Below are 64,166 nucleotides of genomic sequence, written 5' to 3'. Positions count from 1 at the left end.
TTTAAAAAATTCTGCAATTTGGTGTAGTCACTTGGTGCAACCATGACTTCTAAATCTAACTTTTATTATATAGTATATAATATAGATTATGGTTAAATCAATTACGATAGATGATTTTCTACATTAGAAGTGAAATTATTTTCATATTTAGGACCGAATCAATCACAAAGGATTTCTAAGATTAAAAAAAAAAACGTTGAATTCCATTTTGATAAATAATTCTATTGAAATGTGTTTAGCTAAAATTATCTTGTATCTTTTCATTTGGTGATATTTTGTTAATACTAACTGGATTACTAGATGCTAGTTTGAATTTTTACCAAAAAAAATAAAAATAGTTCTATACTTTGCCCCCCAATTGGAATCCTGGCTCCATATCTAAGACAGCTTTGCAAAAGAACAACTAGCAAGATCATACACAATTCTATGCCCTTATTTTTCCTTTTTAGACAAGAAGCCCATCTTCATGCCAAACAAAAATGCTCTCACCATTCCCTATAATATGCTTCAGCAAGAGCATAGCTTCCCTTCTATGTGACTAGAAGGTAGAAACCGAAACCTCCCACTGGGATCTACCCTGCCTTAAGCAAATACACTTTGACCCAATCAACTCAAATAGATTCAGCATTTACTGAGGGATTCCAAATCAATCTCATAATATCAGTTTTATTCTGATCATGAATTTTAATCAAACCCAAACCTCTTTCATACTTAGGAAAAGTTAAGTCATCCCAAGCTATTTTAGCCATTGCATTCAGGAGCATTGACATTCCACAGATAGGCATTAAGCTTTTGTTTAACAAGCAGCTTAACCATTCGTTTAATTAGGTAGGATAAATAGGTTATTGGTCCAATAAACTTGGACACTGTATAGCATGGTTTTAATCAATTGGAGTCTCCTAGCAAAGGTCAACTGCTTGGCACACCAAGGATTTGCCTTACTATAAAATTTCTCCACCAATGGTTACAATCCAACATAGACAATTTACTTGACAAGCTCTTAAATTAATCAACAACCTGCCTTCGTTGTTTTAATAGACAAAATACTCGTTTTGGAATGGACGTGGGGTTTGCACGTATCTCTTCCTCTTGTTCCAACATTCTTCCAATTGCTTAGGAAAAAAAAAATATAAACATGTATTGACATTCAAACCTACTGACTTCACGAAAACGGTGGCTAATAAGGATCCATATTTATATATATATATAATATAATATAAAATGAAACCATGCAATCACATATTCAAAACATGCAACCAACTACATAAAATTACATAACCAAAACATGTATGCGACCAACTTTCATGGCCTGGAAATGAACCAAACACAGTGAAAAATAAAGAAAAGAATCCCACATTTTCTATAGAATTATTTTAATTGGAGAAAAGGAGGAGGCGTCACACTAGAACTTACCTATGATCTATGCAAATGAGCAGATCTTGATGGTGATTTGATCCAATTTGAGTGGACAAGATTAACTATTTGGATGACTCAATGGAGAAATAATTAGCAGTGGGTCTAGTTTTGGATTACTTACTGATTTTAGAACCGGGTCTATCTCATCATGGCTTGGACAATCATTTCAAAGGCAGTTCCAATTTCCAAAAGGTACTTTATGATTGGTCCACAGTTCCTCAATTGAGATCGAACAGTCTCTCAAAATCCAGAAATTAAATTTTGATTGGAAATGCTCGCACATCAATGTTGTTATCACGGCATTAATTAGAAAATTTGACAAGAAGAAAAATTCTAAGCTTGTATAACTGGTCCCTCCATAAACAAGTGAGAAGGAATTAACAACAACGTTAGAGAAGCATAGATCATTTGACTTTTTTTGCCTACTTAAACTAATTAAAAGGCCACTAATCTAACATGTGAAATTATCTTATACAATGTTGCACGAAGTTGACATATAAGATAAATGTAGATTAATCGATGTATAAGTCTATAAGATACCACTGCCCCGAAAAAGATTGCATCTTAAAAATATTAGAAGTTCAAACATAAGAGAGAAACGAGAACTTTATTGACTATACCCAAACTTTGTGTGACGAAAGATTGATTAGTAATGACGTTAGGGTTATTAATTTTTTTTTACAAATCGGCATGGTTTCATGTGTAATATGCGACACCATCAATTGTTCACTTGACACATCAATATTCATATAGTCGTGGTACACATCGCATGACAATTCACGAACTTTGGAGTGGTGTCGGTGCACCCATTTCGGCTATGACATTCTTTTTTTGATATTTAAGGAGAGGTTAAAAAGTGTTTGACATATTATAGACCAAGATTATTCTGCAAATCCATTAGCTTCATGGTATATATGTTGCAATCAGATCTCCCATTGCCTCCCGAGTAGGTCCCTACAATCAAAGACAATAACCGACATACTCATAGCAGGGATGAAGGGTATGACATTCACAAGTTTTTGTTTTCTTTGTAGCATAGTTCAAAGACCTTGAGCTAGGGTTCTCGCCACCTTTTCTTGAAGCAGTTTCGTTTCTAATTGGAATCCACCGCACCACACCAATAATTCTAAAAAATAAGAGAAAAAGAAAACACTTATACTATGCTATACGTAAAACGTGAAATAAATTTAAATCACTTATAAAAGAAACAAAATACATAAATTTTTAAGAAAAAATATAACATGATGATGCACAAAAATTGTTAGTGAGTTGATAGTCCTCATATGCACCGATTGGGTACTTGCAAAACTACAAAAAAAATTGCTATTAGCGACGGCTAGAGTTCGTCGCAACAACACAAAAAGCCGTCGTAGATTAGTATTGCCGATGGCAAAAGGCCGTTGACAGCCGTCGGAAAAAGCCTTGTCGATAATACTATATTACCGATGAGACCGTCGCTAACACTCATTTTCGATAGAACAACTCCATCGTAAGTACTTGATAATTGCCGTTGTAGATTCAACTTCATACGAGGAAGTTGGACGACCAAATACCTTTTGCGACGACCTTAGGCCATCGTTAATGCATAGTTTCGATGACAAAATGCCGTCGTTGTTATTTCATTTGTCATCGACAATACAACTTCATATGAGGAAGTCGTATGACCAAATACTTTCTACGATGAACTAAGGCCGTTGTTAATACTTTTTTTTTACGAATAAAAGTTGTCATCAGTACTTGGTTTGTCGTCGACAATGCAACTTCATACAAGGAAGTCAGACGACCAAATACTTTCTACAACGAACTAAGGCCATTGTTAATGCCCTTATTTTGACGAATAAAAGTTGTCGTAAGTACTTAGTTTGTCGTCAAAAATAACTTTTGTGATGAACTATAGTTGTCATTAATGTAGTTTTTCAACGACTAAAAGCCATCATAAAATACTTGGTTTGTCATCAACAATACATTATCAATGTGACCATTTACCTTTTTTGATGAACTTTGACTATTATTGAAACCTACTCACCACGTCATTAATACATTATTTGCAACAAAATAACTCTGTCAATAATAAAAGAGAGATCATTTCTAATACTTTAATTGCGGGATAACAAAAATCTCCCAAAAGTTTCTCCATTCAAATAACAAGCACGAATCCCTAATTGTCCAAAACTAATAATTGCATAATGCAATAAAACAAAAATATTAAAAGGTCTACAAAATAGCATCAGATGTTCATTAATACATGAAAGCTATAATATTCTTCACCAAACTTGAAAACATAAATATTAGAGGATCAATCATCATCTAAGTCATTGTCCTTTTGAGAATCATCTTCCTCCTCAGAGTCATCTTCTGTGTTTTTGTCAATATTTTGATTTCTTCCTCTAGCATTGGTCTGAAATATTTTAATTAAACTAAATAAGTATACAAAAAATTATTACTATGCAAATTGTATTTACAATACATAATAAAGATATAACTGAAACGTACTAATTTAACAACATCAACAACAATCCCCATGACAAATGACAATAGTATTATCAACATCAAAGAATACAAAATCCTTACTATTGACAATAGTATCATCAATAAATAAATAAATAAACCTTACTACTAACAATGACCTTGTAGTTCTGAGAACTCCAAAGAATACATTTGCCACCAATAATCACATTAGTTAGTAACATTAATAACATGTTCATAACAAACACTACAAATCATGTATTTTGCATGGATAGGTAAAGAGATACTAATTTCAATAACATATTTTTAATCTAAATTTAGTGATCCAAATAATTGAAATCTATAATGAGCAATTTTACAAATTATTTCAACAACGTCAAGAAAATAACAAAAAAAATTTAATGTTGGTTATATTGAAAAAATTATATATATACCTGTGTAGTAGATTCTTGCATAGAATTAAAGCCCATCGAAATAAAATAAGCTCAATATTTTCAAACGGATCTTCAAACAGAGCTCAAAATCTTCATTTTCTTTCAAGGAATCCTCTTGACATTGCTTACTACAATGGCTAGATGAAATTAGGCAATACACATCTCTATGTTTGACTATCATTACTTAGCATCTATTTTTTCCTAAAATAACACTAATAACTTATCAGATATATACAAACTTTAAATTAAATAAGACTCTTAAAAAAAATTAATAACATACATATAATTCATTTTCTTTTTCTATTGGCGAAAGCAACACCATCCTTTATGCATCAACTTGAAACATTCGATTGAACTTGGTTTGCTACCGGTATTCTCCTCCTATTACCATTTTAAAGGAAAATCTTAAGAGAAATCAATTCAAGGTTCAAACTAATGTAATAAAAATTAAACATGTCAATTTTATCATACCAGTTCTTTTCTGCACTTATTCATTGGTACAGAACCTATAGTTACAATGATGGTTGCATGTTCCATGCGATTTTCTTGATTTCTATCACTTTTATCCTGGTTATATGAGAAACACACACCAAAGGAATTAGTTTTTAAACATTTACTAAAATTCTAAGAAAGATTAAAAAAATAAAAAAATAAGATTGTTAAGGGATTTCAATTTATAATCACCTTCAACTTATCATTGTTCATATATTTGATGAAGTTAGTGTCTTTGCAGAGTAAGAAAATTATGTAGTCACTAGAGCAGGATTTGGCCCCAGCTATGTCATGATAAAGTAAAAAACCAATCTATAGAAAATTATTCATATATTTGTATGAGATATTGAACTAATATTTATTAATCTATAATTTTTTTAGAAGAAGATATTGAAATAATATGAATCTAATACCTAGTTACCAGTTCATTTTTGTCTAAATTGAGAAGTATTGCAATGATAAGGCCATTAAACTAATTCACATAATAATTAATATAAAACTTTTAGTTCAGAAGGCCCTGTGAGGGTTTAGATATTTGACAACTTCAAGATTCACCATTTTAAGACACATGGCCCACCCCACATACAGATGACATCTTAAATAGACAACACCCAAGGGAACTTATATATCTAAATATGAATTGAAACAAACCACCCAGCATTGCATTTTAAGAACTACGACTAAGTCAACCAATACATGGGTATCATTTAAAGAATTGAGAGGGTTAGCAAATGTACCTACACCGTGTTGGATAGCAGCATAGGCAACAACAAATCTCTCAAGGTGGTGTGGTTGGACTCGTTGTAGCAACAGTTGGGAATTCTGACAAATCCGTGCACTAGTGGTTGCTGGCTTGGGGTTTGCATTTGGAGAGTTGGGATTTGTGGTTTATGCAGGAAAGGTGTTTGAGTTTGGGTTTGAATGGGGATTTTGGGTTTGGTTAGAGAGGGAGGCGTTTGAGGGAGAGGCATTTGTGTTTGGAGATTTGTGATTTGGGGTTTGGTAAGAGAAGCAGAGGTGTTTGAGGGATTTTTTTTTTTTTTTTTTAGTCAAAGTAGAGGTATTTTTAGTGAGAGGGAGGGACAGGGTAGGGGGTTGAAAAAAATTGGCCGCCTTTTTTTTTTAGAGAGAGGGAAAGGGAGAGGAAGAGAGAGAGGTAGGGTTTTTATTTTTTGTTTTTAAGGTAAAAACAATATTGGGGCGATTTATTTAAAATAATAATAAATCCCTCTAAAACTGAAAACTACTTATTGTGGGGATTTATTTAAAATAAAATAAAAAAAACAATATCGTGTAGGTGAATTTCTTTTACAGAAATATAATCTCAATATTTAAAAAATAAAAATAAAAATAAACTTTGTATATATTATTTGGCAGAACTACCTCACTTTTTGGTCATTGTCACTTTGAAATTTTGAGATTTGAAAAAACTACACTTCACCCCAAATTTGAAGAGAAAAAGCATTTTTCACCATTGACATTTGATTTACCAAATTTTATTAAATTAATATTAAAAATGTTGTGCACTAACTTACCCTTTGCTTAAGGGTAGATTTATAGAATTATCTTATTCCATAATTAAAATCTATTGATTTAAAATTTTAATTAAAGGGTATTTTAAAATATTTAGTATGACTTTTTCTTAATTTTTTAGTTTTTCAACAAGTTGTGGAGAGATTTGTGGCTGCAAGTATTTTGGTGCTTGATAATTTTTGCATTATTATTCTAAATATTCCAATGATGTATGTACCAATCATTGTTAAACTTTGGTAGATTTTATAGAAAAGCACGAAAGTCGAGAAAACCCTAAAACACAAACCTATACCCAAAACTCACTCAAAACCTCCCTACTTAACCTAATTTAATCCTAACAAGCGGTCATTGACCCAACTTCGATGATTGACCATGTCTGACCAAATATTGAACAAATTTAACAAAGTTTTGCAAACTTTGACCACTCATTTCTCAAAATCCATCCATTTGATTGTTGTCATATTTCACGAACACCAATATCTTACCACATTCTTCCAATCCAAAAATTAGATTTTGGATTTGAATCTAGAGCATTATGGACATTTGTCATTTTACTATAACACTTAGAAATTTTGGTTGGTCACGTTCTCCCAATCCAATCATTTGATTGAGCTCAAAATTCATCAAAACTAATATTTTATCCCAGTCTTTCAATCCAATGGTCAAATTTTAAATTTGACTCTGGTACAAGATGGATGTGTGTCATTGTATCCACCTATCATGAAACTTCAAATATTGACCAATTTTGACAAAATTCTGAAAGCTTTGACTACTCATTTCTCACAATCCAACCATTTGATTGTTGTCATACTTCATGAACACCAATATCTCACCACATTCTTCCAATCCAACGGTCAAATTTTGGATTTGGGGTCTAGAGCATTATGTACATGTGTCATTTTACTAGAACACCAAGAAATTTTGATTGGTAACGTTCTCCCAATCCAATCGTTTAATTGAGCTCGAAATTCATGAAAACCAATATTTTATCCCACTCTTTCAATCCAATGGTCAAATTTTAAATCTGAATCTGGCACAAGATGGACATGTGTCATTGTATCCACTATCATGAAACTTCAAATATTGACCAATTTTGACAAAGTTTTGAAACTTTGACTACTCATTTCTAACAATCCAACCATTTGATTGTTGTCATACTTCACGAACACCAATATCTCACCATATTATTCCAATCCAACGGTCAGATTTTAGATTTGGGGTGTAAAGCATTATGGACATGTGTCATTTTACTAGAACATCAAGAAATTTTGATTGGTCACGTTCTCCCAATCCAATTGTTTAATTGAGCTCGAAATTCATGAAAACCAATATCTTATCCCACTCTTTCAATCCAATGGTCAAATTTTAAATCTGACTCTGGCACAAGATGGACGTGTGTCATTGTATCCATTATCATGAAACTTCAAATATTGACCAATTTTGACAAAGTTTTGAAAACTTTGACCACTCATTTCTCACAATCCAACCATTTGATTGTTGTCATACTTCACGAACACCAATATCTCACCACATTCTTCCAATCCAACGGTCAGATTTTGGATTTGGGATCTAAAGCATTATGGACATGTGTCATTTTACTAGAACACCAAGAAATTTCGATTGGTCACATTCTCTCAATCCAACCGTTTGATTGAGCTCAGAATTCATCGAAACCAATATTTTATCCCACTCTTTCAATCCAATGGTCAAATTCTAAATCTGACCCTGGCACAAGATGGACGCATGTCATTGTATCCACCTATCATGAAACTTCAATAACTAAAAATATTCAATACTCTTCTAAGAGAATTATACACTTTATAAACATTATTAAGAATGGAGAAAATGACCTTTGCATGGTGGACACGTGTCGTTGTTCCCACGCACTAGGAAACTTTGATTAACACTACTGACATAATCTGACCATCCAATTAATCTTAAAATTCACCAAAACCAATATCTTACCCCACTCTTTCAATATAACAGTCAAAATTTGAATATGAGTTTAGCGCATGATGGATGCATGTCGTTGTCTCCAATATTGATAAAAACTACCAAATAACCAATAATAACTACTAAAGCCTCCAAAATGACCAAAATACCCCCATCAAAGCTATGAAATGACTGGAATACCCATAAACTTATAAAGTAACTAAAATACAACCCAAGACAAACAAAATTACCAAAATTCCCCTCAAATCTTCAAAATGATCAAAATACTTTTTACATCTGAAATGACTAAAATAGCCCTTAAGTACTTGGAGGGTCTTGAAAGATGTTTTGTGTAGTTTTTAAAATTAAGGAAAATTTATAGAGTTTTAAGACAAAATTGTGGAAAATTCACCATTCAAAGAAAATAACCCTTTTTTACGACAATATGTCTGTTGGAAATCACCTTTATTGTGACGGATTTACTTTATCGTTGCTAATACCTTCTTATCTTAAGAAAATTTCAACTATTAACGATGACCAAAACATTTGTCGCAAATAACAATGCAATATATAGACTACAGTGATGGAAAAAAAAACTCTCAAACCCATGAAAAATAAGGGCATGAATTCCCCCTTCAAAATTTTACCATTTTCGATGGCTTAGGTCCATCGCAAATATCATTTATTGAGAGGGATCCAATTCCATCACTAATACATTCTTTTTTTAAAAAAAAAATTTAACTATTTACGACTGTCAAAGTGTTCATCGCAAATACAAACTCAATTAGAAAAATTAAAAAATTAATTGTGATGGATAAATGTCGTCGCAAATGTGAAAAGAAAAGGGGAGGGGGAATTTTCCCTCCAAAATATTTTATCATTTTCGATGGCTCCATTTCTGTCGCTACTACCATCTTTTATATTTACGATGGAAAAATGTTTGTCGCTAATACTAACACAATAAAAAAGATATATTTTGTATTTTCGACATACAAAAGCTGTCACAAGTGTTAGTAGTGCCGACGGTTTTCCTTTGGTTGTCGTAAATAATACTTTATTAGCGACAAACATTTCTATTTCGTCACAAAAAGTAAGGCGGGAACACTTCCCTCCAAAAAAATTCATATTTTCGACAAAAATAATAGGCATTTTCGACAGACTCGTTTTGCCGTCACAAATGTTTTAATATTTGACGAGCAATTATCGACAAAAGAGACTTGCCGTCGAAAAAGCTAGTTTTTCCGACGGCTTTTTGTAGTTGTCGAAAAAGTTTCGTCGCAGATAGCAATCTTTTTTGTAGTGACAAGGGAACAAAAAACCAACACAGAGCATTGATGGGGTGCTGGCCAAAAACCCTCCGATGGTTAAGTTTGGCTGAAGAATCTCCAAGTACTCAAGGATACTAGAGCTAGGAGAATTTTCACGTACCTGTGGTAGGAGGGGGCTCGGTGCCTATATAGTGGTGTATGGTTGACCGAGATCCCATGAGCATAGGGTTTTTCCTTGTATGGAGGATATAGAGTTAATATTCCGAGATCTTAGGGCCTTACTTCCCATATTAGGAGGATATGAGCGTATGGAGGGATCTTTGGATGTGGTGTGCAAGTTATTTCCTTGTAGGGGTTGATGAGTGGTATGTACGAAAAGTATTGTGGGACCCATGGCTTAACCATCGGGTTCAGGAACATTTGCCCATCGTGCTTACCTCTTCATTTGTCGGGTTCGTCTACCCTCACTCACGGGGTGTGTGAGTCATTCGTAGGGCTAACCCAAAGGGGTCCCTGATGGGACTTCCAAAAAGTAGACGAGTCACTAGAGGATTTTATCCTGAACTGCGAGTGAAGTTCATTCGTCCAGACGGATGAGGAAAGCTTCTCTGAACAAAAATGCCCTTATCAGCTACCCCCTACTCCATTATTCATTAGGATGGTCAATAGGTGATGGAGTTTATCGAGTCATCATTTATTGCTTTCCCTTGGTGTTTGTGCTATTTGGAGGATACACGTGGCAACTTTTAAATGGTGGATAGGAAACGTAGCGTCACTTTGTTTCTCGTGTCCCTTATCTTATAAATAGCTCGATACCCTTCCTATCCTTTTTATTTGTTTTTTTTTACCCTTTCTCACTCACCAGAGCTCATATTCATCCACAACTGGGATTCGTCGCTACGTAGCGTCCTTTGTTGACATTCTCCGCTCTTCTTTTTTATACTCATCCGGCCGTCGGTCTAGTATTTAGTTTTCATGTGAGTAGATGCTTAATTTATATTTATCACTTATAGGTGAGAGAATGTTAGGTGATAGGGAAGCGACAATTGATTGTTCAGTGTCAATCCATCTAGATGCAGGCAATGATGAGGTTCGTCCATTGGGTTATAACCCTATGACGGAATACCCTATGGGCTCCCAACAAAGGGAGCCTTGGACCATTTCTCTAAGGAGGAGGAGGAGGAGAAGAAAGAAGAAGAAGAAGAAGAAGAAGAAGAAGAAGAAGAAGAAGAAGAAGGTGAAGAGGGAAGAAAAGGAGAGGAGGTTGAGGCTCCTAGTTCGTCGGGTGACAACTATAGGCCATTCATCCTTTCTAGTATTTGGTCGGTGAATGACTTCCTTTCTAAAATGACAAACGAAGTGTTTAGTAGGCTCCGTCCTCGTTTTCAGATTCCAGACGATATACCTCTAAGGATGGTGGGGAAGAGGGAAAAGTGTTATTCTGGATGAACTGCAGACATTGGCTTTTATGAAGCCATCTTCCTTGTAGGGTTGAGGTTGCCTCTCACAAAGTTACACCATTGGTTGGTTGACCACTTATGTATGTCTGTGAGCCAAATCTACCCTAATGCATGGAGGATTTTCGTTGGGCCTAAGGTGTTGTGAGGGCAAATGAGTGGAGGTTGTTGTCGCCTTACCCTCGATGAATTCTTCTACTATCACAAACCTTAGCAAATCGCAACCTCGAACGATTTTTACAATTTCATTGTTCATATGCCATTGCTAAAACTAGTGACCGACGTTCCTCGATTCCAATCGTGACTAGAAGAGTAGGTATTTCTTTGTTCAAGGCTCGAATTGGGTGTGTAGGTATGATGAGTGGGATAGCATAGGGGTAGAATATGACAATATGTGGGGTATTTTAGATGAGTCTAGTGAGTCGTCAGTTATAGCTTGATTTGTCTATACTCACTTCTTTATATTAAACCTTCGTGCTTTCTTTTTCAGCCCAGGTGAGCCTGACGATTAGTGAGGAGGAAAAGGATTTCTTACAACGCATCCTTGCTATCCCCTTCAAGGAGAGGAGTTGGAAGAAGTTGGTCACGCTTAACGACTTGCATGCGTTTTGTGGTGGACCAGTCCTGATGGACGAAGCAAGGAGGCTAGACACCCAAACCAATTTGCGTAAGTTTTCTTTGGCCTATCCTTTGCCTATCTTCGTCTGTCCTTTCCTATTGATTCGTCGGTGTTGACATGTTGGTTGGTTTTGCTATTTTAAAGATATACCTAGGGAAGAAGAGGGCCTTGGAGGTAAAGAAGGTGGTGGCCCTTCAGCTAAAGTTTAGTGGCCCATTTGCCCCCTCGGCCAAGGTGGGGGTAGAAGAGGAAGAGCTTGGGTGACGGAGAGTGCCCTTTGAAGAGGACAACAGACCTTTCGATGGGGGTTGGTTCTTCACAGAAAACCTCAGACCCTCCTCGTGATGGAGTGGGTAAAGGCTTGATGACTTCCTATGGCCCCGTCACTTCTTCCACCATCAACACCGAAACCATTGCTTCTTCACCCGTCCCTCTGCTTGTGAAGAATAAGCAGCATGCCATCTCGACAGTTCGATCCCTTGCCAGGGATGCAGACCTTGAAGAATGATCTGAGCATGAGACGGAACCTTTAGGGGATGCTAGCCTCTTTGACCTGATGAGGGTAAGCCTCTCATTTTACATATTTACTTTCTCTCTTGTCTATACTAAGTGCAATTAACCATCCCTCACTTTTTCACACTTTAATGAGGATGTAGGCCCTGCAAATTAGGTGCGTTGCCCAAGAGGCAGTTGTCAAATGTCTGAGGACTCGTCTGGCTGAGAGGACAGACTAGTTGAAGGTGTATAAGAAGGCTATCCATACCCTCAATGGGGATGTAAACACCTAGAAGGACAAGGTAAGCCAACTTGAGGGTGTTGCCTGTCAGGTTGAGGAGTTGACCAAATCCAATACCAACTTGACGATCGAGGTGGCCGCTCTTCATGAACAAGTTGACAAGGTTAGGGCTATCGCCATGGAGGAGTTTAAGGATTCTCAACCCTTCTTCAACCTGCTAGGGGCTTAGTATGGTGAGGGTTTCGAGGACTTTTGCTAGCAAGTCATCCTCCTTTATCCCGATCTGGACTTTTCCTTTATTCAGATTGATGTGTCCATTCCAACGACCCCTTATAGAGGTGACAGAGTTGTTGATGTTGAGGATGATACCGACGACACGGCTGATGGAGCGATCATTGTTCTTGCAATCAACGGTCAAGCCTTACCTGGCAACCAAGCCCTACCTGACGGTCCACCTGTAGCTGACGCCCTTGTTACTTGATATTTTTTGTAATTTTTGTTCATGTTTTTATTTTAATTCATGAACAATTAGGGTGCCTTGTTTTGGCATGAATGAAAATACAATGTGGGAAAGACTTAGGATTTCTTAAGGACTTGACACCCGTCGGTGTCCTTGGTCATCCATCCGCCTATGGGAAGGACTTAGGATTTCTTAAGGACTTGACACTCGTTGGTGTCCTTGGTCATCCATTCACTTGTGGGAAGGACTTAGGATTTAGTGGCTTTTTTATCTTTTTTTTTTTTTTTTTTTTTTTTTTTTTTAATGACTAGGCGCCCGATGGTGTCCTTAGTTGTCTGTCCCCTTTGAAGGTAGGGCTTATGATTTTTTGAATGACTAGGTATCCGTTGGTGTCTTTATTTGTCGGTCCACCTCATAGGTAGGACTAATGATTTTTTTTTGAATGACTATGCACTCGTTGGTGTCCTTAGCCGTCAATCCACCCTGTAGGTCGGACTTATGATTTTTCTAAATGACTAGGCACCTATCGGTGTCCTTAGTTGTCAATCCACCCCTTAAGTAGGACTTGTGATTTTTGTCAACTTCTCATTGTTCGTAGACACGTAATTTTTTGAGAATAGTTCCTTTATTAAAAATAACTTGAATACAAAAATGCAGATATTCTTGCTCGACAGGCCTTTTTGAGTCTTAGCAAGAACTCAAAAAACAAAAACTCAATGGTCTAATTAACAGAATTAAAAAGAAAAGCAGTAACATAGTTTATAGTTATTGCACTACTTGTAGTATTTCCTTAGATGGTCGGTGTTCCAAGGGTAGTGTAGCCTTTGTCCGTCGAGTGTCTCCAGGAGTAAGTGCCCTTTCTATAATAGTAGATGATCCTGTAGAGTCCTTCCCAATTGGGGCCTAGGTTACCTTGTGCGGGATCTTTGGTGGTCGTTGCTACCTTCCTTAGGACGAGGTTTCTAACCTTGAAGCACTGAGGTTTGACTTTGTTGTTGTAATATTTGGCCATGAGGTCCTGGTAACGTGCCATTCGTTGTTCAACTGTTGCCCTAACTTCCTTCTAAAGGTCCAACTATAGATGTATTCCTTCTTTATTCTTCCCTTCATGACAGGCTACCCTATTGCTTGTTAACCCAACTTCTATTGGAATGATTGCTTCACTCCTGAACGCAAGGCAGAAGGGTGTCTCACTTGTAGTTGTAGGTGTTCAAGCCATTGTCTTGATGCCCATAGAGCGCTTGGTAGCTTTTTTGGCCATATCTCCTTTGCCCCCTCAAGCTGAGTCTTGATTATTTTTTAGCAAAGTTCGATTTGTAACCTCAACCTGTCCATTGGCCTAAGAGTGGGCAGGTGAAAAGTAGTGTTTTTTATAATCCCTAGTTGCTGGCAGAAGTTTCTAAATGTGTTGTTGTTGAATTGTTTTCCATTGTCAAAGGCAAACACTCTAGGAATTCTGAAGCAAGAAATGATGTTCTTCCACACGAAGTTTCAGAAATTCTTTTCAGTGATTGTGGCTAAGGGTTTTACTTTGACTCACTTAGTAAAGTAATCGATCCCCATGACAAGGAACTTGAGCTACCATATTGCCATAGGGAAGGGGCTCATAATGTTAAGTCCCCACTAGGCGAAAGGCCATGGGGCATTCATCGGAGTGAGTTGTTCTGACGGTTGTCGTATAATGTTACTGAAGAGTTGGCACTTATCGCATGCCTTTACATAGGATTGGGTGTCTTTCTGCACGATGGGCCAATAGTATCTCACGCGTATGAGGTTATAAACCAACGATCGTGCTCCTAAGTGGTTTCCACACACTTCCTTGTAGACTTCCCTCATGACATAGTCTATTTCAATGGGGGCTAGGCACCTTAGATATGGACGGAAGAAGCCTCTTTTGTAAAGGATGTCTCCCATTAATATGAAACGCGATGCCCGCACCTTCAGCTTTCGGGAAGCATTGTTGTCTTCTGGAAACATCTCGTTCTTGAGGTAGGAGATGATTGAAGCCATCCAGTCGTCTCCCTTGGGTATTACCTGTATATCCATTTTATCATTGGCAGGTGAATGTTGGATGAAGGATAATACCTGATTGTTGATGGCCATGTGCTCCGTGGTTGCCGCCTTAGCCAGACAGTTAGCTTGCTCATTTTTTTCCCTTGGAATCTACACAAATTTTACCAAAAAATTCCAGTATACCCTTGACTTGACCATGCTTAAGTATTTCTTCATTTTTTCTCCTTTGGCCTCGTAGTCACCGTTGACATGCCTTACGATGACCTGGGAGTTACTGTATATGACTACTAATGACGCCCCTGCTACTTTGGCTAAGTCGAGGCACATTAGTGCAGCTTCATACTTAGCTTCATTATTGGTTGTTAGAAATTGGAGGCGGACTACACATTTTATCAAATCCCCTTTTAGAGATTGCAAGACAACTCCAATCCCTCCAGTGCGTCGGTTGGACGAGCCGTCCATACAGACCATCCATGAAGCTGCTCCCCTACCTTCATCCTCCTTTTCTATGAATTCAGTGACAAAGTCCGCCAGGTCCTGTGCCTTGATTTCCATCCTTGGGCGGTATTGTACATTGAACTCACTGAGTTCGGTTGCCCATAAGACCATCCATCCAGCAGCATCTAGATTGTTCATTGTCTTCTGCAGTGGTTTCTCCATTTGGACCACTATGGTTTGTGCTTCGAAATATGGTCTGAGCTTGCAGGCTAATATAATTAAAGCAAAAGCCAACTTTTCCATGGGAGGGTACCTTTCCTCTACTCCTCTAAGTGCTCAGTAGGTGTAGTAAACGGGCAATTCCACGTGGTCCTCTTCTCAAATAAGAGCTGAGCTAACGACCGTTGAGGATACTACTAAGTAGAGGGAGAGTTCTTCACCGAGCTTAGACGGATTGAGTAGCGTTGGAGACGTAAGGTATGCTTTTAGCTCCTCGAAGGCTTTCTAGCATTTGTTGATCCATTCAAAGGCTGTCTTTAGTGTTTTGAAGAATAGTAAACATTTGTCCATCACTCTAGAGACAAACTTGTTGAGGGTTGCAACCCTCTCGTTCAAACTTTGTACCTTCTTGATGTTCTTTGGAGGTGCCATCTCCAATATAGCTTGAATTTTGTCAAGGTTGGTCTTGATACCCCGTTGGGACACCATGAAGCCACGAAACTTTCTTGATGAAACTTCGAATACACATTTGCTGGGATTAAGCTTCATGTTGTAGAGATGAAGGGTCTCGAACGTTTTTGAAGGTTGTTTAGGTGGTGATTGTCCTTCTTGCTTTTCACTATCATGTCATCCATGTATACTTCAACATTTCATCCAATCTTCTAAGCAAACATCTTATTCATGAATCTTTGATACGCCGCCCCTGCGTTCTTTAGTCTAAACGGCATGACCTTATAGCAAAAGAGGCCTTCGCTTATGACAAACGAAGTCTTCTCTTGGTCAGATTTGTCAAGCTTAATCTATAGGAGTGGATAGCTATCCTTCGGGCAGGCTTTGTTCAAGTCAGTGAAGTCCTCACACATTCTCCACTTGCCGTTTGCTTTTTTGATCATTACCATGTTAACCAACCACTCTGGGTAGTATACTTCTCAGATGAAGTCTACTTCTAGTAGCTTGCGAACTTTTTCAGTCATGGCTTTATCTCTTTTTTGGGCGAAGACTCTTTTCTTCTACCGCATAAGAGGGAAGAATGGAGAGACATTGAGCTGATGAACCATGGTACTTGAATCAATTCCCCGCATGTCCTCACTGCTCTAAGCAAAGATGTTTAGGTTGCTCCTTAAGAAGAGGGTGAGCTCCTTGCAGACTAAAGGTTTGCTTGCGTGCCAATACAAGTGATTCATCCCGGGTAGTTGTCATCTAGGGAGATCTCTTCTAGGGCCTTTGTCGGCTCTACTGTGACTTGTCATTCTTCAATGTTTAACGTCTACAAATGATCATCCATTTCTAACATAGCTATATAGCATTCATGAGTTGCCATTTGGTTTTCACGTGCTTCCCTTATCTTGTACTCTGTCAGGAACTTTACTAGCAAATGGTAAGTAGAGGTGGCTACTTTCCATGCATTGAGTGTAGGCCGGCCGATGATGGCATTATAGGCAAAAGAGTAGTCAACAACCAAGAAGGTGATTTCCTTGGTGAACTGCTAAGGATAAGTGCCAATGGTCACTGGTAAGGTGATGGTTCCAACGGGGAAGACTTTAGTACCACTAAATCCTACGAGTGGCATGTCCGACAGCAGAAGCCGCTCCTTTTCAATACTCATCTGTTGAAAGGCAGGTTAATAAAGGATGTCAACTGAGTTTCCATTGTCTACTAGGACCCATCAAGTATTAAAGTTGGCTATTAATAGGCTGATGTCTAAGGCATCATCATGAGGATGGTGGAGTCGTCAGGCATCGTCTTCTGTGAAGTTAATGGTTGGGCCATAAACCCTTGCCAGTTTAGGCAGATGATTAGTGATCTGCATAGTCTGCATCATTCACAAGTAAGTCTTTCTTGCTTTCTTGGACGAGCCGGCCATCGTAATTCCTTCTACAATTACAAGTATCTTTCTAAGGGAGACTCTTGGTTTCTCTTCAGCTTGTCGATTGGGTTCCAGACCCTTTGGTGGGTTTTCTCTGTCTCTTTCTTTCTCAACGAATCATTGTAATTTCGCTTGTTTAATGAGAGCCTCTATTTGTTGTTTTAGGTTATAGCAATCGGAAGTGTCATGCCCATGGTTCCGATGGAAACATCAGTACTTGTTCCTTGGTCTTTTGTTCAGATCACCCTTTAGCTTGTCTGGCAACATTAGTGCTCGGTCATTCCGTATTGACATGAAGACTTGGCCAACGGTATTCAGCAGGGTGGAATTTTCCATCCTGCCAGGTGGGGGTCTTGATCTTCTCTCGTCCCTTCGTTTGTTCGTTTAAGCATACTTCCTTCCTCTGTCTTGACAAGAGTCATCTTGCCTTTCCCTTTTCTTCGATCTGCCTCCTCGGGCCATCATGGCGTCCTCAGCATTCATATACTTAGTGGCCTTGTATAACAGATCGTCCATTATCTTCGGGTCATTCTTCTAAATGGAAAAAAGAAACTCTCCGAATTGGAGCCCATTAGTAAAAGTCATAACCAAAACCTTGCCGTTGGCCTCATCAATTAGTAGAGCCTCTTTATTGAATCGAGTCACGTAAGATCTCAAGCATTTGTCCTCCCGTTGTTTGATGTTTAGCAAGCTTGCCAAAGACCTCTTGTACCTCTGTCCTTCGATGAAGTGGGTGACAAATTGTCCGCTCAACTCCTTGAAAGTAGAAACGATATTAGGGGTTAGCTTACTGAACCACACTCTTACGGGTCCCTTGAGCGTGGTGGGGAACGCTCTGAACATGAACTCGTCTAGAACTCCTTATAGATGCATTAGGGTCTTGAATGCCTCTAGATGGTCAAGTGGATCCTTTGATCTGTCGTACACTTTGACATGCGACATCCGGAACTTGGCTGGAAGAGGGAAGGAGGTGACCTGCACTGTGAAGGGTGAGTCAGTCCATTGGACTAGTTCATCCAAGTTAGTAGACGCTTGCCCTCTCATGGCATTTATCATCATGTCTATCTCCTCTTTCATCATCTGCATGTCATGTGCCATGCACATTGTGTCAGTATCCTTTTGTCATTCTTGCCTGCTGGCCGCATTGCTTTCTTCCTAATCTTCCCTCTCTTATCAATCTCCCGTCGGGGGGTGGCTATTGTTTTGCTCTTCATTGTCCCGTTCATCATGCTGGTCATCATGGCGTCATTCGTACCTCTGGGTTAGTTGCTACTCCAACTCCCGATTGCACTTGGTGAGCCGTTCAACCACGGTGGTGAGGGTTTGCACTTGTCTTTCTAGGACCATATAACTCTTTTGTCTCAGAAGCGGCGATATGATGAATCACTTGAATTCCCACAAACGACACCAACTGATGATGCACAAAAATCGTTAGTGAGTTGATAGTCCTCACATGCATTGATTGTGTACCTACAAAAGAAGTACTAGTGTGGTGTCGGCCAAAAACCCTCCGATGGTTAAGTTAGTGACTGAAGAATCTCCATGACTCAAGGATACTAGAGCTAGGAGAATTTTCATGTACCTGTGGTAGGAGGAGGCTTGATGCTTATATAGTAGTGTAGGGCTAACCAAGATCCCATGAGTATAGGGTTTTTCCTTGTATGAAGGATATTGAGTTAATGTTTTGAGATCTCAGGACCTTATTTCCCATATTGGAAGGATACGAGCATGTGAAGGGATCTTTGGACGTGATGTGCAAGTTATTTCCTTGTAGGGGTTGATGAGTGGTGTGTACGAAAAGTATTGCGGGACCCACGGCTCAACTGTCGAGTTTAGAAGCATTTGCCCGTCTAGCTTACCTCTTCATCCATTGGGTTTGTTTGCCCTTACTCATGGGGTGCGTGAGTCACCTGTTAGGCTAACCCAAAGGGGTCTCCGATGGGTTCCAAAAAGCAGACGGGTCACTAGAGGATTTTATCCTGAGGAATCGAAAGTAAAGTTCGTTCGTCTAGATGAATAAGGAAAGCTTCTCTGGACAAAAATGCCTTTATCAATACTAGTCAATGAAAAAAAAGAAAATATTAGAAGGAAAATTTATACTAAATTTATGAAAACATGCATGCTATAGTGCTTGTTTGGCATATCTTATTTTCATTGGTTCATTTAAGTTATTCAAAAGTATAATTGTACCTATAAAATGTAATGTTTAAAAAAAAAATTGTACATAAGTTAACAAAAATTGAATTAGCTCAAAAAACTAATTGGCAAACATGAATATGGATCTGATATTGAAAATATTTATATTTGAAAATTACATATTATATAGTCAGACACTTCAGCAACAAGGGTAAAACGGTCTTTTCTTCAAGGAAATATCATACCCATCCCAGGCTTCCATATGGACCACTAGAAATGGATTATTATCACACAATTGTCATTTAAATACCCCTTAGTCTCAAGGGCAAGATTGTCAAATACATAAGTTTGGCTGAAGGCACGACTAGAGTACATCCTAGCCAAGGCAAGGTACAATGCATAAGAAAAACGATCGTACAGTAAGACACAAATACAAGGGCTAGCTCATTATGATGTAAGCTCATTGGTCACAAGACGCCAATACAGACAAGAGAATAGTGGATACCATTTCTGTTAGGTCCAACGGACTTTGTGTTGGCAACAAATGACAAAAGATTGAGTTTTGTTGAAGTTTTAATGTAAATTAAAAAGTCCAAGACAAAAGCCCAATATTTGCTAAAGAAAACTAAGTTTCTATATGTTCAACTACAAGTTCAAGCAATCAAGATGAGTTCAAATCCTAATTCTACTGATCGAGAATCACAGATTTAATTTTTCAGATTTGATATGATTTATTAAGTCTATGGTACATGTGAGTTTTTGTAACCCTAATGGAAAGCCTAAATAAAGGCTCATTAAGCATGGTTTAATAACAGGTTAGAGAGGTAGAAACCCTAAACTTTTTCAGAAAGTGGATTTAAGTCTCCATCTATTCAACCCGTGAGAATTCAAGAGCATATAGAGAAAAATCAATACGGTGTTGGTGTTGCCATAGTGCAAATCTTGTATGAAGCCATAGAATAATCCAGTCTACAATAGTTGTTGGTTTAAACTTTCAAGTGGATTTTTTGGAGTCATAAACGGAGAGTTTGTGTGAAATCTGTTAACCACAATTACTAATTACAATCTTTGAGCATGGACCTTAAAGTCACTAACAGGGGAGTTATGTGCAACGGTCCTAAGTCTGTGAATTTGGAGCTATGAATGGTCATGTTAGTAAGTACTATATGAGGCAGCAATAGATTTAGTGTTAAGTCTATTATACAAACTTCAGTTCTATTAATGGATATATTGCCTTAAGGATTATTTAGGTTAAATCATCCCCATTTTTTTAACTATAGAACAGTTAGTTTCATCAGTTTTCCTAGTTTACCATATTGCTGACTTTTGTTATTTTCGTTGGATTTACTATTTATTGCTTTATTGGTGACATATTTAACATATGAAAATTAACTTGGAAATCAATCTGAAGCCGTAACTGGTTAATTATTTAAAGTTGATTAATTTCGCTGTAAAATCAACTAAGGAGTCTAAAAACCCTAATAATTTCCAACTGAATACCAAGGACTGTTGCTTAACTTGCCAACAAAGAATAGCGTGGCACAGGATCCAAAGAATGTTGTACCCAATTTTGTAATATAGTAGTAACCATAGGCATTTAGCACCTATGGAAGGATTAGCACCTCACTTGGCCTATAAAAGGAGAATGACTAACTTTCACCAAAGGGAAAAATCTTGTATGAGGTGGGCTCATGAGACCCATGTTTCACTGACATGTGGGTCCCACATGTCAATGAGACATGGATCTCATGAGCCCGTCTCAGGAGATACTTTTTCTCACCAAAGGAGGAAGTAAGGCACCAGAAAAGGAGAAGTGAGTAGTGAGAGAAGAAAAACAAGTGAGCCTTTTGTACCCAAGAGAGTGTAGTCTTTTCAATTGAATATACAATATCTGGGAGCAAATGATTTCTCTACTCTAACCATGGTTTTTTACCCTATTTTCTTTTGGGGTTTTTCACGTTAATCATTGTGTTCATGAATATTTAATTCTTATTTTCATCCCAACACCACAACCAACTTCGTTAGCCATTGATGCACTGCATGTTAATCGCACCCAAGTGTACAATTAGTGAATAACTATTGACCAATATTATCATAATTTCTTTTTTAACCTAACTACCATGTAGTCATGTACATACAACAAGTTGACGAACTATGTCATTAGTATTTACATTTATCATATAGAACTTTAGCATATAAATATTGAAATATACATTGAAAATGGGCCAATTAAAAAAATTTTAAGTTTAAATTTCAAAATAAAGACATGGCAAATAGGTTAGGTTATATAGGTTTGGTTTTAACCTAAATCTAGTCAAAATTTGGTATGGGTAAAAAATTGGGCCAAAATGGGCAAATGCCCTTTTTGTGCAAAACAATTAGCTTTCTGCCCCCTTTCCTAAACTAATTAGAGAAATGCCCCTCTTTTGTAACTCGATTTTCTCAAAAATTGAGTTTCAATGAAAAACTTGATTTGTAGAAAATTGAGTATGGGGCGATCAAACTTAAAAAAAAAAAAAAAAAAAAAAAAAAAAAAAAAAATGCATGGAACTCGAGTTCGTGGAGCTCAAGTTCCATAAAAAACACCACTATAGGTATTTAAAACGCCACTATAGGGCTCCCTATGAAGCAATCAGACCTAAGAAAAAAACTTGAATGTTATAATGCCACTATAGGGCTCCCTATGGAGCGATCAGACTCAAGAAAATACCTTACATGTTAAAACGCCACTGTAGGGCTTCCTATGGAGCAATCAAACTTAAGAAAAAACTTGCATGTTTTAAAACGCCACTAAAGGGCTTTAAAAAATTGCATGGAACTCGATTTCATGGAGCTCGAGTTCTTGAATTTTTTTTTTTTTTTTTTTTTTTTTTAAATTTTCAGTTTGCTATAACTCAATTGTCTAAAAATCGAGTTTCAAAACAGGGGCATTTTCCTAATTAGTTTGGGAAAATGGATAAAACGCTGAGTTTTTTTGCATGAAAAAGGCATTTGCCCATGTTCCCCTAAAAAATTGATCAAACTAAAAACGAGTTACTATTCTTATTAGTCGTACTTTTTTTTTTTTTTTTTGATGAATCAATGGATCCGAATCCGGTTTTATTGAATTTAGCTGTACTTGAGGTTTTAAAATCCTTTACACGAAGACAAAGTAGATCCATGGCTTACACAACACGTAACAAAGTGATATATTTTGTCGGTATGGTGTTTTGATATAGAAGTTTTTCGCATCAATTTTGTGTAAGGATCTAATATTAAACTGATTGAGAACTTATAAAGAAACTTACCAAAAAAAAAAAAAAACCCTCGATCATTTAGACAACTGAAACTCGGCCACGTACGGATTGACAAACTAGACAGGTAGATTAGCATGAATTTAGATGTGAACATCTCACTGATACTACAACTCTCAGAAAATGCAAATCGAGTTATCTTGTCCATTCAAAGAAGATTTGAGTTCACATCATGCATTCATTGGCAACAAACAACTGCAGGATGAGAAACAAGATAGATTTGGTGTAGCGTTCATATAGGTATATGATTGAAATTGAAATATATACCAATAATTTAAAATGTTATGTAATTACTAATTATTATTATGCTATGGAATGTGCTGGTTAATAAAATATTATATATATAAAAACTAGAGTTGATATTTCAATGACGTATGATTGAAATTGAATAACAGATCATACCAGAAAATAAAAATAAAAATAAACTCAAAAAGAAATTGAATAACAGATATAATAGGTCATAAATTTGTATAAACATACCAAACCCCCCTTGAAGTTCATCAAAACAATATCCCTCCTCAAATATATGTATAAACTACACTTATCTTTGATGGTTGTGATAAATAAGTCCATGCTTGGATTTCTTAATAGAATATTCAATTTTTCTGAAATAATGTTCCTATCAAAACTATGGAATATGTATAGTGGCGGTTCTAGGAATTTTTTTAGGATGGTCACTGAGAAATTTAAATTATACAAAATCTAATAAAGCGATAACTTGAATATTTGCTACAATTGCGAGTTCAGTCACAACCACAATATTTTTCTTAGTACCATTTTTTAAGGAAAAATGAAATTATAGATTATTTTATTGAATAGGTTGAACGATCTACAAATTTGAATGATTAACAATTTTTATCTTTTTGTTTTATAATAGGCTTTTGTTGAATAATTTGTTCACTTGTTGTTGTTTGATCTTGTCTTATTTTTGTTTGGTTTATGTTTGTTGTTATTTAGGCTAATATTTATTGTTATTATTTAGGATTTTTTTTTTTAATTTATAAAAGGGATTAAGGATTATGTTTGGGGAGTGGAATTAATTTTGTAGTAATACTACATCCACAACATTTTTACAATAAATTTTATGCAAAAAACTGTTATTGGTGGGTAAAAAAATAATATCAGTATTGGGGTCAAATTAGAATTAGAAACAGCTTACTACATTGAGTTTGTTGTGAAATTATTGTGAAATTATTTTTAAAATGTTATGTATTAGAATGTAATATTACTCTTATTTTTGTTGAATCCAAATTTTTGTAATTCTCAAGTCAGGTTATTCAACATTTTTATAATGGTAGTAATAATAGGTTAGTTAAGAATACAATATTTTTTTAGCAAGTGTATATATACATTTTTTTGCAAGTCAGGTGCAAGTCAGGGTGGTCCTATGACCACCCTAACTTGCATGTGGAGCCACCAGTGAATGTGGACCAAATGACACTCCGTCCCTCGAGGTTTGTATAAATAGGAAAACTCTTAGGTAGTCCTATAGTATATTAAAATGATGTTCTATTTTCTCACATTTATGGTGGACCCATCATGAATTTAATGAGCGGAATCCACCATGAATATGAGATGAGGGAGTACCATTCTCCGTGCTTTGGGAGTATCTAAGAATTACTCATATAAATAATAGTCTTTTCTTTGAGATTTCTATAAATGAGTAGGAAACTTAAAAAAAAAAAAAAAAAAAAAAAAAAAAAAAAAAAAAAAACACTCTTATTGAAGTAATAGTGTGAGAATTGAGAAATTATGAACTTATTTGTTGTATTTATATAAAACTTAAAACTCGAGGAAGTGTTTTATATAAAAAAATTTAGGGGAGATTACCATTTCAATAAAACTTAAGGGACAAAAGTATAATTTATCAAAAAATCAAAAGAACAAGAATGAAAGGGCTAAGGAGGCACCTAGTGGGAGCAACCACAATATATATTATTTTAGGGGCTTCGATGCAATTTTTATTGTATAATTACTCGACAAGATTTCGTGTCCTAATTGCTGATAATTACTTTCTAAAAAAAAAAAAAATTGCTGATAATTAGAAAGAAAATAATGTCATTAAGTCCCAAATGAAACATATTTCAGTCACCATTCAATGCGTGCATCTTCCCATCCATACAAGTTATAACTACCCAACTCATGATATTGGTGACTTTGGGGTGGGTTGCAAGTCTGTGCACTCAACTAATTATTGATTTTTACTCAAAAAAAAAAAAAAAAAAACTTAAAAATTGATTTATTGGTTGGTTCGAGCATTTTCATATATTATTATAAATTCTATTAAACGAGAGGAGAGAAAAGTTAATAGGTGTTTTAATAGTATTTGTTTAAGAAATATGTTTTAAAAAAAATTATGAGAAAAAAAAAATTGATATTTTTCACAACTTTTATATTTTCCGTAAAAATAGTATCAAATTTTTTCTAAAATAACCTATTAACAAATACTTTAAATAAACCTATTAAGAAAACCCACAAACGAAATGAAAAGGAAAAATACAAAACACAAGTAAGAGGAGCCCAATTCAAAGTTACCGGGAAACATAAAATGTAAGTCACGGCTATTCATTAAATATTATAAATATAGTATATGGTTATGTTCGGAGAACAATTTAGGAATCTCTTTTGAGTAGAGAGGCCCAAGCTTCGTGAAGCTTACCGGCTCTCTCTCTCTCTCTTTCTCTCTCCATTAAAAAGCTTAACCTTGCTTCATTGGAAAACAAACAACATCCTTTGTTCACTCTTTTCTGTCTCTCAAAATGAAGAATAAACAACAACAAGCAGCCTCGCCGACCTCAATTCAAAAGCTCTTCAATGCCCAAATGCACCTCCATAACCTTGTCTCTTATCTTCTAATCTTTTGCTCCGGTTTAGCCCTTGGACTCACACTCAGTTTCTATCTGAAAGATTTCCCCTTCAACTTGCAGCTCAACCAGTTCCTATCTCCAACATCACCCCCTGTCCTGATTTCATTGAAAACCAAGAATCTCACCCGAGTTGGATTAAAAGAATACTTAAAACCACCAGATGTTATGCACGATATGGAGGACAAAGAGTTGCTATGGAGAGCTTCCATGGTGCCTAGGATACGTGAATTACCTTTCAATCGCACACCAAAAGTTGCATTCATGTTTTTGACAAAAGGGGCTATGCCATTAGCTCCACTTTGGGAGTTGTTCTTTAAAGGACACGAAGGTCTCTATTCTATATATGTGCATCCAAATCCTTCTTTCAACGGAACAGTGCCTCAAGGTTCGGTTTTTCATGGCCGGAGGATCCCAAGTAAGGTCAGTAGATATGCATGCGCATACATACATACATACATATTCTTTGCACTTATTCATGTATTTTAACAAAGCGAGGGTATTTTTTTTTTTTAATTAAAAAAAAAAAATCAATCAACCGCATACTATAGAGAGTTATTATTCATAAATGTCAATTTCAAGGAAAGCACCCTCCAATTAATATATAGAATTTTCAGCAAATAATAATAATAATAATAATATATACAACTTGCAAGAACTTGTCAACACAGTTAAAGTTTGGGTCTAAATCTGCAGTGCATTTTACCTGTTCCAGCGCATCAGAATAAGAATACAGAATTCAATCCAATATAACATCCCATTTTTCCTTCGTAGATTTCCAAACATGTACATATATACTTATATAACCCCAAATGCAAGTCTTGGGTTTGCGCTTATCTTGGAGCTAGCAGTGCCAAACTTAATGCACACTTTTCAAAGAAAAAAAAATACTTGTTAATGTTTTATTAGTTTACACATAAAATTCATTGTTAAAGTTTTATAAGTTTACACATAAAATTTCATTGTTGTTGTGTGTGCTTTTTTATTATTTTATTATTTATAATATATGTGTACAATTTGGCTTTAATTTAAAAAAAAACGTAATAACATTATTTAATAAAACAATAAATTCATCTTAATTACTGCTGTAGGGCCATTTGTAAACAAAATAGTTTACCTTTTCTTTTGCCTCGGGTTTGTACTTTCTAGTTTCTACAGCTTTTTAATAAAAGTAGAATTGAATTTTCTTTATGTTGAGATCAAGAAGGGGCACCTCGTTAATTGAAAAATGTGATAGGATATATATATATATATATATATATTATAGAATCATAGCATGCCTTGTGATGGAGATTAGTTATACATGCATGTGATACCGTGTGAATCATGAAAGTGAAAACACATGCGATGTAGCGAATATAAGATATCTTTGGGTCCATGAAATGGGAGCGTCTCATTTACTGTATCAGCATATGATGTAGCATTTGTTACATAAGAGCACTAGCATTGGGGTGTAAACACCCCTCAGATGTTATTTTACATCTAAAATTTAAAAAATGTTACTCCATCCAGTATGGTTTCTTAAAAAATTTTAGAACCTATAAACAATTGGTTCTTATATATAAAACTTCTGAACAGTTTGGTTCTTATATATAGAACCAACTGTTCACTTGCTCCGTCCAAGTATAAAAAATCATTGTTACGTTTCTAGCCTAATAATAGAGATTAATTTTTTATGGATTAGACATAACACCTTCTCATTTATTGAATTGTTCAATGAAAAAAATTTAGCTCAAAATTGGTTTGTAACTATTTTCCTTCAATTCATTGTATCACTATTAAAAAGATCATGCATGTATAGTTTTAGTTATATGACTTTTTTAAGAAGAAAGTTTGGTTACAAATGGCTAGGGGTTTGCACTAAAACATTAATATAGTTACATATTTTGAAAACCTAATACTTAGATTATATGTCATTTATGTTCTAAAAAGACATATTAAATTTTGTGTCAATCGGATGTTATTAAATATTTGATTTATAAACAATTTTTTTATGCAAAATTTAAGACTACAAAAACATGGAATTTAAAATTTTGATTGATGAAATAGTTATTAATATTTAATCTTCTTGAAATTTTGTATGTATGAAAAATTTAATAAGAAAATGCAATTCAATAGTGAATTTGTCAAAATTCATATTCAATAAAAATATAATGAGTACAAGTTGTGGTCAAACTCTATTTTTGTTTTATTTATAAATTAACAATTAGTGAGTTGAAGAAGATAATTTTAAACTGGTTTAGAGCTAAATTATGTTATTCTTCATTCCCATCAAAGATGGACTTCACGAAACTTTATCATATAAACTAGTTGATAGTTTCGGTGAATATCTTGTCTTGTAATTATATTAATAGGTTTATTTGTATAAAATATTTATTAATGATATTGTGTCTCTTCGTTTGATATTCAAATCATCTTGCGTCAGTAGGCAACAATAACGTTGATCAATCCTAGGTTGTATCTAGGAACATCTCTGCTCTACAATAATATATTTTTGGTCATCGGCCCACCACTAATACGTACTGGTCTTAACGTTTGTTTTCTAATAATAATTTTTTTTAGAATCAAATACCTGATTTAAACGTTTTTGTACCTAATTAAGTTGTACGTAAGGGTTCCTGAAGACGTGTCAGGCTTGATGAACAATATTAATTCATGACTTATAATTTGGCTAATCATATTTCGACACATTATAAACAATATTCGTTATTCGAACTGATCATGACCGCATGAGTTATCAGGGGATAACTTGTGGAGTGCAATTTGAGAAAGTCGAATAATAATAAAATATACCTAAGCTTAAAATCCTTCTTTCTTTCTTTTTTTCTTGGTAATCAAGCTTAAAATCTTAATTTAGGGGTAAGATATTAATTTGATGTATTAAATATATAATTTGATAAATAATACTAACTAAACTAAGGATAATTTTATATAGAAAATTGAATATTATAGTTGAAGCAAAATTATAACAAAAAGAAATATAAACATATTATTATTTTAAAAAGATACTTACTTTCTCTCGAGACATAATTATGTAAGACTGTAATCTAATTTTTAATTTTTTTTATCTTGTTTTAAAGAGGGATAGATTTTATTTGGTGTGTGGCTTTGTCAGAGATTGATTTACAAGGGTTAATCATCATTAATGATTTAACACATTTGCAATATTTTTTTTGGAAACATTTTAATGTTTCAATTGGGTTAGGTTTCTATTGGTCTTGTATTTTGGAAGCATCGTTAGAGATGAAAAAGAAAATACTAAAGATACTACCAAATGTTCATAATATGATGTGCCAATCTATATATTTATATTTATATCTATATCTATATATATTAATAGGTAAAACTGAGAGAAAATCCAATTAAATTTTAAATTGGATTTCAATTGTTGTCTAATTTTGCGTCACGTATCCTATTTGAGGTTTTTTTTTTTTTTTTTTTTTTTTTAAATTTTTTGTTCTAAGTGAGTTAATGATATGCAAAAGATGAAAGGTCTAACATAAATAAATCATCAAAAACTCTATAAAGAAAAAAAAGAAAGAGTAAACTCATGTATATATCCAAAAGAAATCAAAATAAACAAATAAGAAAGAAAGAGAGAGTATAATTTGAATCAATATATGTGTGTAATTGTAATTTTTTATTAATTGTACCGTGCATATGCACTGGTTATATACTGGTTATATGTACATCACTATCAGTTTCTTTAAGACCTTCTTTCCTCTTCTCGTGTGTTAAAAAAGAGTGATTATTGTCATAAAGTTTTGGGGTAGGGTCTTTTTTCCTTGGGGTTGAAGTTTTGTATGGTAGGGGCCTTGGGCCGTCCCTGTGCCTTATCATAAATTATCCCAATTTAAATGATTACTGTTGCTCTTATTTTTTATTTTCCTTATTTTCTAATAAATTATTCCAGAAATAATTTATTTTTCTTCAATAGTCATCAAATGGAGTAATCTTACTTACATTAGCCATAAAGTCAGCTGGATTATCCCATTGTTTAGGTTCTCACTTCATCATAAATTATCTTTCTGGATGTTTTTATACTTACATTAGCCATAAAGTCAGCTGGATGATTTAGGTTCTTACTTTATTTTTAGGTAAAATGGTTTTCCAACTAATACTTTACGTACCTCACCAATTAATTTCCCCAAGAATTACCTATAAATATAATGGAACACAAAGAGTGAGGTAATGTAAGAACCTAAAAATTGGTGAGGTACGTAAAGTATTACAATGCTACTCTATGGCTAATTTCGTGTCCTTCTCCTTTACAATGCTACTCTATTTTATCACTTGGTCGAATCCACTGAATTTCGTGTCCTTGTTAATGTATTATTATTGCCTTCGGGTTTACGCTGTGGTAGCAATCTGTTTCATTCATTGCTTTGATTCTACTCCTTTTGCAACTATATAAAGTAAAATTCCATTTATCCTCATTCTCCTACACCCTAACTTTCTACCTCTCCAACCAACTTTTCTAAATTCTTTTATTCGCTCAGTCCTCATGTTTCAAAAATTAGAGATGCCGGTAGCAAAAGTGTTCTTCTTTCTCTTTCGGTTAACCAAAGAAAGGCAACATTTTCTGGACCAACGCTCCATGGTATATCTCAAGGCCTTTTAAATTTCAATATGAGCCCCATTATTGGGCTCAATTTGAATTTTCAACTTGGGCCTGATTATTTAAGTTTTTTTTTGGGGGTACTTTAGCTCTATTATAGCATTTGCAATTTGCTCCACAAATAAGAGTAAGGGTAGGAATTCTATGAAATTTACTGCATGAACCTTGCAAATGAAGTATTGCTAATCATAAAAAAAAAACACATATATTGGGAAATGCAAAAACTACAAACTATTAATATGGTGAATGATTATTGGGAAAAATAAAATGATGTTAGTTGTGGGCATAAATGAGAAACTAGTAAGAATTTGACACGTCAATAATTTGTAAAAAGGTTTATGTACGTAGTATTACTCAAAAAAATAATGAGCGAATATAGGGGATACTACAAATTTTATTACATATAATTTACAAACTAATGTGTCATCAATAATTAAAAAAAAAAGTAATTCAGACATTTATATATTATGGTTTTGAAATCCATTAATTACATTCATTGTCATGTCATTTTGTATAATAGTATCTTTAGCGTTTTTATTTAAAAAAAAAAGTATTTTTTTAGAGTTTTTCAAAAGTAATTCAACATTTATTTATTATGATGTTAAAATGACACGATCACATTTAATACCAAATTGAACTTTTATAATGAAATTTATAATACTTTAAGCATTCTTCCAAATGTTAACCCTCTACTTACAATGATTCAGGCAGTGAGATGGGGAGAGTTCAACATGGTGAAAGCGGAGCGCCGCCTACTCGCCAACGCACTGCTCGACATATCCAACCAACGTTTTATCCTTCTCTCGGAGTCATGCATTCCTCTATTCAATTTCCCTACAATCTACAAATATCTCATGGGCTCAGAAAAGTCCTTTGTGGAGGCTTATGATTTGCCAGGCCCAGTGGGCCAAGGCCGATATGATCACAAAATGGAGCCCACAATTAAGCTCGAGCAATGGAGAAAAGGCTCACAATGGTTTGAGATGGACCGTGACCTTGCCATTGAGGTAATTTCAGACAAGAAATACTATGCAGTATTTGGAAGATATTGCAAGCCCTCTTGTTATTCAGACGAACACTATTTGCCCACATTTGTTAGTATCAAGTTTTGGAAGAAGAATTCAAATAGGACTTTGACTTGGGTTGACTGGTCCAAGGGTGGGCCCCATCCATCTAAGTTCATAAGAACACATGTTACTGTTGAATTTTTGAAGACACTAAGGAATAATGGTAGCGAATGTGAGTACAATGGAAAGACCACCAATACTTGCTATTTGTTTGCAAGAAAGTTCACTGCCCATGCCTTGGATAGGTTATTGAGGTTTGCTCCAAAGTTAATGCAATTTTAATTGATTTGCATAGGTAGTAGTAGTTGTTGTTGTTGTTGTCGTCGTTGTTGTTGATCATTCATTTATACATACACGAATGGGTTTAGGGCACAATAAGAAGTACATGTTGTAGAATACTTATAATGATTATTTTTTCTATTAATATTACATTAATTTTTTTTTTTATTCAGATGACTTGATTTATGAATTATTATTGTGCACATGGATACATAGTGGATGGAACAGCAACCAATAATTACGCATAGCAACTTCTATAGGATAGGAGGGATTTTTTTTTTTGTTAAGAATCAATATGAGGGAATTGATGGGACTGACGAACTCCCCTTCCTGGACGACCTTATCAAATATACTCGTCCACCTTGGCACAACACGAACGAACATAGGCAAATAATTAATAAGAGCATTCAATGCCTTAGGCAGTTACCAATCAAGTGGCAGACCATTGGAATCTCATCAAAACTCATATTCATGAGCCTTAAGGCGTTACAAAAAGGACACTAAAGCTACAATTAAGGCCCCAACGGCTAGAAACCATGAAGCTGTATATATACATACTGATCAGAGACAAACCGGGTACAGAGATTCATCCAAAAATACTCTTATATTCAGAACATTCTTATTATTCTCTAAAAAACTCCCACATATACTAATTTTGGCATTGGAGACGTTATGACAGGCACCACACCGGTGACCACCTTAAGGGAGCCATTGTTCTACATTTGCAGAGTTGGTGGCACGGATTTAGCTCCATCTAGATGAACCTAGAAGACTAACGATTTGCAGATCATCAATTTGGCGTTGTCTGTGGGGACGACATTTTCGCACTTAAGTTCGAAAGCGTGATTCTAGTTAATTCCTAAATTCAGTTGGAGTCCAACCAAGATCTTGCAACATTAGCCCTACAAATCTAGACACTTGCAGCTAGCGTGGAAGAACTCACCAGGCAGAACCAAGAGTTGAGGCTATGGCTTCAACAAGAGGAGAACCGATCTGAAGCCAATCTAGAAGATGAGGGAGATAGTCATAAAAGGAGCGACCGTCGAGGACCAACTACTCCAGATGAACCAAACTCGGATCTACTCCGAGAGATGAGAAAGGAAATGGATGAGCTGAGGAATGCCATTAAAGGGAAGACAGATCGAAGCCTAGATAGGATGGTCAAGATGACAGATTCACCTTTTACAGCGGCAGTCCTGGAATGTCCAGTACTGTCGAAATTTTGCCTGCCTCAGCTTGTACCGTTTGACGGATTTAAGGACCCACTGGACCACCTTAACACCTTCAAGATGATACTGGGCCTTCAATAGCCTCCTGACGAAATACTGTGTCGCTCTTTCCCTACCACTCTCAAAAGAGCTATAAGGGAGTGGTTCACGAAGTTACCAATATCGTCCATCGACAGCTTTAAGCAGTTGGGCAATGCCTTCTTATGCCACTTCGTTGGAGGACAACGCCCGAGAAGGCTCACAAATCACTTACTTACCATTAGACAAGGGGAGAAAGAGACCTTAAGGTCGTACGTGAAACGCTTCACTCGAGAGACTTTAGAGGTAGACAAAGCTAATGACAAGGTGCAGTTAACTACCTTTAAAGCTGGATTGAAATCTAGGGAGTTCGTGGTCTCACTCACGAAGAATCCTCCTAAGATGATGGCAGAAATGCTCCTAAAGGCACAGAAATACATAAACGCAAAAGACGCTTTAGCTGCGATAAAGGACATAGAAAAGACTAGTGAAAAAGGAAGGAAGGAGGACAACTGTAGAGGATGAAAAAGGGATCGCCCCGATCGTCAGCCTAGCGACGGGGTAAAAGGAAAAACGAAAAGGCTCCTCAAACGGTAAAATTTACACCTTTAGTTATGCTTGTTGACAAAATTTTGGCGCAGATTAAAGATAAGCACTACCTCAAATGGCCAAGGCCATTACATTCGTTACCTAATGTGCGTGACAAGAAAAAGTACTACCGTTTCCACAAGGATCACGACCACCACACAGAGGATTGCAAGGACCTAAAAGAGCAAATAGAGGAACTCATACAAAAAGGGAAACTGTAGAGGTTTGTGAAGAAGGAGGAATCTAGTAAGTCTTGAGACAATAACAAAAATCAGTGTGAAGCCTCTCCCAGAGACTAGGACCACACATTCCAACGTCCGCCAAGCGTGGTTGAAGAGATAAAAACAATCACAGGTGGACCATCCACTGGTGGGTCGATCAGATCCCTCAGGAAAGCATGTCAAAGGTAGGTAAACAGCGTCCACAGAATACCCCCCTTAAAGTAGAGACAAATGGATAGGGACATGTTTTTCTCAGAAGAAGATGTTAGGGGAGTGAAGCAACCTCATGATGACCCTTTAGTCATAATGCTCACAATAGAAGGATTCAATACTAAGAGAATCCTCGTAGATAATGGCTACTCCGTGGACATTATCTACCTCTCCGCTTTTCAGCAGTTGAAGCTAGATCCAGGAAGGATATACCCATTTGACTCCCCTCTTATCAGTTTCAGTGGAGACAGAGTGTATCTAAAAGGCATAGTGACATTGACGATCACAGTGAGGGCTTACCCAAGGTAACTGACTTGTCAATTGGACTTCTTGGTAGTAAACTGTCCTTTATCTTACAACGTGATCATCGGGAGGCCCACACTTAACCGTTGGAAAGCAGTCACGTCCACCTATTGCCTAAAAGTAAAATTCCCAACAGAAAACGGTGTAGGCAAGGTGAAAGGAGATCAAGTACTGGCCAGAGAATGATATCAGGCCATGTTAGCTACAAAAGAAAACCATACGTGGATGATCGAGGAGAAGGAAGAAGATAAAGTAGAAGCCCTGGAGATAGTGGAGTTGGTCGTAGGAGAAATAGCAAAGACGACTAGAATAGGGACGACTTTGAGTCTCGGGATGAGGACGAGACTCATCTAGTTCCTTAAAGAGAACATGGACGTCTTCGCATGGAGTCATGAGGACTTGCCAAGCATATCCCCAAAGGTCATCTAGCATAGGCTAAATATGGACCTCGAGAAGAAGCCCGTCTAACAAAGACGCTGGGTTTTCACTCCAGAATGAAACCAAGCAATTACAGACAAGGTCAACAAGCTCCAGAACGAAGCTCGTCGAGAGGTCTACTACCCAGATTGGCTCACCAATGTCGTCCTAATGAAGAAAGCGAATGAAAAATGGAGAATGTTCGTGGACTTCACGGACCTAAACAAAACTTGTCCAAAGGACAGTTTTCCTCTACCAAGGATAGATCAATTGGTGGATTCCATAATAGGGCATAAACTACTGACGTTCATGGATGCATTCTCGGGGTACAATTAAATTAAGATGGTTAAAGAAGACCAGGAGAAAACTGCTTTCATCACAAGCCAAGGGCTTTATTGCTATAAGGTAATGCCCTTCGGGCTAAAAAATGCAGGAGCAACCTACTAGAGGTTAGTGAATAAAATGTTCAGCAAGCAGATTGAAAGGAACATGGAAGTATATGTGGATGATATGCTCGTCAAGAGTAAAGAAGAGCTTGCACATCTGGACGATCTCAGAGAGACATTCGCCACACTTAGGCAGTACCAAATGAAGTTGAACTCCAGTAAGTGTGTTTTTGGAGTAGTCTCGGGGAAGTTCTTGGGATTCATGGCATCCTAAAGAAGGATAGAAGCAAACTCAGAAAAGGTACAAGCCATACTTGACATGGCGTCGCCCACGACTGTCAAGGAAGTCTAGAAGCTAACAGGAAAGGTAGCGGCACTTAACAGGTTCTTCTCCAAAGCAACGGATAAATGTTTACCCTTCTTTAGGACATTGAAGCAAGCTTTTACTTGGACTGATGAATGTGAGGCAGCTTTTCAAGAACTCAAGCACTACCTAAGCAATCCACCACTCTTAAGTCCGTCCAAGAAAGGGGAAAACCTATATTTGTATCTGGTAGTGTCAGCCACAACTGTGAGCGCAGCCTTGATTTGGGAAGAGGACAGGAAACAACTCCCAGTTTGCTACATTAGTCAAGTTTTCCAAGGGGCAAAAGACAAATACCCAAGGATTGAGAAGATTGCATTCACATTAATAGTAGCCTTGCGCAAATTGCGACCTTATTTTTAGGCGAACCCCATCTTAGTAATGACAGACCAATCCATTAATAATTCCATAAACAAGCCCGAGGCAGCAGGGAGAATGGTCCAGTGGGCAATCAAACTTAGCCAGTTTGACATTGAATACCACCCAGGACAATTATTAAAGCGTAGGCATTAGCAGACTTCATCGTCGAGTTCACCATCACAGACGAGGATAGTGGAGCCAACAAAACAGAAATATGAATGGTACAAACTGATGGTTCATCAACCCAAAATAGGGGAGGAGTGGGGGTTGTTATCATTACCCTAGAAGGAGAAATGCTTAAGTATGGGGTTCAGCTAAATTCTCGGCCACCAATAATGAAGCTGAGTATGAAGGAATATTGAAGGGCTAAGGGTCGGGAAAGCACTAGGAGCTAAAACCTTACTCCTCTAGAGTGATTCTAAGCTGGTAATAGGGTAGATAAAGGATGAGTATGAAGTAAAGGAAGAGAGAATGCAAACCTATTTCAGGTTGACGAAACGCTTAACATAGGAATTTGATGGGGTGGAATTCGTGCGGATCCCCAAAAGCCAGAACATGGTATCAGACGAGATCGCGAAGCGGGCATCGTCGGAAGAAAGACCAACAAGCATGGGCCTAGAAATGGAAGTCCAGAAACACCCTAACATTGAAGAAGTCTCTACCTTTGCAATCTAGAGCACAAGGAGCTGGATGACCCTGATCATATCCGTCCTCTAAGATGGACACCTCCCACAAGACGTCGAGGAGGCCAAGAAGGTCAGGAAGAGAGCAGTCAGGTTCAAGATTCTGAACAACACTCTATACAAGAGAGGTTTCTCCATGCCTTACTTGAAGTGCGTCGACGAAGAGGAAGCCAAATATATTCTAGAAGAGATCCATGAAGGGGTTTGCGGAGACCATGTAGGCCCTAGATCCTTGGTAAGCAAAGTCATTAGAATATGTTACTTTTGGCCTATTTTGTAGGTAGACGTGAGGGAGCTCGTCAAGAAATGCGACAAGTGCCAAAGGTTTGGGAATGTCCAACGCCTCCTAGCAGAGAGACTGACGACGATAGCCTCCCCATGGCCATTTGCACTATGGGGAATTTACATCGTCGGCCTATTGCCCTGAGGTAAGGGACAGGTAAAGTTTCTACTAGTCGCTATTGACTACTTCACAAAATGGGTTGAAGCAGAGGCATTATCAACCATCACTGAAGCAAAAATTCAGAACTTCATATGGAAGAACATAATTTGTAGGTTCGGGATACCACAGACGATCATATCAGATAATGGGCAGCAATTCGATAGTAAAGGCTTCAGGGACTTTTGTTTAGGTCTAGGGATCAAGAACCAATTCTCATCCCTTGGACACCTACAAGCGAACGGACAGACAGAGGTGACTAATCGAACATTACTCAAGATCATCAAAGCCAAGTTTGATGATGCTAAGGGAGCATGGCCGGAGGAATTGTCCAATGTCTTGTGTGCTTACAGGACTACAGCGAGGACCTTGACGAGAGAAACCCCCTTCAAACTCACTTATGGCACTGAGGCAGTAATCCCAGTTGAAGTGGGAATCACCAACATCAGACGAGAGACGTTCCACGAAGGAACCAACGATGATTAACTGAGGATCAACCTGGATTGCTTAGACAAGGTCAGAGACGGAGCTTCTCACAAAATGATGAAGTATTAGCAAAAGATGGCAGAGTATTACAACAGGAGAGTGAAACTCAGATGACTTGACATAGGGGACCTTGTCCTGCGCAAAGTCACCCCAGCAACTAAAGACCCTGCCTAAGGAAAGCTCGGTCCAACCTGGGAAGGACCCTACTGGATCGTCCATTACTCTAGACAAGGCAGTTGTCACCTAGAGACCTTAGATAGGCAGAGACTGCTGCAACCATGGAACATTGAGCACTTGAAGAAGTACCACCAATAGATGTAACGGATAATTGTATTCATTCTTTTTTTTGAAAACAATAAAAGAACTATTCAGCCAACAACCTAATGCAAGCAAACCTAGCAGCTTAAAAGCCAAAAATTGGCTAAGTAACAAAATTCCGACTAGACGAATGCAAGTTATTAACAAAGCCAAAAAATGACAAGATCCCTTAAATGGGTGTAAGTCACTAAGTAACTAGATTCCACCTAGACGGATGTAAGTTACTGATGAAGCCAAGAAATGAAAAGATCCCTTAAATGGATGTAAGTCACTTAGTAACAAGATTCCACCTAGACGGATGTAAGTTACTGACGAAGCCAAAAATGACAAGATCCCTTAAATGGGTGTAAGTCACAAAAATTGACTAAGTAACAAAATTCCGCCTAAACGGATGCAAGTTATTGATGGGACAAGACTCCACCAACGAGTATGAGTCACAACAAAAACTTTAACTAAGTCACAATAACGCAAATTACTGACGCAAAAAAGGTAACTAGAGGAACAAAGCAATCACTGAGCATCATGCAAGGAAGGAATGGAAACAAGTAAATATAAAATTACTGATATAACTAAAGGCCCAAAAACAATGGGCAGCTCACATTGTTTCAATATGATGAGTAAAAGCCCATAAACATTGGGTAGAAAACATTGTTCTTAAATTAAAGTAAAAACATTGTTCTGAAATTAGAATTAAAAAGCCCAAAGCACACCGGGCACCCCAAAAAAAAAAAAAAAAAAAGCCAAGTAAATAGATTCAGGCGTTTGTAGCTGTGTCATCACCGGCTGGAGGCGAAGGAGCCCAGGAGCATCACCCTCAGGATCTGTGGACTGAGAAGCTTCGTCAGCCGCCATCTCCTTGTCCACCTCTTTAAGGTCTAGGTTCTCAAAGTCCACTTCGACAAGATGCTTGTCCAAATGCCACCTTAGGAGCTTGAAACCTTTGAAGTACCAACTGAAGAGGACAGTGTTGTACTCCTCTGTCGTTTAGAAAGCCTCCACAGACTTCGCAGCAATCGTCTTGATTTTTCCCTCACGGCTAGAAGCTGCTTGTCCTTCTCCAAAGTTAGCTGCTTTTCCACCTTCAGCTCGTCAGAGAGGCCCTTAACTTTTTCCTTGACGGTATTAGCTTTGTCCATCGCAACAATCAGATCCTTCTTTAGTTTGGAGTTCTCCGCCTTTAAGGCCTCCACCCTGGACACTGCAGAAGCGACCTTCGCCTCTTGAGTAAGATACTCTAAGATAATGTGGAGACTCTCCCCCAGCACTTGAAAAGAGAGTTAAAATATTCAAGGCGATGCAAAAAGAAAATGTACGTTTTTAGACCCCTTAAACACAAACAGATTAACCTAGTTATTTAGCCTAGTGATTAACTTAGGTAAATTATGCAGATCTAGGTTAACACAAATAAATCATATCATTGAAAGTGTGGAAAATAAATAACACAACGATATGATAACCCAGGAAAACCAAACTGGTAAAAACCCTAGGGAGGATTTAACCTAGCTATCCTCAAGGTAAAACAAATCCACTATGAAAGAATTGAAGTTTACACAATAACGACTTAGACCACTAACATCCTATTGCTACCTCGAGTAGAAAACTTACTACCACGACCACATGACAGTTCCGAGTCCACGAATTACTTCTTTCTTGGATTCCCAACAAGTACAAGCACTCTCGCTTATGTATCTTTAAACTTTTGAATCTGCAACTGAATTGATCACCAAGCTCTCGACATCAATCTTGAGTTTGGAAACCCTAAGTGTGTATGAAGGCAAACACCTCTAGATCTCACAAGAGATTCACACACACAGCATATAGAGCAACCTCTAAACGTAGCTAGGGTTTTCCCTTTTACACTTAAGACAAAACATAAAACCCAACACGTCAAACCAGGCTTGGACTGAGTTGGAAAATTCTGCAGAAAAACAATCTGCACAAGTTTCGATCGATTAAGTCTAATTTTCGATCGATCGAGCCAGACAGATTTATACAGTAAATCCTGCAATACACTCGATTCCAACATTACACTTAAACACACTTTAAGTAAGTATAAAACAAGAGTAAACATTTTGATCATGGTTTGCCAACATTACAAATTGAAGTTCTAATACATTCAAACCTAAAATCTTAGAACCCAACAAACTCCCCCTTTGGCAATCTGTGACAAAACACAAACTAAACAAAATGCTCAAAGTTTACCAAAAAAAAAAAAAAAAAACAGCCCATTGAAAAAAAAAACATTACCTAACAAAAAAAAATTCAACCTAACTACTATCTATCAGTTGCAAGTGTAGACAGCAACATGACTGAATCAACTTATATATTCCTGAAACACACAACAAACATATAAACAAGAATAACCTCATAACATAAAAAATACATCACGAATAAACATAACTTCTTGATTTCACATAACATAAAAATAAAGACATATATCACGAATAACCTCATAAATATAAATCAATAACCAATGTAAAACAAGAAACATATATAATCATAGTATCTCCCCCTATCATGGACAACCCAAAAATACATCATGAGCCAAAAAAGTAAATACAAAATGAAGCACCTAGATAAGATCTAAAGGCTCCAAAGCTCCAACACAACAAAATCTCCCCCTAGCAACAAAAACCCCTCTACATATGTACTCTCTCTTTTTGTGATGAATTGCCAAAGGGTAATCATAACTCATCATCAAAAGGAGGTGGCGGAGGCGACTGTCTAAAACTCTCCAAATCCACTCACAAAGATCTAAGCTCATTAAGCATGTCCACCAAAAGCTGACCATGAACTGCCTGAACGGTCATGACAGTCTCCAACATACGATGAATGTTTGAATCATCTGAAGTAGCAGGTGGGGAAACAGCAGTAGCAGCAGCAGGATCGACAAATGCCTCAGCAGAAGTATCACTTGTAGAAGAGGGAGGAGGAGGTGCGACACCAGAAGACTCAACCTTAGGGCGTTTAGAACTTGCTCTCATTTGAGCAGCCCTCTGCCTAAGAAAGGTGGCGCCTAGAGGAGCTATGATATGAACAAGCTCAGACACAGGAAACTTGTCTAAACCCAAATGCAAAAGAATCCGATGAATAAAAACTGAAATGAAAAGAGCACGAGCAGTAGAACTACTCCTATGAACCTCAATCAAAGAACAAATGAAAAGATGAGAAAAGCTCATAGGAGCATCTGTGACAAGGGCATACAAAAATGCACATCTCTCTATAGGAATGGTATGCAAATGAGAAATGGGCCAGATGGAATGGCAAGAAATTTGGAAAAAGAAAAGATAGTGAATCTCGGTCAACTCGTGAGAGGTGATCCGAGAATCAGAACCCCACTGGATAGAAGTACTAGTAATAAATGACATAATGTCATCTAAGGGTGGAGACTCATCGTAAGGATAAACAGGATGCTGGACCAATGGCACCCCAAGAGCATCAGCCACTAATGAAGAAGTAATGGTGTACTCGTCACCCCATATCCAACTTCTCATGAGAGCGTTGGAATCATAGGAGTGGACAGAGAGGTTTGAGTAGAACTCTCTGATCAAGGTAGCCGGAGGAGGATGATCAACATCCAACAAAGGCAACCAGCCCCTACGGTCAAAGTTTCTCCTAATCTCACCATCTAACTCATCTAAAATGACCTTATGCTTAGCCCATACATTCCTACGAAGGTTTAGCTTCTCATACGCTTCTTAGTTTTTCTCACTCAAGAACCTCTCACTATCAAAGGTGGGGACAGAAGAAGAAGAGCATTTCCTATTAGCTCTAGTCTTCTTAGACATGATGCTAAGGATCAAAAAGACAGACACAAGAGAGACAGAAAAAAACAGAAAAATCAAGGGCAGACTACAAGTTAGCACAGAAATATATAGAAATAAAAATTCTATATGATGCATGAACAATATCAACACATGATGCATGCTTTAATGCAGTGAGAATAAGTTCAATTTTACTTTAAAATCACAAAATTGGCTTAAGCATAGAGTTTATATCAAAAACCTCAAATTTTGAAAACCCACTTTCAAAAACCAACAAATTGACCAAATTGATCATTAAACAAGATGGATAACATAAAATAATGATCATATCAATCAATCTAATAAGCCAATTTCATCAAATTAAGCTCAATTGAACAAAAACCCCAAATCGGTTAGTTTCAAGCCCTAGAATTTCCAATTTTTCCCAAATCATCAAATCGATCAAATTAATTCACAAGATCACTTTTATATTGTCCCACAACAAAAACACATTGATTAATTTCCAAAGAAAAGGTTTAAATCAACAAAAATCCCAAAATTTCATAGGTTCGAAATTTTCCCACAATGCATGAAAAATATGCATGAAACATGAAAATAAATGAAAAAGGAGGGGTATAAAGGTCTTACCGGCCTTAGAAGACAAAAACCTTGCAAAATGTTCGAGGGAAAATGACAAAAAATTGATTGGAAGCCTTGACCGATCGAAGAGAGAGAGAAAAGTGGTTTTGAAAAAGTTTGAAAGTGATAGAACACGTGAAAACTCAAAGTTTTAAAAAAACTCTCTATGCGATTTTCAATTGATCAAAAATTGGATTCGATCGATCGAAAATGCCTTCGATTAATCCAACAGCAATCGAGCACCGATCAAAACAGATAGAACCCAACCAAATTTTTAATCGCAATTTCGATCGGTCGAGAAACAAGTTCGATCAATCAAAATTCTTGAAAAAAACAATTTTTTGAAAAAAAAAAAGAAAAGCAATTTTATGCAGAAACTCCTCAAAACATATTAGTTTATGAATAGAATACATGAGTATGAGATAAAATGCTTTTCAAAAACACTTGTTTTGAACCTAGTTTTTCCAAAAAAAATAAGATTTTCAATCAGCTATCCTTAAATTCTCAAACTTCAAACACATTTTGCATTAAAAATAAGGAATTTTCAATCTTGGATGGCCAAAACAAAATCACACAAAATAACATGTATATAGTTTAGTAGAGAGTAACTTGTGTAGTGTGTGCAACTAGCAAAAACTTGAGATGCATGTGAGGTGATAAATAAATAGAAATCAAGCATGATTTCTAAAAAATTCATCACATAAATTGAAAAAAGATTATCACCGAAAGAGTTACATTATATAACTCCCACATCTCCTAGAAAACAAGCTTATAATCATGTAAATTTCTTGATTTGCCTTATAATGTATACACCAATTTTTTTTTTTTTTTTTTTTTATCAAAAACTTATTAAAATAGCTAGGAAAATGTACACACCAATTTTAGCATTTAAATCATTGCTACACCTTATGTTCTTTTTGTGCATGTGCTACACTTTCTCAAGCACAAAATCATATGATATGCACTAAGGTGTTCATCATTGGCTAGTAAACAGTGGTGAGATAGTTATTTATGCATTTCTCAATAAGCTCAAGTCCAACAATCAAAGGCATGTGATTTTAAGATCAAGATCATGTGATCAAAAACTATAAACATCTTCTCACACAACATGCTCTACAAAGCTCAAAACTAGTAAAGTGCTATAAATAAGCTCATCCAAGCTAAATAAGGTACATAGACATGTTATGTAAAGATAAATTGGCCAACATTGATTTCAAATCCAAGAAAAATAATGCAAAACACATTTTGCTTCCCTTTTCCCCTTTTTTTTTTTTAATTTTTTAATTTTTATTCTTTATTTATCTTGAAAAGAAATAACAAAAACAATCCTAGAATGAAATGCATGAATGTTATGCAATGAAAATCCTAGAAAACAAAGAAAGCAAAAGCAACCAAAAAAAAAAAAAAAAAAACATGGTCACAAAAAGTAGAGCGATGAAGCACAAGAATCAAGTCAGAAAGATTCAATTAGATTGAGCCTTTTGCATCCAAAGCTTTTTAGATGCAACTCTAGCATTGGAGTTGTTCTTCGAATTAGAATTCTGATCAACTCTAGGATTGGAATAAAGGTTTAAAACCTTTACCAACTCACCAATAAGTACCATAGGATCTTATGCTTGAGACACAGATACTTTTGGCTTATTTGCTCCCTTAGCAGCTTGCAACTTGAAACAGTTTGGATGAATGTGCCCAGACTTTTCACAAAAATGACAAACCCATACAAGTCTATCATGCAACTTGCCCTTAGGAGAGTTAGGAGTCTTAGGTTTAGATTCTTGAAGATCAACCCTAATTTTCCTAGAAGGTGTGACTTCTACAGGTTTGACAACCTCACTCACAGGGGGTTCAAAAGAAGGAATAAAGTTAGTGGAATGAATTTCAGGCACAGAGATGCTTTCTACAAAACCTAAACCAGTTTTGTCTGAGGGAGACTTTTGAACACTTAGCATGTGATCAAGTTTGGAGCTTGCAAACCTATTAGTTTGTTCTCTAGCAACAGATAATTCAAGTTCCAAATTCTTAACTTTATCAAGCAAAAGCATGTTCTCAGTCTTCACATTATTCAACAATTGATTAGCATCAATCAGTTTCACAAGCAAATTTTTCTTAACAAGTTCAAGAGATACAATTTTCTTTAAGCCTAAATCAACACTCATAGCATCCTTGCAGCAACTTTGCAAAGTTTATTGTAGGCTTCTTGCAAATCTGTATCCTTAGAGAATTCCCTATCAGAAGGGTTCTCTTCAACAACAATACTTTCATCAACTATAGCAGTAGCTGTGAAAGTAATGAAGTTTCTATCCTCATCACTACCAGACTCATTATCAGAAATTTCATCATCACTAAGGGTTACAGCTATAGCCTTACTTTTAGACCTCAAGAATGTAGGACATTATAATTTCACATGACCATACCCTTGACACCCAAAACATTGTTGACCCATAGAATTATTAAAAGGTTAACCTACTTTCTCTTTAGGTTTTTCAGTGTTTTTCACCTTAGTGGGATCATTCCTCTTAAAATTTCTAGGTTTAACATTGTTTTTACCTCTTGCCCTTTTGTTATTGTTCCTAAGAAAGTTTTTAAAGTTCTTGGCAAGATAGGCAATCTCTGTAGCAGAGAGTTCATCTTCAATCCATTCACATCAACATCATCAACAAACTTAAGAGCCATTGATTTAAATTTGCTTGTCTTAAGAAGGTCCAACTCATAGGACTGAAATATCCTACAAGTTCATCAATAGGGATGGAGTCCACATCCTTACTTTCAGTGATGGCAGTCACTTTGGGTCTAAAATCCTCAGTCAAAGATCTAAGAATCTTCCTAACAATCTTAGGTTGATCATAGATTTCACCCAAATTATAAAACGAATTAACAATATCATTAAGTTTAGCATAAAATTCATCAAAAGTTTCATCATCAGACATCCTAATGCTTTCAAATCTCGTTGTTAATTGCTGTAACTTATTGATTTTAACTGCCTTTGTGTCTTCATGCACAATTTGGAGGATATTTCAAGCAGTATGAGCAATCTCAATATTAGATTCTCTTAAATTCCTCCATAGAAACAGCATTAAAGATAGCATTCATAGCTTTGCTATTAAAAGCGATTGCTTCTTTCTGAGAAGTTTGCCACTCACTAACAGGAGTAGTGGGTTTCTCCCATCCATATTCAATAAAGTTCCAAACTCTCTCATCAATGGATTTTAAGAATGCTTTCATGCTTACTTTCTAGTAAGCATAATTATTCACATCAAAGTGAGGTGAGATAACAAGAGAGTAACCGTGTTCTATGACAACAGGGGTCAATGATTAGCTCCAAGATCAAAGGATTTACAACAGAAGAGCTACCTGTTCTGATACCACTTATACATTTTTAGACCCCTTAAACACAAACAGATTAACCTAGTTATTTAGTCAAGTGATTAACTTAGGTAAATTATGCAGATCTAGGTTAACACAAATAAATCATATCATTGAAAGTGCGGAAAATAAATAACACAACGATATAATAATCTAGGAAAACCAAACCGGTAAAAAACCTTAGGAGGATTTAATCTAGCTATCCTCAAGGTAAAACGAATCCATTATAAAAGAATTGAAGTTTACACAATAGCAACTTAGACCACTAACATCCTATTGCTACCTTAAGTAGGAAACTTACTACCACGACTATGTGACAGCTCCGAGTCCATGGACTACTTTTTTCTTGGATTCCTAGAAAGTACAAGCATTTCCACTTGTGTATCTTTAAACTCTTGAATCTGCAACTAAATTGATCACTAAGCTCTCGACATCAATCTTGAGTTTGGAAACCCTAAATGTGTATGAAGGCAAACACCTCTAGATCTCACAAGAGATTCATACACATAGCATAAAGAGCAACCTCTAAACGTGGCTAGGGTTTTCCCTTCTATACTTAAAACAAAACATAAAACCCTACACGTCAAACTAGGCTTGGGCTGAGTTGGAAAATTCTGTAAAAAAACAATCCACACAATCTTCGATTGATCAAGTCTAATTTTCAATCAATCGAGCCAATCAGATTTACACAGTAAATCTTGCAATACACTCAATTCCAACTTTACACTTAAACGCACTTTGAGCAAATCTAAGACAAGACTAAATGTTTTGATCATGGTTTACTAACATTACAAATTGAAATTCTAATACATTCAAACCTAAAGTCTTAGAACCCAACAGAAGAGAAAAAGAAGAATGAATTTAGACAAGCACATTACCTAGACGAGCTTATGGATGTGACGAACCACAACCTCGTTAAGAGGAATGCCTGAGAAGACCTTCAATTCCTCAGTAGAGACAACCTTATGTGCCTTCGCCACTGCGACCCTAGTGTCGTCCTAAACGCTGGAAGGACAAGAATCAACCTTCTCCTTTCCCTTATTAGCCACACGTGGCTTCTTCTGGATGGGAGTGATCACTTCAACTGAGGTGGCTGGAGAAGCTATCTTCGTCAGCTTAGTGCCGAGGGCAGCGGGAGTGACGGATACCCGCTTTTCTACAATGTGCACTGTCCTCTTCCCGAGATTGGACAGAGGCTCGTTTTTCTTTGACCTCATCTTCACATACATGTCCTGGTTAAACTTAGTCGTCATTCCTGCAAGAAGGAAACACTTAAAAAAAAAATTAAAAAAGAGAAAGAGAGAGGCAAAATCAATGATGAACTAAATAAAATGCTTACTTTTCTTTTCTTCAATCTCAATGGTGCACAGCACAAAAGTGAAAGGCTCTGGACCAAGGCAGTGCAAAGCTAATGTGCGAGGGTCAACTAAGTCGTTGAAATCGTCAATGGACTTTGTGTACTCAATAGCAGTCTCAACACGTTGCTTGTACTTGCTCTTAAGCTTGGGTTGTCTCTTAACTGCACAAGACAATAAATAGAGGAGTTAGTGACAATATAACGCACAAAAAAAAAAAAAAAAAAAAAAAAAAAAAAAAAAAAAAAAGAAGATTAAAGAGATAGTAGAAATAACGATGCACCTAGGTTCGGGGTTCCCCACCGACGGAGTAACCTAGGGATTTCACCCCAAACCTCATCAAAGGGAGTTTCCCAGTCATCCTTGGACATAAAAAAGAATCGGGACTTCCAGTATTTGAATGACGAAGGCAGGTCCCAGATGATCCTACTCCTCCTCTCCAGGGCACCAGTTTGTAATACCCATGTTCTTTGGATTCCTTTAAACGATACAGATAAACAAGTTTGTCCACCTTAATCATATCCCCATCAATAGCAGCCAGCCATATCTCCATACAGCTGACTACTATCCTTCACGAATTGGGCATAAGTTGCCCAGGAGGGATGTCGAAATGGCCTAGAAGCTCCATAATAAATGGGTGGATGGGGAATCTAAGCCCACTCAAGAAAGCAGCCTCATAGAAGCATACCTCCCTATGTGAGAAGTGGCAAGCTTGTTCCTCCTCATGAGGAAGACGAACCTTAACCCTATCAGGGAATTGGAATCTACCCCTAAATCTGGAGAATGTCTTGTCGTCCAAACCACATACCTCCCCAAGGGCATGGAAAGCCCTAACCTCACGAGGAATGGAGACGACGGTATCTCCCTCCACAGGGTCATCGTTAGACGACAACCTGATCTCTAGCTCACTTGACCTCACTTCAGACATTACTTCTCGCTCCCTTACTAAACCCTCAAACCAATCAATTGACTGACGGAGCAAGAGTAGCAAATCAGACAATGCAACGCTTAAACTACGCACGATTTATCCATGCCATAGAAAAGCAAAGGAAAAGGGAAAGAAGAAAACATACCTCAAAAGGAAGCTCAACCACAGAATGTAACGGCTCGAAGAAAATCACAAAATACAGGTTGGAGGAGAAGAAACATAGAGCAATGATTGAGAGTTGGAGAAAGTAAAGGGGAAAGTGAAATGAAGGAAAGTTTAAAAACCAAGGCACAAAAACTAAAAATCAGCGGGAAACCCAAGAGTCACACAATTGGAGCATTAACTCCACTGGTTAGAACATGACACGTGGCCACGATGTATGTGGCGCTGCCACTACACATTAAATGTGGAGCGGAACCCCAAGAGCCATGTTTAGCCAGAAAACCTTTCATCTTCTGAAGGTCATCATAACCACGATGACCCCAGAACCTGGGGGGCAGCTGATGGGACTGACGAACTCCCCTTCTTAGATGACCTTATCAAATATACTTGTCCACCTTGGCATGACATGGACGAACATAGGCGAATCATTAATAAGAGCATTCAATGCCTTAGGCAGTTACCAATCAAGTGGCAGACCGTTGGAGCTAGGGGTGTGCGCAGTTCGGTCGGCTTGGTTTTTTTTCAAATTTGTTACCGAATCGATAAGGATCGGTTTTGTAATAATTAAAATCGATGCATACCGATTAGGGTCGGTTTTTTAACCTATAGCGGTACAGTTTGATCGGCTCGGTTTAATTGGTTTGGTCGGTTTGATTTGAAACATTAACAATCTGTTTTTTTTTTTAATAAAAAAATCTGTTCAACCTATAAAAAAAAAAAAAAAAAAAAATGTTCACACAAACAGTTAAATTTTTTTTCTTAAAATAAATGATTTTATTGAAAATGGGCTGGATCCAGTTACAAAAAAGAGGCCTAAATAGTGGAAGCAAAGCATAGATAGTAAACAATAAATCTATTCTAATCTGAACAACATGAAGGAATACCATTTTGTTTTATTAATGTTATACTTATATATGAGTTAGGCAAGCCCACCCATTTGGCAATAAGCTCACAATAGCATAATAACAATTAACAAGGCCGATTCATTATGACCGTACACAATTTTGGAGTATTCAATTTAAAGTTTTATATAAAAAACACAACCTTAATCAAACAGCCAACCTTAATCAAACTCAAACCCGAAGACATTCATGCTTTCCCAACTTCCCCCTGGGTTCTCTTCCCTATTTGCTGGTTCTCCCTTCTCACTTTCCAGCCAAACTTAATCAAACCAACTTAATCTTTCATGCTTTCCTAAAGAAAAAACAAATGAAAAGGAAAATAAAACTAAAACACTTGCAATCACAAAGACAAATACAGACACAAACACAAACTCTCACCAATAAATCAAAATCGTAAACTTCACGTCTCTCATAAGCCTAAAACCCATTGTACCCTATCATTCATGCTTAATATTTTCCATGCTTAAGAATCATCCATGCAGAGGCTTACCATTGGTTTGCTGTGACTGGTGAGTGACGGCGAGAGCTCAAGCAAGCGTTGCTGCGTCAGCGTCAAGCGAGAGGCGAGAGTGAGAGAGAGAGAGAGTTAAAGGATAAAGGCATAGAGCAGACAAAAAATGAATATATATGGTCGAGAATCTGAAAACCTAAAGCAAAACGCACCGTTTTGCTTATTTATTTATTTATTTTTATTTTTTTACTAACACCCATACGACGTCGTTTTATTAAAAAAAAATTACAATTAGAACCTGTGAAACAACGCCGTATCCAAATTAGGGGGAGAAAAACGAATAGTCTGGGCCTGGTATTGGTTTGGTTCAGTGTAGATCGGGTGTGGTATCATTTGATCCGGTGACTGCACTGCATCGACGTCGGAACGGGCTTCGCCCTCCAAATGCCGGCCACGGCTCAATCGGTCGACATTGGTGTCAAGACGGTGTGTCGGCGCTGGTCGATTAGGTCGGCTGCGGTAACGATTTGCTCACCCCTAGTTGGAGCCTTATCAAAACCGATATTCATGAGCCTTGAGGCGTTACAAAAAGGGCACTAAAGCTACAATTAAGGCACCAATGGTTAGAAACCATGAAGCTGTATATATACATACTGATCAGAGAAAAATTGGGTACAAAGATTCATCCAAAAATACTCTTATATTCAGAACATTCTTATTATTTTCTAAAAAACTCCCATATATACTAACTTTGGTATCGGAGACGTTGTGACAGGTACCACACCGGTGACTACCTTAAGGGAGCCATTGTTCTACATTTGTAGAGTTGGTGGCATGGATTCAGCTCCGTTTGGACGAACCTACAAGACTGATGATTTGCACATCATCAGAAATCATATAAGCTAATCATGTGAGCAATTTGTAACATTATCATATTCTTTCTTTCTACATGGCTCCAACCTTCTTAAAAATTTTAAGTTTTTCTTTGGGTGTTTAAAAATTTCGGATTTAGTAATTCAAAAAAAAAATTTTTTTTTTTTAAAAATAGAATTTTCCATTGACGAACTCAGCCAAATGCTAAAATGTTCAATTTTGGGTTCTACTCACATCTTTCTTTCAAGTAGGGTAGTAATCGGGTTAGACAAAAATTGAGCATGAATAATTCAAAATTTGATGGTCTAATTTTGCTTTTAATATGAGCAAAGGACAAAGATCAAACATATTACAAAACTAAATAACATATTCAAATTTAATTCATTTAGTTTTGAATGAGTTTGACTTTTTCATAGAAATAGATCTTTCTTTGAGGGTCTCATAGAAATAGATCTTGATTAATTTATTTTCTCAAATAGAATATATATCATTATCAATGTTTCATACAATTATGAATGATTGACTAGGTTTTTTTTTTTTTTTTTTTTTAAATTCCTACGAACCTATATAATATTTGACATTTTCAATAGAAAAAATGCAAATAATCCATAAACAAATGTTGGTGATTAGTATTGCTAACCTCCAATGTATCGCACTCTTTCTAAAAATTCTTACACAAAATTTTAGAAAATTGAAATCGATAAGGTGTGAAGTGTTATTTGTATATATGATCATCATGTTGATTAACATGATGAAATGTATTAAGAATCCAATTTTTTTTCACTTATTAGTTTAGTTTTAAATTTTAATTTGCTTCTCATTCTTAACTCCTTGTTCAATTCCCTTGAGCCTTTTCTATAATAAGGTGGAAAATTATGAAGGCAAGATTTGACTTACAAACTGGGGCTAAGGCTGCATCACTAATCAGGACGAGAATAATCTTTATTATCTAATAATACAATCTGGTCTTGGGAGCCAATATGATTAGTTTAACGTTTTCCTGATCGTCAGTCATCATTCTACATTAACTAAAGAATGGGTTGCTGCGTGCCTTGATATATAAATACATTTTTTTATTTTTTTTTAGAACAAGATATATAAATACATATTTGGTAGGATGTTTTTTCAAATATAATATTTAACTACAATCCTCCATTTAAATTTTGGGTATTTCTATTATTACATGTATATCATATATGTCACGACTTCTTTTCGGAGTCATAGTCATTCATGTTTTTTTTTTTTTTTTTTTTTTTTCTTTCTTTTGGGTTATGTTATATTTTGAGAACATAATTATTTCAAAGTGCCAAACAATAATAAATAGTGTGAAACATGGTTGAGAATCCCAAAACGAAATGAAAATAAGTTATAAAAAAAAAAATAACAAAAAAAAACCTTTAACTCCAATACAACTCTATATTATAAATTAGAGTTTAATAAAATTCAGAAATATATTTGTTTTTTCATTCTTTTGAAAATCATTTTGGAAAAATGTAGGCTTAAATATATTGTTTGTTCTTAAATTTTAGCACATGAGCAATTTTAACCTCTGAAGTTTAAAATGATTGTTTTTATTTTCTCAGATGATATGGTCAAATTAAAAACTACCATATTATCACTCTATTAGACATATTAAAAACTAAAAGTGAACATTTTTAATTTTCTTAAGGACAAAAGCTGATTACTTTATATATTTATTTAGTGATTATAGGCAACCAGTTTAAAATTTGTTAAGGATTAAATATAATCATTTAAAAATACTATAAAATGACAATTGGGGTACAAAACTCTTTTTCTCAACTAAAAAATATAAAGAAAGATTCAAAACTTTTAATGAATATGACTGGATTAAAATCATCGTTTGACTAGACTTTAACAATATGTCTTTGCCAAAATTGCTTTATGAAAAATACAATAGAACTTTTGGGTATTTAACATTCAAGATTCAAATCATCTTTTGACTAGACTTCAACAATATGTATACGCCAAAATTGCTTTATGAAAAATACAAGAGAACTTTTGGGTATTCAACATTCAAGATTCAACCTAGGAAGTTTTTTTTTTTGGGTGAATGCACCTTGGAAGTTTCGCTTCATCGTTGTGCAGTTAATATTTTATGCAGCGTTCTTCTGCACCACCGCGTATTTTCTATATATAGTACTATTCGAATATTACAATATTTATGAACCCTAATATAATATTCAGTCAAACAATGGTGCATAGAGTTCATGTACTTTTGATTCTACCCTTAAACTTAAAGAGTCCTTTCAGAATGTAAATGGTCACCAAGCCAACTTAGCCAAGAACGCGGGGCCTGGGGAGTTGGAATCCCAACAGTGCAAACTGCAAAGTAGGAGCGAGTTGTGAGTTGTGACCCACCATGCCCCCAACAAACATCCAAACAAAGTGGACCTAGACCAATAGTATTCTACTGCACACCTGAGCTTTTATTTTTTTGTGGTTCTTTACATCTGCATCGATCAGTAGTTTATTAAGTTTAATCCACACATCAACATCAATAGATAAGGCAACATGTGTTGAACAACAGAATATTTTTGTTTTTTTTGCTGAATGAATGTTGAACCGCATAATTTAATGATATGCTTTAACTGTTAATTAACCGTGTCTGCATAGTATTGAAATTTTAGAGATTATATGGTGGAGTTGTTGTAATAGAGGTTTATGAATTATTGTGCACATGGATAGTGGATGGAATAAAAACCAACATATGCGCAATTAAACATAGCATCTTGTATAGAATTGGACGAAATTATACAAACTAATCATGTGAGCATTAGTTATTTTTTTAAATTTAGATACAGTAGTTTAAGAACATTTCTTTAGGTTTTTTTTTTTCTTAAATTTCAGTCATTTTTCTTGTTTAACAACTCTAAGAAACATTGTTAAATACCAACTCAGTCATTGATAGACTAGCTTTTTTCTTCTATGAACCTATATAATATTTGGCATTCTAAAAATATAAAATACAAATAATTATAAGTAAATGTCGATGATAAGTATTGTTAACCTCCAATGTTGATATCCCACTTTCTGAAACTCTTACACAAAATTCAAGAAAATTGAAATCAGTAAAAAAGAAATTATTTTGGTCATTCTTAAAATCCTTGTTCAACTTGTGTTAAAAATTGGTTTGCTCCAAAGTTAATGCAATTTTAATTGATTTGCACAGGTAGTAGTTGTTGTTATTGTCGATCATTCATTTATACATACACGAATGGGTTTAGGACACAATAAGTACATGTTGTAGAATAATTATAATGATTATTTTTTTCTATTAATATTATATTATTTTTTTTATTCAGATGACTTGATTTATGAATTATTGTGCACATGGATAGTGGATGGAATAACAACCAATAATTACGCATAGCAACTTCTATCAAATTGGAGGGATTTTTTTTTTTGTTTGTTTGTTAAGATTTAATATGACGGAATTGTAGGGAATTTAACCAAAAATCCCAACCTGTGAGAAACAAAACCAATAGAGAAAACACACGCCAAAGAAAAATAATCACACGCACAAGACAATATTTACGTGGTTCGGCAATTTGCCTACGTCCACGGAGTTGCAGGGATTTCACTATTATCAGGGAGAATACAATAGTGCACAAGAACACTCTCAAGAAACCCAAATCCCAATTACACCCTAGCACTCTCTCACAGAAAAAATAAGAATAGAAGCTGACTGCCTCTCTTTTCTCTATTTTCTCTCATGCGGCTTGCTCACTAGGTTAATTAGAATTACTCTTTTTTTTTAATCACACGACTGCACTTAAAAATATAATATATATATATATATATATATGTCAAAGTCGGCTGCTTTTGGAATTGCTATTCCTTGTGAAATTCGGTCAAAAGAGACCAACTTAAAGTGGACGTGGGCTTGTGGCAATTCAAGCCACACACGGCCCACTCCAACAAATCTCCACCTTGGCTTGAATTGATTAAGCTACACGAGCAAACTCCTCCATCAGCTCCACCTTAGCCCTTAAGGGCTCACAAGCTGCAAACATTAACCACAATCCTCCATAACATAGTCCTTCATCCCTGCAACTCATCCTCCTGTCCTCAAGCTAGAATACCAATTGAAGCTGCGCACAACTTCAACTTCTCAATAGTGACACCCTTAGTCAACATGTCTGCCGGGTTCTTAGATCCACAAATTTTCTCAAGCATTACCAGCTTATCTTCAACAAGATAACGGATAAAGTGGTATTTTGTCTGTATGTGCTTCGACTTTGAATGAAAAGCCGAATTTTTGGCAAGAAAGATTGCACTCTGACTGTCACTGTGTAGAATGCCCATCTTCTGCTTCTTACCCAATTCATCTAAGAAACCATGTAGCCAAATCATCTCCTTTCCAGCTTCAGTTGCTGCAACATACTCAGCTTCTGTACTAGACAAAGTAACAATCTTCTGTAGATTTGAAGCCCATGATATAGCTGTACCACCCAGAGTAAAAACAAACCCAGTAGTACTCTTTCTACTATCAATATCACCAGCAAAATCAGCATCTACATAACCCTGCAGTTTCAAACTTGCACCTGTGAAGTAAAGACATGTATCTGATGAACCCTTCAGATATCTCAGAATCCACTTGACTGCCTCCCAATGCTGCTTTCCAGGCCTACTCATGAATCTGCTCACAACTCCCACTGCATGTGCAATGTCTGGCCTTGTACACACCATAGCATACATCAAGCTGCCAATAGCTGAGGCATAGGGCACCTTGCTCATATGGTCCCTTTCTTCTTCTGTCTTCGGTGATTGTTCTTTGCTTAGTTTGAAATGACTACCCAAGGGTGTGCTCACTGGTTTAGCTTCATTCATGTTGAACCTGCTGAGAACTTTCTTCACATACTCTGACTGTGAAAGCTTCAATGTACCATTAGTCTTGTCTCTAATGATTCTCATACCAAGGATTTGCTTTGCAGCTCCCAAATCCTTCATTGCAAACTGTTTGGACAATTGCTTCTTCAGATTATTAATCTCCTCAATGCTAGACCCTGCAATAAGCATATCATCCACATACAACAGTAATATGATGTAAGAATTGTCAAAAGACTTAACATAGCAACAGTGATCAGCTTCACATCTCTTGAACCCAATTCTATGCATAAAACTGTCAAATTTCTTGTACCACTGTCTTGGAGCTTGTTTTAGGCCATACAAGCTCTTTCTCAGTTTGCAGACTAAATTCTCTTGTCCTTGAGCAATGAACCCTTCTGGCTGAATCATGTAAAGGTCTTCCTCCAAGTCACCATGAAGGAATGTTGTCTTCACATCTAACTGCTCAAGATGTAAGTTTTCTGCAGCCACCATTCCCAGTACTAGTCTGATTGTTGACATCTTCACAACTGGAGAAAATATCTCTGTGTAGTCAATGCCTTCCTTCTGCTGGAACCCTTTAACAACTAATCTGGCCTTGTAACGTTTGCTACCATCATGCTCAATCTTTATTCTGTATACCCACTTGTTGTGCAAAGCCTTCTTTCCTACTGGCAATTCAGTTAGTTCCCATGTTTGATTCCCCAACAAGGAATCCATCTCATCCTTCATGGCTAACTCCCACTTGCTTGAGTTTTCATCTTGCAAGGCTTCATCATAACACTCTGGCTCACCACCATCAGTCAACAGGAGATAATTTAGAGTGGGTGAATAACGCTGTGGAGGTCTAATGTTTCTGGAAGATCTGCGGACTTCAGCTACAGGTGTACTCAGATCTACCTGTGAATTTACATTCTCCTTATCTTCTTCACCCCTTTTCTGGACAGTACCTTCAGTCAATTCATCTAAGTTGACAAACTCAGATTTCTTTTGATCTATCTCTGTAACATCTGACACTACAGTTGACCTGTCCTTGTACATAACCTGTTCATTAAATATCACATTTCTACTTCTGATGATTTTCCTGTTTTGTTCATCCCAAAACCTATAGCCAAATTTCTCATCACCATAGCCAATGAAAAAACATATTTTAGACTTTGCATCAAGTTTACTACGAGCATCAGAATCAATATGAATATAGGAAATACAACCAAAAACTTTTAAGTGTGAAAACTTTACCTCTTTACCGCTCCAAACCTCCTCAGGAAGTCTGAACTCCATGGGAACTGAAGGTCCTCGGTTTATCAGGTAAGCTGCAGTGCTAACAGCATCAGCCCAAAAAGTTTTTGGTAGTCCAGCATGCAACCTTATACTCCTAGCACGCTCATTGAGAGTTCTATTCATGCGCTCAGCCACACCATTCTGCTGTGGTGTCCCAGGAATGGTCTTCTCCATTCTAATTCCCTGTGCAGCACAATACTCACTGAACCCTCCATCTATGTACTCTCCTCCATTATCTGACCTCAAACATTTTACTTTCAAACCTGTTTCTGTCTCAACCATGGCCTTCCACTTCTTAAAGGTTTCAAATACATCTGATTTATTTTTCAGAAAATAAACCCATACCTTTCTACTTGAGTCATCAATGAAAGTGATGTAGTACCTTGAACCTCCAAGGGATGCAACCGGAGAAGGCCCCCACAAATCAGTGTGTACTAACTCCAATTTTCCAGCCTTCGGTGTCCTGCCAGTTTTCAAGAAGCTCACCTTTTTCTGCTTTCCTAAGATGCAACTTTCACACATGTCAAAATCAATGGACTTCAATTCTGGTAGTTTTCCTTTTGACAGCAGCATCTTCATCCCTTTCTCACTCATATGACCAAGTCTGCGGTGCCATAGACTTGTATCAATACTTGCATCAGCAACTGCAATTGTGTCTCTTGGACTTGAGGTCATGTACAGAGTACCAGTCTTCTTTCCACGAGCCAATACCCTAGCTCCCTTTGTAACCTTCCAAGTACCACCAACAAATAGTATTGTATGTCCTTCATCATCAAGTTGTCCAACAGAAATCAGATTCCTCCTCAGGTCAGGAATATGTCGAATCTTCTCCAATAACCAAACAGACCCATTGGACAACAATATTCGAACATCTCCCATACCCACAACATCCAAGGCTAAACCATCAGCCAAATACACCTTACCAAAATCACCTGCAACATAATTCTGTATGATTTCTCGGTGTGGAGTGGTATGAAACGAAGCTCCTGAATCCAAAACCCAATCATCAAGTGGACTGTCTACTGCAAGAAGTAATGCATCCTGTACCTCTTCTGTTACAGCATTAGCAGAATCATGTTCATTCTTCTTCTTAGGACTTTTGCATTGATTCCTAAAGTGACCTGTTTTCCCACAATTCCAACATTGTACTTGTTGGCCTGATCTAGATTTACTTCTGTTCCTATTAGAATTTCTGGATTTTGATCTGCCTCGATTTGTATTTCTGTTATTACCTCTGCCTCTTGTCTCAAGGTTTAGGGCAGAACCAGATCTTGAGGATTCACCTGCATCTCTTCTGCGAATCTCCTCAGCCAGAATTAAATCTCGTATATCATTGTACTTGAGTTTTTCCTTTCCTGTAGAATTGCTTACTGCCATCCTCATTGCCTCCCAACTGTTTGGCAAAAAAGCCAAGACGATCAAAGCACGAATCTCATCATCAAAATCAATTTCTACAGACGACAATTGATTTGTGATAGTATTAAATTCATTCAGATGTTGTGCTACTGATGCATTCTCTGCCATCTTCAGATTGAACAGTTTCTTCATCAAGTGCACCTTATTGTTTGCTGACGGCTTTTCATACATACCAGACAAAGCTTTCATCAGATCTGCTGTGGTCTTCTCCTTTACAACATTGTGTGCAACAGACCTAGACAGAGTTAACCTGATAACTCCTAGTACCTGTCTGTCAAGAAGAGCCCATTCCTCAGCCTTCATAGCCTCAGGTTTTTCCCCTAGAAGCGGTTGATGCAATTTCCTCCCATAAAGGTAATCCTCAATCTGCATCCTCCAATACGCGAAGTCTATGCCATCAAACTTTTCTATTCCAGACGCCTTTCCTGCTTCCTCTGCCATTGCTCTCACTTAAACCTAACCCTAGGCTCTGATACCAGTTGTAGGGAATTTAACCAAAAATCCCAACCTGTGAGAAACAAAACCAATAGAGAAAACACACGCCAAAGAAAAATAATCACACGCACAAGACAATATTTACGTGGTTCGGCAATTTGCCTACGTCCACGGAGTTGCAGGGATTTCACTATTATCAGGGAGAATACAATAGTGCACAAGAACACTCTCAAGAAACCCAAATCCCAATTACACCCTAGCACTCTCTCACAGAAAAAATAAGAATAGAAGCTGACTGCCTCTCTTTTCTCTATTTTCTCTCATGCGGCTTGCTCACTAGGTTAATTAGAATTACTCTTTTTTTTTAATCACACGGCTGCACTTAAAAATATAATATATATATATATATATATATATATATATGTCAAAGTCGGCTGCTTTTGGAATTGCTATTCCTTGTGAAATTCGGTCAAAAGAGACCAACTTAAAGTGGACGTGGGCTTGTGGCAATTCAAGCCACACACGGCCCACTCCAACAGGAATCATATAAGCTAAGCACGTGAGCAATTTGTAATATTATTATATTCTTTCTTTCTATATGGCTCTAACCTTCTTAAACAATTAAAGTTTTTCTTTGGGTGTTTTAAAAATTTCGGATTTAGTAATGCAAAAAAAAAAAAAAAAAAAAAAAAATCCATTTTCGAATTCAGCCAAATGCAAAAATGTTAAATTTTGGGTTCTACTCACATCTTTCTTTCAAGTAGGTAGTAATCGTATTAGACAAAAATTGAGCATTAATAATTCAAAGTTTGATGGTCTAATTGTGCTTAATTTTAATATGAGCAAAGGCCAAAGATCAAACATATTACAAAACTAAATAACATATTCAAATTTAATCCATTTAGTTTTGAATGAGTTTGACTTTTTCATAGAAATCGAATCTTGATTAATTTTTTTTCTCAAATAGAATAGATATTATTATAAATGTTTCATACAACTATGAATGATTGACTAGGTTTTTTTTTTTTTTTTTTTTTTTTTTTTTTTTTTTTTTTTTTTTTTTTTAAATTCCTACGAACCTATATAATATTTGACAATTTCGATAAAAAAAAAATGCAAATAATCCATAAACAAATGTTGGTGATTAGTATTGCTAACCTCCAATGTATCGCACCCTTTCTAAAAATTCTTACACAAAATTTTAGAAAATTTGAAATCGATAAGGTGTGAAGTGTTATTAATATATATGATCATCATGTTGATTAACATGATGAAATGTATTAAGAAACCATTTTTTTTTTCACTTATTAATTTATTTTTAAATTTTAATTTGCTTCTCATTCTTAAAACCCTTGTTCAACTTGTGTTAAAATTGGTTACTCCCTTGAGCCTTTTCTATATTAAGGCGGAAAATTATGAAGGGCAAGGTTTGACTTACAAATTGGGGCTAAGGCTGCATCACTAATCAGGACGAAAATAATTTTTATTGTCTAATACTACAATCTGGTCTTAGGAGCCTATGCGATTAGTTTAACGTTTTCCTGATCGTCAGTCATCATTCTACATTAACTAACGAATGGGTTGCTGTGTGCCTTGATATATAAATACATATTTGGCAGGATGTTCTTTTCAAAAATAATAGTTAACTACAATTCCCCATTTAAATTTTTGGTATTTCTATTATTCCATTTTTCAATCAATACATATATCATATATGTCACGATTTTCTTTCCGGAGTCATGATCATTCGTGTTAAGTTGACTAATGGTCACGATTTTTTTTTTTGGGTTATGTTATAATTTGAGAACATAATTATTTCAAAGTGCCAAAAAATAATAAATAGTGTGAAACATGGTTGAGAATCCGAAAACGAAATGAAAATAAGTGATTAAAAAAAAAAAAAAAACCTTTTAACTCCAATACGATTCTATATTAAAAATTAGAGCTTAATAAAATTCAGAAATATATTTATTTTTTTCATTCTTTTGAAAATCATTTGGAAAAATGTCAGCTTAAATATACTGTACATGAGTAATTTTAACCTTTGAAGTTTAAAATGATTTTTTTTTTTAGATGATATGGCCAAATTAAAGACCAGCACGTTATCACTCTTTTTTTTATTTTTTATTTTTTATTTTTTTAATTTAACAAAAAAGGGTTTTACGTGTGTGATTATTGACCCGACCCACTTAAACCCGCTATTGATCCATGTTGTGGCACAACTTTTTTGCAAAACGTACGACTCGAACTCAACAACTCCTGGACTTACAAGTGTGACCAAGCCCAAACTTTTTTTTTTTTTTTTTTTTTTTTTGTCTGTGTAAATGGGGGAACTGAAATAAACTAAGAAACATCTGCGACAGAATGAATATGTTCATACATGGTTCCCACAACATCAAGTCCAACTAAGAGAGCAACATCAACATATCACTCTTACTAATGTGCCATGCCCGGGGGCACATGTTATCATTCTATTAGACATTAAAAACTAAAGACAAACATTTTAATTTTGTAAAGGACAAAAATTGATTACTTTATATTTTTATTTTATAATTAAAAGCAACCACTTTAAAGTTTATTAGGGACTAAAAATATTCATTTAAAAATACTATAAAATGACAATTAAAATACAAGATTCTTTTTCTCAACCAAAAAATAAAAAGAAAGATACAAGACTCTTAATAAATGACTCATCATTTGACTAGACTTATTTATTTATTTTTAAGATTCGGTCATTTGACTGTACTTTAACAATATGTCTTTGCCAAAATTGTTTTACTAAAAATACAAGAGAACTTTTGGGTATTCAACATTCAAGTTTCAACCTGGGAAGTTCTTTTTCTCTTTTTTTTTTTTTTTTTTTTTTCTTTTTTTTGGTAAATGCACCTTGGAAGTTTTGCTTCATAGTTGTGCAGTTATATTTTATGCAGGGTCTTTCTGCACCACCGCGTATCCACTATATAAAGTACTATTTGAATATTACAATATTTATGAACCCTAATATAATATCCAGTCAAACAATGGTGCATAGAGTTCATGTACTTTTGATTTTCCCTTTAAATTTAGGGTTTATTTGGAAACAATTTATTTTTAATTAAACTGGGAACTAAAAATACTGTAATAAAATAATTTTTAAATATATGAATAGTACTCTTTCTCATTGGTTCATGTCTTATAAGGTAGAAGGAGAAAAGTCATCTTTCCAATGTGGGATAAAAGAACCAAACTAGTGATACTCTTTCTCATTGGTTCATGCCTTATAAGGTAGAAAGAGGAAAGTCATCTTTCCAATGTGAGACAAAAGAATTCAAGGCAAGACAATCAAGTCAAAAAGCTAAAACTAAAGCCAAAAATTCTTAAGTACCTACAATAAAAGGATTCGTAAACAGTACGTTTTATTTTCCGTACAGTGCTCTGTGTGATATTACTGTTCATGCACTAAAAAAAAAAAAAAAAAAAAGAAAAAACTGAATCGGCTGAAAACGCAAACGGTGGGTTTGGAAACGCGGATCCAAACCCCCACTTAAAAGAGTCCTTTCAGAATGTAAATGGTCACCAAGCCAAGAACGCGGGGCCCGGGGAGTTGGGATCCCAACAGTGCAAACTGCAAAAGTAGCTGTGAGTTGTGATCCACTATGCCCCCAACAAAAATCCAAACAAAGTGGACCTAGACCAATAGTATTCTACTGCACATCTGAGCATTTTTTTTTTTTTTTTTTTTTTTCTACATCTGCATCGATCAATAGTTTATTAAGTTTAATCCACACATCAACATCAATAGATAAGGCAAAATGTGTTTTTTTGTTTTTTTTGTTGGGAGAAGGCAACATGTGTTGAACAACAGAATATTTTTGTTTTTTTTGCTGAATGAATGTTGAACAACATAATTTAATGATATGCTTTAACTGTTAATTAACCGTGTCTGCATAGTATTGAAATTTTAGAGATTATATGGTGGAGCTGTTGTGATAGAGGTTTATGAATTATTGTGCACATGGATAGTGGATGGAATAAAAACCAACATAGGCGCAATTAAACATAGCACCTTGTATAGAATTGGACGAAATTATATAAGCTAATCATGTGTGCATTAGGTATTTGATAAAACTTAGGGTGCGTTTGTTTTGGTTGAAAAGGGTTTCAGGAAATCATTTTACACCCCTCTATGTGTTTGGTAAGCACAGAAAATTGGGTCAAACTGAAATTGAATTCCCCGTTGATTGAAAAATAAGCCTCATCAAGTGTAAAACCATTTTAGCTTTTATTTTACCTTCAAATTATTTCCAGGCTTGGAAAATAGAAGAGAGAAAGAAAGAGCGAGAAGAGATCGCACCATCGCCTAACCCCAAATCGCACCACCACCCCCAACCCCAGATCACACCGGTCTCGTCGCACCCTAGCACCGGCGAGATCGTGCCTCCTAAAAATACACACTCGAAGAGAGAGAGAGCTTAAGAACACTCCACCTGAAGAACCTAAGCACATCCTCGCCGGTCAGATCACCGTCCTTGTTCAAACCCATCCTTGCCGGTGATGCCCAGAACCACCCCTCGACACACGGCCCCGTCGTCGCATGCAAGCCACTTCATTGACCCATCCCTTGTCCTCGTCCTCCGCCGACCCATCCCTTATCCTCATCCTCACCGACCTACCTCTATCGACCCATCCCTCGTTCGACCCAACCCATACCTTCAAATCAAGTTTTACAGATTGAAAAGTCATCGCCAAATACAGATCGGAGCCTTGTCATCTCGTTCTCGTCGCCGCTGAAGCTCGTCGTCAACGCCAAACACAGATCGAACTTTGACCCAATTTTAACCTCTCTCAATATATCACTCTCTTTCCCTCAATCTCTCACTCTTTCTTCCTCTCCCTCTCTGTTTGACCGAGTTTGAAAGTTTAATGGTTTTATTTTGATTTTTGTTTCTTTAAAAAGTTTATATCTTGCAATTTTCTATTATGAATTTGTTTGGAAGCTGAGAAAATGTGAAAAATTTGTAGGAAAATAACATTTTCAGAATGTTACCAAACACTAGAAATCGTTTTTTCGGACTATTTTCCATTGCACATCCAAACGCCCAGATTTTAATTTCCTTATGGGAATTCATTTTCCCTTGCATGCATTTTACACTCGGAATTTGATTTACATCGAACCAAACGTAACCTTAGATACAGTAGTTTAAGTACATTTTTTAGGTTTTTTTATTTTTATTTTATTTTTATTTTTAATTTTATATTTCAATCGTTTTTCTTGTTTAACAACTCTAAGAAACATTGTTAAATACCAACTCAACAACTCTCTTTCTTTTGTAAGAGAACCCTAAGACTTCAGATCTCTCTGACTTTAGGACATGATATTTTACTTATGCTGAAGAAGAACTATAGAGATCTTAGATTCTTAATAAGCAAATCTATCTTTTTATTTGGTTGTAGTAAATTACTATAATGCCACTTAATATCTTTTATTAAGATATTAATTTTGAAAAATTTACTATTAAATAATATTTACTTTTTATTTCCTTCATGCTTACAAATTTTTCAAAAGATAAAAGATCAGTAGATTTATCATTGATCAAACATTTAAATTTTAAGTTTTTGTAGTTTTAAATCATGCATAAAAAATAAGTTTATAGATCAAATAGAAAATAAAATTAGATTGACAAGAATTTGACATATATGTTAAAAACATAAAAAAATGTACAATTAAACAAGTAATTTTTAAAAATATGTAACTATGTTAATTAAAAAAAAATGGCAATCATTTAGTTTATTGATAGACTAGTTTTTTTCTTCTATGAACCTATATAATATTTGGCATTCTAAAAATATAAAATACAAATAATTATAAGTAAATGTCGATGATAAGTATTGTTAACCTCCAATGTTGATATCCCACTTTCTGAAACTCTTACACAAAATTCAAGAAAATTGAAATCAGTAAAAAAGAAATTATTTTGGTCATTCTTAAAATCCTTGTTCAACTTGTGTTAAAAATTGGTTTCACCCTCGTGCCTTTTCTACATTAAGTCGGTAAATCATAAAGACAAAGGTTTGTTAATTTGACTACTAGAATTGGGGCTAAGGCTCCATCACTAATCAATCAAGACGAGAATAATAATCTTGAGTAGGACTAGTACTACG

At 36.1% G+C, this 64,166-nt stretch overlaps 1 protein-coding gene and 1 long non-coding RNA gene across 2 annotated transcripts; one reads left to right on the top strand and one right to left on the bottom strand.

The window, feature by feature from the left end:
- Nucleotides 1–3,478: 3,478 nt before the first annotated feature.
- LOC126703453 (uncharacterized) lies at nucleotides 3,479–5,969 on the bottom strand. Its single transcript, XR_007648073.1, has 2 exons — nucleotides 5,546–5,969; nucleotides 3,479–3,814 (listed from the first exon to the last, which is right to left on the bottom strand). It is a non-coding gene; the product is annotated as an uncharacterized LOC126703453 (long non-coding RNA).
- A 19,438-nt stretch (nucleotides 5,970–25,407) lies between these two features.
- LOC126703354 (glycosyltransferase BC10-like) lies at nucleotides 25,408–31,775 on the top strand. Its single transcript, XM_050402317.1, has 2 exons — nucleotides 25,408–26,066; nucleotides 30,969–31,775. Exons 1-2 carry the CDS (start codon nucleotides 25,539–25,541, stop codon nucleotides 31,608–31,610), a joined length of 1,170 nt encoding a protein of 389 aa, XP_050258274.1. The 5' UTR covers nucleotides 25,408–25,538; the 3' UTR covers nucleotides 31,611–31,775.
- Nucleotides 31,776–64,166: the final 32,391 nt, after the last annotated feature.

This window comes from Quercus robur, chromosome 10 (assembly GCF_932294415.1).
Source record: "Quercus robur chromosome 10, dhQueRobu3.1, whole genome shotgun sequence".
In the NCBI taxonomy this organism is placed as follows: domain Eukaryota; kingdom Viridiplantae; phylum Streptophyta; class Magnoliopsida; order Fagales; family Fagaceae; genus Quercus; species Quercus robur.
The sequence above is the reverse complement of the archived record's forward strand: the minus strand, read 5'-3'. Positions and strand labels throughout refer to the sequence as shown.

Coding starts and splice junctions, on each gene's coding strand:
- LOC126703354 (XM_050402317.1), top strand. CDS start 25,539: ATGAAGAATAAACAACAACAAGCAGCCTCGCCGACCTCAATTCAAAAG. Junction 26,067..30,968: donor GCCGGAGGATCCCAAGTAAG/GTCAGTAGATAT, acceptor ACAATGATTCAG/GCAGTGAGATGGGGAGAGTT.